Below are 72089 nucleotides of genomic sequence, written 5' to 3' on the forward strand. Positions count from 1 at the left end.
AGAACATGCCCACGTTTGTTTGAGAGAAAGGGTCCAGCAGTTGCAGCGGCTGCAAGTTCAGCACGACTCACATATTAGCTTGTCTTTAATTAACGATATGGGTCTGGAGCTGTCACACTGACACATCAAATAACCAAAGATGGCGAGCTAAATACAGAAACAAAGAAAACCAAGGATGCCAGACTGTTTTTAATCTTTCCCTTCATCTCTTTTACTCATGGAAAAATCAATTTTCCATGACTGAAAAACTATAAAACCTCTATTATTAAACAGAGACATACTTATATAACATATAATAGGTAAGCAGAGACACGTATTCTCAAGCGTGGCTCTGAAACAGATTACAGAATATACACAAATAACTTCTGTGTTGTGCATCTTTTCAAATAGCTTTGAAAAATGTTTGAGAACCGATGCATCTAAATATGTTTTCCATCCTCCTTTCCTTCGTCTTATCGTCGTCCTCTCCCTGAGTGTCTGAGCATAATTGAACTCAGGCTTGCAGAAGGTTATTTCCTCCACCCACGCTGAACCAAATGCAACACTTTTTTTCTCCTCCTTCTTACTCAAACCCCGTTTTGTAAGAATGGAAGGCAGGTTGCAAATGTATCACTTAGCGTGTCAACCACTACATACAGATTACACATTCTTCAGACTCTCTGATTGGCAAGCAGCACAATATCAGTAATTAGCGGTGGGGTGGTTGAAATAGAGGGATTTCAACAAACAGAGGAAGGCTTCAAGGCAGCTATCCGTCTTGACTAAAGAGAACCAGCTACAGATTTTTCAGTCACATGTAATTTTTTTTTTTTTGTCTTATCCTCATGTCATAATTATAGTGCTAGTGTCAAAAAATATTTCTGCTTTTATTTTAACATTCTATTATGTTTAAATTTACTATCTTCTTGGCAGCTTAAGATTTGATGGTTATGAAAATAATGGGGACAGAGGATAGTTATTAAGTTTAGTTCTTTATATGTGCTCTGTGTGAGAATTTGCTGATCATTAACATATCGTTTTCACACTGAAAAAGAAATAAATCAAGCTCACAGACTGTCTACAAAAGATGGCTGTAGCGCCTGTGACAACACCCACTGTTTTTTAGACTCAACATACCATTTCTGCCTTTGTCATTTTGCTTTTTGACCTCTCCATATTTTGACATAGGCTGGAGCGCTATGTTATAATCTACCAATAGTAAGCTTGGTTAGCAAGTTGCATTCATAAATGAACAGAATGCTGTATTGCTGTAAATATATATATATTAGCATGGGTGTCTATGGGGACTGGGTCACTTATGGAGCTAACCTTTAGTGGCTACTACAATAAAACAGGTTTTTGCCACTTTTGACTGCTTGATAAAGATAGTTCTTCTTACACCAATAGACTGCAGATACCAGTGGGTGAAGTGAGCTTCCTCTGTAAGGTGTCTGAGCTAATCTTTAGGAAAATTCATGGTAGCATTGTTATGTCCGTTTCTGAGATTGCAGCCTTTGCAGATTTGCATGCAAAAACCAAAACATCAAAACACAGTGTACCATAGCTTTGCTTGGAATTCACTGGGGCTTCCAAACAACTTTGAGGTGGTTTTCCACAGACAAGGAGGTCTGCTGCCCCCACAACCCAGACAAGCAGTGGATGTGGAGCATCAGAAAACTCTGTTTTCCACATAAATCATGCACATTCATCCTAGTTTGATTGCATAATTCTACCCTGGATCTCCACACTCCTTAATCCCCTTAACTTTCAGTGGGCCTGTGGTTTGAAACTCGCAGGCTTAATCCCTTCAGTCCAGGAGAGTTGTATCCACTGAGGCAAAGTGAACAAACATTTAGACCACAGATGAAATGTGGCATTCATTTTCCCTGGAGATTTATAACCTTTAAGCCCCACTAGAGAAGGCAATGTTGGCACAAACAAGCAGATTTCAACCATAAGTTTATTCAACAACCCTCAAAGGCTAAAGCATTTTGCTTTGTTGTAGTACCAACCTTCATTTTTCTTTTTATTTCCTTTTCTTTCGTATTTCTCCTTGTCATGTGCCCACTCTCATAGTCTTCCTGTTACACCCTGAAAGTTTGGTAGGATCTCACTGTTGCAAAGTTTCCACAGCCATTTGTTTTATGGACTGACACAGACACACTCCCACAGAGTTTTATTAGGGACTCAGCAGACTATCTCCATTACAGACATTTATCTGACTGACAGTAATGCACCAATAAAAAAAAGGACAGGAAGAGGGCACAGACCAGCAGATGACCACTACACACACTCCAACACACACTACACACATTTTTCTCTCAGACAAATGTAATCAGTGTATAACGTTTTCTGTGTTCCAGGAAATATTCAGTGATGAAGTGTTGCAATAAACAGTTTTGCTAGTGATTTCATATATTTCCCAGAATGCTTCTGTCATGCCACAGTAGGGTTGTGTACCTTGAGTTAAGGCAACAGCCTCCCCTTCAGAACAACAGTTTGCAATAGCAGCTGCTGTGTCAAACTTGGCGTAGTTACAAAACAACAAACAAGGAAGAAATAGAAAACAATCTGATAGCTGATGAGTGAGACTCTAATAAGCTCTTGGAAAAAGTGGTCTCAGTAGAGTCACTTTCGCTGTGTATTTATTAAGTTTAACTGACAGTGAGTTTGCAGTTACTGTAGAACTTGTGGATTTGGAACACAGCTCATGTTGCTCTTAATGTGCTAGCATTGTCTAATTAGCCTGAAACACAAATTACATTTGAGGCTGATATAAATGTCATTAGCATATTAAATTTTTAAACTAATGATGGGGCTAGATTAAAAAGAGGAAAAAGCAAATGGATATTACTGGTATGAGGAACATGAATGTCTCTGTCAAGTCTCGATTTCTACTTTATGATAAAAAAAAAAAAACAGGCTCTTGCTGTGTGATTCTCAGCGAATGACACAAGACCTGAAACCTTTATCGTCTCCGAGTCTCAGCAGGATTGTTCAGGCTTGAAGCATATTTCGATGTTGTCTCATTAAGTTTGTCTGTTCTTAGAATATGCTTCAACACACACAGAAACTGACCTTGCACAGGCGATGCAACACAGCTGCTGGTATAAATGCTACTTTGGGGAATAACTTCACATCTTACAACTCTCTGTTCTATCTATCAGGCATGACTGAGAGATAGAACAGATTCCTTTTTCAGGGAGCTTATTGATGGAAAGCTGGTGAACGAGAGGAAAAACAAGCTTGAGCTCTTTTCAAACATATATTTGGGTTTTTAAAGGGACCTAAGTCTAAAGCACGAAATCCAAAATATTTTTATGCAAGAGACAAAAACTGTCACAACATTTTTATCCTGTTGACTGGAATAATAGTAATATAATCCAAAACAAGATGGCGGAATGAAACAATGCACACCATAGATCAGTAAAAAAAAAGAAGAAGAAAAATGGTGAGGTGAGTGTAAAAAGGCAACTTTATTGTTGCATTGACCAGCTGCACATCTTACTGTGTATGACACAATGCTCATTTCATAAATGTTGGTCCCCCTGAGAGTCAAAAAGGAGGCCTACTGAATGACTGTGAAGTCACTAGCCAATAAGTGTGCTTCGTAGTCAGATCAAGTAAATCAATTTCAATCAGCTTTAATTATATAGCATAGAATCACTATAATAGTTGCCTCAATGTGCTTTATATTGTAAGATAGCGAAAATATAATAATACACAGAAACCCCAAACAATCAAATGAATTGTTCTGAGCAAGGACGGCAACAGTGGGAAGGAAAAAACTCTTTTTAACAGGAAGAAACTTGTTCTACCATTGTCTCTAAACCCTTCTGGTACCAACAACTTGCTTATAAAGTGTTCAAAGTCACTGAAATCAGCTTTCTTCTTCTGATGTTCACTTTCAGCTTCACCAAGTCATCGTGTCATGCATGCATTTAGTTGTTGCTATGTGATTGGCTGATCAAATATTTGCAAGTGCAGCTGAACAGACGTTCAACACTGGCCATTAATGATGAAGTGGCCAATAAGTACAGTGGCATGGTAGGTGAACACCCGTGGTCCCTGGCAGTGAAGACCACAACATACAGGTGGTAGCCCCACTCAACCAGACAATGGTTTAGGTGGTCAGTTTCTTCTCCATTAGGCTGTTGTAGAAACAACTGAATCAGTTGTCAGCACTAAGTGGTGAATGAACATAGCCATTTTTTGATAAATGTGCTGACAGCTGCTGCTGCCATTACAGCTTCATCTATCATGGTAGGCTGGTGTGCTCTCGCAGGGTCCATTACTTGCTGTAAGGCACGCACACACACACACACACACACACACACACACATATGGAAGAAATGGGTGAAAGCTTCAGAAATGCTCAACAGTCTGGAGAGGAAAGGACAAGCCGTCTTGTGATTTAATGGCATGAAACACTTTATTCTGAAAGACTGAACAAGAAAGAGTGATACTTTTATGTTGTGTGTGTGTGTTCATGTTCAGCACTCTTTTTCCCTTCTGCAACACCCCCACCCCACCCCCCTTCACTTCAGCAGTTCCTTCCCTCTGCTCACCCAAGAAGCGGAAATCTTGACAACCCAGGCTGCATAGCTAAAACAAACGTCAAACGTCACCAGCCAGCAGTAGCAGTCGGAGCATCACTGCTCTCTGCTCACTCTGTATGCGTGTGTAGGTGTGTGTATAAATGTTTGTATCATACAGTTTGTCTGTCGCTTGTATGCTTTTCCTTTGGTTGATATTTCTCTAACACACTCAAGATGCGACTGTAACGAGCAGAAGAGTGAAACTACACAGACATCTGCTGTCCTCTCACAAATGTGTCGGATTCTTTACAAGCAAATAAAAAATGTTCTCATTTATGAGCCTGATGGTTGTAAAGAGTCTTAGTAATCATTCTCATTTAGCTTCTGAAACTTTCATGAGAGGCTCCAAGATCCACATCACTGTGATATTCTCTCTCTTTCTCTCTCTCTATAAATACATAGATCTCATTAACATTCTTTGAGTGGCATAAAGTCAAATGCCAGCAGTCATGGTCAGACTTATAATAATGAACACAGGCTCTTTGTCAAGTAATTCAACCTTCGCTAATACAAATTAGGTTTATATGCAAATATCTTGAAATACAGATTTAAACTCTGTGTCAAAGATCAGTACTACTGTATTGTAAGAAGTTTGTATAATTAAGTAAATGGTCTGTGATACTATTACTAAGGATGAAATAATGCATGTGAAACTTGTGCAAATTGCCTTCGTTATAGGAATTTTGCTAGGCTGATATTGAAGAATGAGAATGAATGAGAACTGCAGGAAAAAAGACAACTGGGCAACGTTTATCTGCTGAAGATTTGATGTGATTAAAAGCTTAAGAACAACAACTGCCAGTCCTTTGGGTGAGATTGTCCTGCCTTGTGTTGCTCCTCATCCAAAACCATAGATGCAAAAACTCCAGTGTGCAGGTTATCACGTAAGTCACTGTTTTAAATGATTATCCAACAAGGGCCATGGGGAGGTAGATTCTAACCCAGCTGTGGCAGTCAGTCTATCACAGGGCTAACACCCAGAGACAGCCAATCATTCATACTCACATCCACACATATGACCAATTTAGAATTACAAATGACATAAACTAAGAAAACTGGAGCAGCAATCCCCTGCCGGAACAGATGAAAAGGTTCTAGGAAAATGCTGCCGATGAAGGATTTTCTGACAATTAGAATCCATACGATCACAGCACTGTTTGAGTTGGAACCTCTGCACAATCTAGTGCTTAAGGCAACTGTGTGGTGATAGTACAGGTCCCAGATTTGTAGATGAAATGAATGCAACTGCAGGCAGCACAGCTTTTAGAATTAACTTTAACTTTCAATATTATTAATTTTATATTAATAATATAAAACGTGAATGCAAAAAAACCCTTCAATAGTTTCCAACTGTGTCATTCACTGTTAATACTTAAAATGTAAATATACAGTATATTCCTTTATGTAAACCCAAGAGAATCACCACTGTTGTATTAAAAAAGGTCTTAATAGCCAATCACAACAGACAACTTAAACTTAAATAATTAGAAATACACAAATCTACTTACCTTTACTGAACTGAGTGATTATGCTTTATGAATGCTCGCAAAGGCATAGATTAAGACAGAAAAAACCCCAAATTCCAGCACGCTACTGTTTGTCATCGCTCTCTCGGACAGGCATGTGTTGTTTTCTGCTCGTTATTAAGGTTTTTAATATATTTAACCACATGCATCAAACCAAGCAATAGTTCTGGCAGGTCACAAAACAAAACTCATCTCAGATCAAGTTATCTCAGTGCTTCTGCACATCTATTGGCTCATATAAGGCATGTGATCTAATGTACTTAATCCTGCCCACAAGTGCTGTCTTATCTGCATGCCACTTTGCAACCCACCTCCACCCCAGCTCCTTCTTTCATGCTGTATCTGACTTAATCAATGCATGGAAGAATGAGGCCTGAACAAGGCCATGCTGAAAAATACAAATTAATAGAGTTTAGATTGTCCATGCAGAAGTCCAGGGACCCTGAAAGCCTAGAGTTGCAGGTTGCTCTGATGGGATTTATGCTCAGTTTTATCCTAGTGTAAACCAGGCGACTAGAGACAGCTAGAGGCAATCTGTATCATCTATGGAGTGCATTTAGTTGTCGTTTAGAGTTATGTAGGTTTAGCAAACTGACTATCCGTAAACATGAAGCAGTAAGCATAATTTAGACATGGTGACTTTGAAAGTCTTCTTTTGATGTTGGGATTTTCTGTACTGATGCTCTTTAAAAAACAAAAAACAAAAAAACAGCCCTCTGTCATCACGACATGACAACACTCCAGCTGTGAAGACCAAATGTAAAAATGCCAAATGCAAATGACAGACGGCAAGTGTCCTACAACATTATGAAGGACATGGAGTGGAAATAACAGAGAGCGCGGTAATGATGTAAGAGTCTGTAATCTTATCTCCACCAAACACTACAACTCTAGGGTGCTTTTCAGTGTTATTTATTCAGTTGTCATCCATCCTCTTTTTCTTTAAGTATCATCTGTACAGCTAAATATCAGCCCCTGTCCCCTCTTTTTCAGAATTCTTTTTACTGAAAATATTCAAAGATTAAAAAAATCATTCTAAGGATAAAGACACAAGGATAAACATCCTCTATTAGCTTGTGGTTGAAGCTGTTTTTGAAGCCATTTCTTTCTTTTCCTTGAGGCTCTCATGATGTCCTCTACCTGTCATCCAGATATTGTTTCTTAATGAGCTCTGCAGTTCAGTCTGTGGCAGCATTCTCATTAGCTCTTTGACCACGAGCGTCTTTTCAGTGAGTCTTAAATTTCCTCCCGTCCTGACATCTAAGCTCCTGAAAACTTGGTGTCTTTAACTGCCAGTACTCCCGCCTGTTCTGATTTTTGATGTTTTTGGGTGTCATAACCCAGTTAATATCTTTTATGAGTCAACATAATATCTGAGAAATTCCAATCTGGTTTTAGGGCCCCTCAGAGCAGAGAGACTGTTCTCCTCAGAGAGATTGATGACCTTCTTTTTAATGGCTGATGCTGGAGAAAGCGCCGTTTAAATTCTTTTAAATCTCACTACCGCCTTGAATATTGGAGTGAAAATAATTTTATAGCAGCGCTCGAAGGCCCATGTTGAGAGGACTTTATAGGCAGTGCGTCTCTTGGAAAGACACCTTGAAAGTGCAAGACATTGAACTCAAGATTTGTGGCTGCAATTCTACCGTTTTTAACTGGACCTGAACCCAATTTATTTAAATCAGACATTTTAATCAGCTACATGTATGGTCTTCTTCCAAGTCTCAGGTCTTCATTATTGAGGGCTGAGTTTATTACAAAATCAAGAAAGGTTGAAAGTTGCCATGACATCACACACTTTTTGCTTCCTGATTTCTCAACGTTAGCTCGATGACTGTGGCCATCTCCATTCTTTAAAGGCAGAAGTGACGATATTTAGATGAAGGCCCGTGTATTAAGTTAACACGGTGAACCTTGCTTAGCAAGCTGGTTCCATAAACCGTGTTTGTTACTCAGTACTAAGTAATGTACAAATAAAATGCTTTTCAGTTATCAAAAATGATGATGTTTTACTTGTCATTTTATACCACTGAAAAAAAACAACGTGACAATTCTTAAAACTCACACTCTGGTGATCAGTAACGTGTACGTGTTCACTTTATATGGGTAAAATTGGCATATATTCACAAAGGTGCCATGATCATGCAGTTTCCGGTAAGCAAAAATGCACCAAAAAAACCCCTGTACTTTTTTATTTTAAGTAAATATTTTAACATAATTTTGGTACCCTAGATATAGGCAAGGGTTTTGTCAAGATTCAACCAGTTGCGTTCAAGAATTTGTAGCAAACATATCAGTATAATACACATATCATGTTGATGAGGATGTGATTTTTTTGCCTAGTGTCCCAACAGACTGCAGAATTGCCACTGATCAATGTTTTTATGTGTGTGTGTGTGTGTGTGTGTCTTACAATGACAAATGGACCCTCCAAGAGCACACAAGTCTAAAATGATAGATGAAACTTTAATGGAAAAAAAAGATAGAAACACGCTAGTAACAACAACCCCCCTAAATTTAAGCCTGCATAGAGTTGTTTCAAAAGGGTAAATTACCTTGAGACAAAAAAGATTTTTGTGCCAGGCTATAAAAATGATTGATTCTGCTCAATACTCATGCATTTTACCATTAAAGTCAATGGGTATTGATTCACTTAAGTGAACCGCTTGGTTTTTCAGTCTCAGAAGTTGCTTCGTGATGAAGATTCAGTAATTTTGGGTCCTTATTAGGAATTAGAAACAGCAGGAATTTGCCTCCTATATTCCTCTTATATTCTTAGTATTCCAAATAAACTCCCTCACAGCCTCTGTAAAACAGATTTTGCCATTTTAGGTTTTTCAAATGATATCAGATTAATTTTACTTTTTCCCAAAGACCTATTTTTTAAAAATATTTTAAAAAACCTGTAAACTCATCAAATGAATTAAAATGAGCTTAGCCTCGCTGAGAACCTGTGGGATGTGCTGGAGAAGGCTTCCAACTCTCCCATAATCAGTACAAGATCTTAAACTCTGAACATAACCTTGTAACTGTTCAAGTTTAACTTGGGACCAGTTTTTGAGGTCCTGACTAATAGGTGGAAAACAACTGATGGTTTTACAGATTTTTTGCCAAAAGAGCAAAATGGGAATAAAAGGTAGCATAGATTGATGTAAATGTGCTGAAAGTTTGTTAAACCACATGTTTTTTTTACGTTTCTAGTATGAGAATGCATACTAAATCTGGGTGGAACACACATGTTGTAGCATCTTTATATTGTGGCTCATAGGTGGCTTCAAATCAGATCAGTCCAGAAATTACAGGCCTACCTAGGACCATAAAAGCTGATCTAAGATCAGGGGAGACCGAGATCCTGTCTGAGTTGATGCGGTCTAATATTTTCCCCTTTAAAAGTCTTTCCCATGGGGTTTATAATGGCCTAATCTGTCCTCACTCTGGCCCTCTTCTCCCTCACTCCCCTTATCTAATAAAATGAAATATGAATACAGGAAGGGGCCAGGTCATATGAATACTGATTCTCCCAATGGCAGGTGAGTGTATGAGCAGAGTCGCACATTTGAATGGAAATGCATGCAAAAAGCCATTTCACACCAAGTGCCATTTCAAGCTGTTGCTAGGAGTAACAAGTGCATCCATATTTCTCCTGGGTAGGTGTGATTATGTAGCATTTGTCATAGGCCCTCTGCCATGAAATGGGGGCAGTGCAAGGAAAAAAAATAGCTCAGATGAACTCTTTATTGAAATGGAAAAGCGTGCTGATAATGGTTTCCAATAGATTTCCCATCACGACTCACTAAAGGCCATGTGGATCTGCTGCCGACTGTCACAGGGGGCCGTGCATCTGCGCCCTCATGCTCCCACCCACTCAGACACTTTATACCTGATCAGAGTGGCCGTTTCTGCAGAGTGAAAACTCTCAGAGTATCCTGACTGAATAAGGAGCTGAGTCCAGAATTTTTTTAGCATTTAAAAGGCTTCATTAAAGCTGCATTAAGCAATACTGGGTCTAAGGTAAAGCCTGCTGGCACAGGTGTGGACTTGAGAAACAAATTTCGTAACATCAGACTTGACTTGATAAAACTGAACATATGGAACTCTGCTCACATGACATTAGATTAAAATCATACCCTTCCTATGTTAAAACTTTAAAAAGTATGTTATAAAAGTGTTCAGTGAATCAGCTGACAGTGGATAAAAGCAGCCGACAGACACGCAGCAGATAATCACATTGTATGCAGGCAAGGAGAATTCTGTTTCACGGCACGAGCAACTAGCTGACTGCTAATGCTCGATATCTGTGACAGAAGCCTGAACAAGAAGCCAGAAACACCTTTTAACTCAAAGCTCTTCTGTCTTTTTGCTTGTCCTCAACACAACATGCGCAAACAAAAGAAAATCTTTAAACCTCTGCCTCAGAGGCTCAAAGAAGCTGCTTAAAATACATAGCTGTAGCCTACCAATGAAAACAGAGGGGCGACATCTGGCCGACAGTCTTTAAACCTACTCATAAAACCTAAAGATAACACCGAATGTCTTGATGTGGGAGGCAGAGGTATGAAAAAAGGCTCAGTAGCTCTCTAAAATGTAACTGCTGTCATCGGCAAAATGTCAAAATTTATAAACGATATTAACAAAGAAAACAATCCCCAGATCTTCACCACATGGTTGAAAAATCTGTCACTGCTGTAACGCTCAGGTATTTTACTTTAGAACAAGACACAACCAAAACTTCAAACCAGTGAGATGAGATGAGGAGCTGCAGTCGGATACAGGGCGCAGAAAAAAAGCAATCTGGTTTCAACATGGCTGCTGATTACAACCACTCAAGACGAGGCTGACGAGGAGGGCTTTTCAGAAGTGTGTCAGGAGCTGACCTCTGCTCAGTGTCGCATGAAATAGTGTTAAAATAGTGGATGATTTTTTTTTCTTCTTCAAGGAAGCCGCATGAAACTGCACAGAGCAGGTGAGGACTGCAGGAAGTCAAACACAAAAACAGCAGAGAAAAACTGGCCAAATTTCAAAATAAAAGACTGTGCGGCAAATATGATGCTTCTGAAATAAACTTAGCGTGTTTGCACAGAACAAAACTGAGTTCAAGATGCAATGTTAAGGGCACGCACCAACTATATTCCCAGGGTATGCTCATGACAAAATGAGACACACATTAGCAAACACTTGTCACACCTACTATGGGCAGGTAAAGAAGAGCTGAAAATAGGTTCATTTAAATTCAGAATTTTTCAAAATTTCATATCATATTGATATTTTTCCCAACAAAGTGGGTTTCTAGCTAAATTTAGTTCCCTGCATCCTGTCAGTCCACCGGTTGGCATACTTCACCGTACTATTGAGCTTGAAAAAGTTCCTTTGCTGACTAAGACATGCATACTGGTTGGCTTTTTCAGACTCGTGTTCATCCCATTCTCTTCATTCACCATCAAATACTTCCCCCAAAGCCACAGGCAACACACTGATACACATGAGGTGTCCTCTGGCATCGGTGCAGTGATGCACAAGATTATAATGAGGCGGATCTCCCAAAATCATCACATATGGATAATTGCATCCTCTTAACACACAGGACCCCTGAGCATCACAATTCAATGGACTTGGTGAGAGTTATTTTTACCTTGCACATTCTTTCTCTACGCCTACCCTCTAGTATTTTTTGGTACTTCAACCTAACAACGTAATTTTTGGTACACAAACCAAACTAGCAAGTGAAAGCAAAAATAAAAAGTGAGCATAAACAAAACTAATGAGAAAGTAAAAACATACTAAAAAATGTCCCCAATGGTACACAAGCCAGAATCCTTGTGAGTTACTCCATCACCACCCCTAGAACCCCTAAATGTGGAGTTTTTCACTTTAAAACAGAACAGATATCCCTCAGCAGCCAGTATTGCTGCGGCTGGTGCATCTAAGCACCAGTGCCAAAGGACATCTTGCGCACATCTCTGCAATGCCAGCTACATCGGACAGAACAGCCCTGCCAAGTCAGATAAATATGATTTAGAGATACTAAAACTATACTAAAATGTTATAACTTACAGTTAGAATGCAAACATAAACTCAGGTTTCAATCTATGCGATTGCAGTTACTCAAGTATAACAAGAACACCAGTGTAGTTCCTGCTACTGAGGATGGAAAAAGAAAAAAAATGCTGTAGTCACTATCTAACCATAACCAATATAAAATATAGCTGCACAAGCATTAAGAAAACAGCCTGTCTTACACACCAAGTGAGATGTGTTTTTCAAATATTGCTGTGTTTTTGTTGAGCAGGTAAAATAATTTCGCCTTCCCCGAAGACCAAGGGCTCTGAGCGGTTTTTCAACACTCAATCAACAACTCAGGAAGAAGTGTCTTGATCTTTTAGTGAAGAAAGTTCTCTCTTTCTCAAAGCTTTGAGTCAGTATCCCTCCGGTCGTCTGTGTAGCCCCGGGTGATGGTAGGAGGATGGGGCTTGAAAAGCATCAAACGGCAACCCTGTGGAATTAATCAATGCAAGAGAGCAAGAGAGAGGCCGTGTCGGGGAAAAGAAGAAAGGGAGGGACAGAGAGATCAGAAGAAGTGAAGAGTGTCAGAGAACAGATAAGAGGGAAAGAAGAACTGAGTGTCTGCGTTGTGTATATATGTTTTAAGACTGTGCAGATATTGTCCAGTCACCCCTGATGCAGATTTTTTTAGTTTAATTTTATTTTATAACTTGAGCGTTTACACTGTGAAATTAGGCAATATCAGCTTGCTGTCTGTGGACAGTGCTGAGCCCGTTGGAAGCTTTAATTTACGCAACAGGAACATTTAGCATTTCTCACTGAATTGCTTCATATCATATTTAGGCAGTGGATCAATCCCTGACTCCTCTAGGCCGTGTGCCCAAGTGTCCTCGGGCAACATACTGAACCCTGTATTTCTCGCAGTGTATCTGCTGGAATGTTTGAACGTTGTTATTGTGTGTGGAAGTGCTAAGGCCAAGACAAAAGTGCTGTGTGTGATTGGTTTAATAAGATTTGCGGTAGAAGCACTTTGAGTGATCAAATGAGATGAAAGCAGCTATACAGTGCTGAGAGAAAATATTTGCCCCTTTCTGATTTTTAAATTTTTTTTGCATATTTGTCACACTTATTTGTTTCAGATCATCAAATAATTGTAAATTTATCTCCATTATTTTAAACAAAGATAACCTGAGTAAATCAAAAATGTGTTATTAGATGTAGATATTAGTTATTAGATATAGGGGTTATATCTAATAACTGGTTGTGCCACCCTTTCAGATAACTGTGAGAATTTTGGTCTGCTCTCTTTTTTTTCTTTTTTTGCAGAATTGTTTTAATTTAGCCACATAAGGTCATGGTTAAGCGTCTTAACTGGATTTAGGTCCAGACTTTGACCACGTCACTCTGAAACTATCACACTACCACGACCATGTCTGACTGTTGGTATGAGTTTCTTTTTATGAAATGCTGTTCGCTTTATGCCACTTATAATCAGAGCTTCCGATCCCTTCTCAACAGTTTGACCTTGGTCCCAGCAGTCCACAGAATATTTTCCCAAAAGTCTTCGAGATGTGTTTTGGAAAATGTGTTATGAGCACATTCACAATCATAAACACTGACCTTAAATGAGGCTTTACATTCTTTAGATGTTGTTCCGGGTTCTTTTGTCACCTCCTCAATGAGCTGCTGTTGTGCTCTTGGAGTAATTTTGGTAGGCAGGCCTCTCCTGTGAAGGTTCACCACTGTTCCAAGTTTTCTCTATGTGTGGATAATGGCTCTCACTGTGGTTTGCTGGAGTCCCAAACCCTTAAATATGGCCTTTCCAGGATGATAGATGTCAATGACTGTGTTTCTCAGATGTTTCTTTTGGATTGTTTGATGGTGTGATGCTGTTTTGAGACCTTTCAGCCTAATTCACCTTGTCAGACGGGTTCTTTTTAAGTCATCTTAAATCACATCCAACTAGTTACAAGTCCCATTAAAATGTGTAATTACACACGGAAAAGGAAAAATCTGATGGAGAATAGGAAGTAATAGAGAGTTAAGTAGAGTATAATTATGATTTTACTTTTGATTCCATGTGAGGCTGATGGTTTAAATAGCTTTTCCTCATGACAAGTTGTTTTATTCAAGTGTGGGAAATTTTCTCTGTTTAAGGACCATGGCCTTTGTTTCTACCTCAGCTCACTTACTTTGCAGTTGTGCAGCTTTTTCCCCTCCTTGATAGCAAAGGAACCTCCTGATGTCAGATTATACTTGGCTCATTAACCACCAGGGAGAAAAGAAACATCTGGCGTGACTTGAAAAGAGTGGATACAACAGTGTAAAATTTCTCAGGATTTTCACAGGATTTTTTGACACAGTCACAGGAAGTGCTATATTCCTTTGTACGTGGTCTTTTAAAGCGACTGAACAGAGTTAAACTACAAGTACATGAGACAAAAACTTTTGTGGGTCTTTAATGAACAGTGAAGGGGATTCATGTACGACCATATTGCAAAAGAAGCCATAATTATTCAAAGCATTGCTGTTGTGTTTACTGTGCTGCAACAGCTTGAACTGTAAGTATTCTCCCCATTGTATTGTGAAGTCAACAAACAAATCCAAATATTTAAATTAAAGATCTGATAGCAGCTTTCTACTGTCATTTTTTATACCTTTTGTGTTTCACAATTGTTTTATCTTTGCATTAAAGTATTTATTTACTGCAGCACTTTGTGAGTCTGCAGACAAGTTTTTATGAGAACACTGCATCAGGACTAATGTATAAAAATTTATTTCTCCAATATTTGCTAAGATAAAAACCTCCTGGTCTGCTACAGACATTGGTGATGTCAGTTTAGGTGATTCCTCTGAATTTGTTTACTGATTTGTGCAAGAAAAAAGAAGATAAACATCAGTAACATTTTTTATTTTCATTAATAACAAAAATTAATGAATTATTTGGTGTCCCAGACAGTACAAAACTGAAGAAATGCTGATTTATCATATGAATCACAATTAAGCGGCGATTGTGGCTCAAGAGTTGGCAGTTCGTCTTGTAATCGGAAGGTTGCCGGTTCGAGCCCCGGCTCGGACAGTCTCGGTCGTTGTGTCCTTGGGTAAGACACGTCACCCGTTGCCTACTGGTGGTGGTCAGAGGGCCCGGTGGCGCCAGTGTCCAGCCTCGCCTCCGTCAGTGCGCCCCAGGGCAGCTGTGGCTACAATGTAGCTTGCCATCACCAGTGTGTGAATGTATGGGTGGATGACTGAACGTGTGAAGCTCTTTGGGGCCCTTAGGGACTAAGTAAAGCGCTATACAAATACAGGCCATTTACCATTTATTACTGATCCATCATTGATTTTTAAATGACACTAAATGGACTGTTGGACTGTTGAATGGACGTATGTTCATTAGAGAGTGTTACATTATCAGATAGCGAGATCATTTTGTTCAACCAACAGTGTAAAATTCAAATTTCTCCCCTTGTTATAGCACCATAGAGTTCCCTGTGTTGCACATCTCAGTGGTGTCATTATTTTTCCCGCTGATTGCTGGTTCAGATGCAAAAGGTCCACAACAATGTTCCAACAAAGCAAGGGTGTGTCCAGATTGGTGCCGTGGGTATATACATAGATGTCCTTGATGATTCTTATTTGGAGGTGGAGAGAACAAATGTGTACTTGAAAGTTGAGGAGGAGCTAGAAGAGCAAGGCCAGACTGTGAACAACACACAAGGGGACAGCTTTCGGGGAGCTTTATGGGACACGGAAGCCACAAGAGCTGCTGATTTACACCTTCAGTGCACTTTGGGAAGTGCAGTGCAGACACAAAACGACAGAGACAAACACACAGATGAATGCAGCACATGCAGGGAAAGACATAAAGGGAAAAAACATAAATTTACCGCTTTTAATGCTTGTAGAAGAATGAAGAATTGGCAGCATGTTGAAGAACCTTGGTGAGGACAACAGTTTAGATGCAAACACACACAGTGGCCTGCACACCATCTCAGCCTTCTGGCTCAATATGTACGGCCAACAATTGGTGTCAGCAGTAATAAAAGGCAGAGTCAAAGAAATGATTATCTACCATTGAACTCACAGCAGGAGAGCGGTGCTTGTTTAGATTCTCTCTTTTACCATCCTGTTGGGATAGATCTCCTAAAAGAGAGGGAGTGTGGCTAAAACCATTACTGCCTTCTCTCACTACCAGGGTTTTATTATATGATAGGTCATTTTTTAGCATTGCAAAGCCTTTTCTTATTTCCACTGGTACTATACTGCCTGTGGCTTGTTCATGCCATATACCATCTAGTTATTGGCCCACTGATTAGACACATGAACAAACCTCACACAGACTTACAGGAATAAAAATGGTCAGTTTTCCTGTGATGCGTAGAGAAAAGATAGAATTAAAACTGCGTTGTCTCAAATCAAGAGAATTCACATACTTTTGCACCAAAATAACTCAAAGACTCAACTCAAAGAATTGTAAAAGGCCTTGACTTTTGCAAGTTAAGAAACCAGGCTTCATTTTTATGTTTCTTTTTGCACAAGCTGGGTTCAAGTAAAAAACCTGCTAGTCAAGAATATAAAATGCAGAATGCTTAAATTCTGCATTTAATTTCAATGGTTTATTTTATAGGTCTGTGGTGTTATTTTTCTCGTGTTACCTTTTTTTAATCTTTAGCGTTCATGTTTGCTGTGCTATGATTTCAAATGGGAAATTATATTCAGTGGCATAATGATGACAGTTCTTTGCAGATGTAAAATGTATTTTCATATACCCATTCAGGGCTAACCAACACATGGTCGTATGGTGGTTAGTGCTGTTGCCTCACAGCATGAAGGTCCTGGGATCAAATCCACCAGCTGGCTGGGGTTGTCTGTGTGGAGCTTGTATTTTCTCCCTGTGCCTGTACGGGTTCTCTGCAGGCACTCTGGCTTCCTCCCACATTCATGGATGTTAGGTTAATTGGTGTTTTTAAATTGGCTACAGGTATGAGTGCAGCGTAAACCCATGACAACTGGGATAAGTGCCAGGCACCTTACGATCCCGAACTGGATAAGCAGAAGAAAAAAAACATGGATGATACCCAATTAAAACACATTAATTGATTTGACCATAATGCAAAAAAAAAAAAACCACTCTTCTTTGTAAGGCAGTCACACTGAATGATAAATTTTATTTTCACAGATAAGAAAAATGATAAGTACACTTATCATAAAGCGTGTGAATTACACAAAAAACTATAAAATCAGGAAGGGGGCAAAAATCTTTTCATGGTACTGTAAGCTTTTTAACTTCCCGTTCCTTTGTGAATCTCTCTCTTAATGAAAGTAACCAATATATTGCTTTTATTTCGCACTGTGTTGCAAATAAAGCTTTTGCAGTATACCAAAGAAATGTTTCAGGCCTTTTTGATGAACATGTTTTGGTACCAAAAGTTTTTAAGAGCTTAAAAAAAGAAAAAAAAGTAGAATTGCTCTGTAAAAAAAAAAAAGAAAAGAAAAGAAAAAGGATTATGCCAACTTCATGTGCAGATTAAAATACCCCCACCCCTTCTGCAACTCAGCCCACATCCTTGCTTCATTACAGCTATTATCTGTTATAACAGTTGCTAATGTAGGGAAGGAGCGCACCAAGAAATCCTACTGTGCGTAGAAAATTCTCCTGCGTTTAGTGTTGCACAGTGGAAAAAGCCGTTTGTGGTTTACAGATAACCAAGAACAGAAGAACACACAAAAGTAATAATTACTTTAAGGCACCTAAAAAATGGTTTAAAAACTTTTCTTTCTCAATGTTTCACTGATGTGGGTGCTCTATTAATGTGGACATAAAACATATTGTCAAATTACATTATTCTTTTAAGTCATGCTCAATATTCAGTAGTAAATGCACTGATAAATTTATTAAACTGAGCTGCTTCTATGGTTAAAATAAAAAAATAAAAATGGAACAACATCGTTTTTATGATGAAATATCTTCCCCATATTGTAACAAAAACACTGGAATAACTCATATCTCGATATGTCCATTGGGTCAAAAACTGTGCGTCCCACTTGCTTCAAACTTTGTTTGTGGATGTTTGTGCCCACAGTAAGCCCAGCGCTGAGTCTGAGGTTGTTTGGGTGAAAAATTCTCAGATTTTGGCTAAATATTTTTTTTTGCTACCAGTGTTTCCCTCAAGGTTTGAGGGATGGGCAATACAGCCTGAAAATTATATGACAAAATGTAAAGAAAATTGATTTTTAAAAGTATATTTATGATGTATTTATGATCTAGGGAAAAATTACTGGACATTTTATCAGTAAATGTAGCTTGCACGCAGCAGCACATATTAGTGCAAAGAAGACCAACATTTTCCATCTTTCATTTCCAGTGAGCTACTGTCATGATGACACACTTTTCCCTGGAAATTCAAAGTAAAAATGTAACATATAGTCTTTAACACTTTAGTTAGTAAAATTCACCTCATCTCAATCATTTCTGAATACACTTCACAGATAGTTAGAGCTATAGAGCTGCACAATTTCCAAGATAAACCATCATTCATTGAGCACACATTGCAAACGCGAAGTACCGCTTTTATTTTGAAAATGATAAATACATAAAACAGTGAAAAAGACTGACTGCTGACTTGTTAATCTGTCACTCTGGTCTAAAACTAACCAATTCCCCTGAAGATAATTTGACATGTTTTTTGAGTTAACTTTGAATTATCTTTGTCTTTGATTTTCTGTAATAAATGACATCAATAATTTGTCACCCACACTGCTTGAATGAGTGATTCTTGAGAAAGCTGCAACCCACGGTCTGCTTGTTCTGCACAGCCGTGATTTGAACAGACACAATCGCGCACCTGCATTCAGTGAGTGTATCCTCCTAGCTGACCTCTTTTCAAAACAGTAACTTTCTGATTGCTTACTTACAACACAGTTCTGGATAAATGTAGCCTGGGTCACACTCTCACGAAGTGGCTCTGCACTAGTATCTCAAATCGGATAAAACCCATAACAAGACATCTGGTATGCAAGATCATGTTCCCATTCACACAATGGCATTTATGTCTTTATATAATACACAAAGCAGAAAAAGGGGGTTTTCTTTTTTTTAAACAAAAGATGCCAAATAATAATTAACTTTTAATTAAAAAAAACAATCATCTTACATCGCATATATTCTCAGTAGGTTGTCGGAGTAAAATCCCTGAGTCTAATGTGCTGCTGTGACCTTTTACATTATTTCAAACTGATAGCTCCTGGGATACTTGAGGCAAAATTTTTTCTTTTTTTATTGATGGAACAAAGACGATCATTCCACAGAGAGGAGCTGGATAATTGGTAGAAAATACAGCTTGCTATACGGTATGAGAGCGAATGAGGGGCAAGGGAGCTTGTTGTGTATGCAGGGCCGGTGGTGTCTAATACTGTATATGCTCTCCCCATTTAAATTCAGTGTTTTACATTCTAGTCGGGGAATGAGTCCAACATCACATTAATTACAGAAAACACAGCCATGTACTCTATTTCTTTATATGTGTGTGTGTGTGTGTGTGTGTGTGTGTGTGTGTGTGTGCACTTGTAACTGCATTTAGAGAATTTGACAAAATAATGTGCAACTCTGCAACATCTCTAAGCTAATTAGTGCAGGGATTTCTATTGAAAACGCTGACCGCAGCAGACAAGCACTTGTTTATGAAATCAACTTTTTACGATAAATGCTGAGCAATACTATCTGTGTCCCTGCTCTGCCTGTACAGCTTTGATCCTGATTATATAGTGCACCAGCATGAATGCTCTGCCATGGCTCTCTGATGAAACCCAGCAAGACAAAATCTTGTTCCTTTTTCTCAGTTAGAACAGGGGTCGACCTGGGCTGCAGGCAGTAAGACCTGAATAAATCTGCTGTGCCTGCACAGGCATCATGTAACTCTACCATGCAGACCACTTCTTAGATACTAAAACTAATGTTCCTGCAACTAATGACTCATGATTTTGTTGAATTTTGGTTGAATCATTCAAGCTCCTCTAAGAATTTAACTCATCACTGGCTACTAGCCCATAATGGTGTATTAGAGTGTCTATATTCTATATTTATATGCCTTTTTGTCCCATTATTTTTCACCCCTTAACCTAGTGTATAAAATTAACCTAAGTTATACTATAACGATACTTTGCTGTCACGCTGAAACTTAGTATAGTAAAATCCTTAAAGATTAATATGAAGCACGTTGAGGCCAAGCACCTTAGAAGGAAGAAAACTGTTTTAAGGACCCCATTATTTTCTCTACTCCCATTAAGCTTATGCATGTTATCATTTGTTACCCTTAGATTTCATTTAAACTACAGTAGTTGTATTCTGAAACTGTTACAGACACTGGTGTAATAGTATGTATGATTTAATGGTAAATAAACAGTTTTTATAAGCCTCCAAAAGTTGAATCTGTTCATCTGGACGTAGCGTTTTGTGGGAGAAACGTTTCGTCACTCATCCAAGTGACTTCTTCAGTCTCAGCTGACTGCAGGTTTCCCCAAACCTTATAAACAGTACATTTGCATAATGACTGAAACCAGCCCACTGAAGGAACAATGGGCTGTGAGGTCAGTTCCTTAATCATAATTATGCAAATTCCCATGACCAACTTTTGGAGATTTACTTTCCTGGATGATTGAGAATGCATCAAGCATCAAGACGTTTTTATAAGCCACATTTACACATTGCATCAGGCCAATTTGGGGTCTTGCTCAGGGACACTCCAGTGTGAAGAGCCAAACTATAACATGAGTGCAAGGAGACTTGTTCTGGTCAAGGAGATGAACTTTTTAATAGCTGAGCACTGTTTTATAATTCATAGCAAATAATTCTGGAGACTCCTTAGCAATGGGTCATGGGGTCTCCAGAAACACTCAAAAAGACTAAATAGGGCTAAAGCTGGTGTAGCTCAGCTCAGAACAGAGACATTTAAACATGTTGCTGGGATTTTATTTGTAATCTTGCCTGAAAACATATATACCAACACATCCATCCTCACAAAGAAAATGACACCAGGTTGTTCCTTCTGGAAAATTATTGTAACCTGTTTTCATAGTTTGTAATTACATAAGCATTAGAGGTATTATAAGACAGTCATTTAATTAAACATCTCACAAAAATATATATTTTTGTATTTTGCACTTCTAAAGCACTTTACAAAGCAAAGTTGCAAGTGTTTATGTCTAATGTTAACATCTAATCGAAATGCATTACAGGAGCAATGTGATATAGTTACCCACACATATATGTTAACACAACATGACTATTGATATTTATCGTAGCTATTCCTTTATGCTCTAGAAATGCTTTTTTAATCACTTCTACTATTCGTACTGTTAAGGACCCAAATAAATGACTTTTACTCAAACTCATCAACAACCAAACCCATTTTAAAACATGCACCATACTTCTAAACTCTTAAAACCATGACCGAGCAGAGATGCATGACAGAGCAAAAATCTGGCCTTTAACATGTCATTTTCCTGTTACAAAGTCTGTGTGATGTCACGTTGTGCCAGGGTGTGAATAGCACAAAACCTTCACTGTTAGCAAGTGTGCATCAAATCTGTTGCTTCCTGCACACTCTGTGCAGATAGCTCCCTCACCTAGATCTCACGGCCTCAAGCCAGAAGTGTGAATCTGTCTGAGGTGTCTGAACTATCAACTCCTGCATGCAAAATGCAATGTCATGCAAAATAAGTCACTTAAATAATAATAATTATAATAATAATGCACTATGTTACTCATTTTCTCCCCCTAGGAAGTAGACTGTGACAGTACTCATACCATTACTTTTGTGTTAAACATTTAGAAAAGGCCTGATGTGAATGGTTACATAATTGACATTGCAATTAACAACATAAACCACAGGCTATATGCCGACTCACTGACACAAATACTAATATGCATTCATTTTTATTTATTATCTATTTTTTTCATATCTTTTTCATATCTCCTTGGAGATATGATTTGGAGTCATTTGTTGACTCTTCTTTGACAGATAATATGAAATGACTTCAAGTCCTGTTTCTCACGGTTTGCTATGGTGGTTTGTATAAATGAGCGTAGCAGCCCAGAGAGTGAGTCTGGGAAGGTAAGCTGACTCTGAACCACTAAAACGGCATGGCATTTATACCATACCGCAGAGAGAGCTAACCGCAGGTGCCAGCTGCCTGAGGTCACTTCCTGTTATAAGGGAGTTTTTCCTTTCCACTGTTGCCAAAAGTACTTGCGGATAAGGGATCATCTGATTGTTAAGGCTTTCTCTGTTTTCTCTGTATTATTGTAGTGTCTTCTTACAATATAAAGTGCCTAGATGAAGCTGTTGTTGTGATTTGGCACTATATAAATGAAAGTGAATTGAAATTTATACTGGTTCGAAAGCGGATGGCAGAGGACAACAATCAGTGAAGATTGTATGATTTACATGTGGGTGTCAAACTGAGACAAAAGGTTACAGCATCAAGGGTCTGAAAGACAACCGTGGGGTGACAAGATCAAGACTAAGACATAAATAAGTAACCCAGAGATAATAAGCTTCTAAAGGCAAAGCAAAGCAAAAGATTTGGAGAGGTGGGTCTTTCTCAATATTCTTCATCACACCTCCTATGGGTTCTATCAGCAGCACCAGGAAATATGAACACACTACAGAAGAACCATTGAACTCTTGCGTCCTTAAGTGCCTGTCAGTGGCTGGAATGTAAGGCTCATGACTTCTTCAGGATAACAAGCTCTTTGTAATTAAAAAATAAGAATTAAAAGCACAATAAGTAGCTCTAGCTCTAGAAAATAAAGAAGTCACCTCTTACATAGTGTACTTGAAATGATGACTCACAGACTAATAAATGCCCAACAATTTCTCTTGTTTCGCTTTGTTTGTGAGAAAAGTAAAACCTGAGCATGTGTGCCAAGATTTCATTTGAAAGGTTTCTGAAAAAGTGGCTTCCTTACTCGAGCCCACTGAGAATTTCATGTGAGTGAAGTCTATGTATTCAGCAGAGGAATGCATTTTGACTGAAAATGGGAGTGACACCGTGGCATGAGAGTTATTCCACCACATGAATCCCCATGTATTGCTAAATGGATTATCTATGACTACTGCAACATGCACTGTACTACAGCTTCCAGGGATGGAAAATTAAAGTGTGTTTGCGTGTCTGTTCACACGTATCTTTAAATAAAAAGAGTTTTCATGCATTAGGGGCTTAATCTGGAAGTTTAATTCACGGATGTTTCTATAAAAACAAAATGACAAAAGCATAACAGAATGGAAACGAGTTCATCATCCCCTAAGCTCAACCATTCAAACATCTTTCAGATTATGCATACTGGGGCCAAATTTCATATTTAACAAAGGTGGTTAGTAACACAGAATGTGCAGAAAGAGCTGACAAATCTAACTAGAGATGATGAGTCTTTGGGGGCAAGTAAGGTAAAGCCCAACCAGTGTAATGTTTTTTTTTTTTAATTGAACTTAGCTTAAGAGGCCACAGTTTGGCCATAGCCCACTTTCAATGTCAAAATGGGACAAATACAAATACATATACTCGCAGAGGGAATGCCCATTGTAAAGTGGGTTATCTTATAGTTGATAGGTTGTGTTTTGAAGAAACACAGGTATAAATAATCTTAGATTTAATCTGAAGTGGTTCTTAGGGGAAAAAAGACAAATTAATAGCTGTCAAAGAAGGTGCTTTTGCTTTTCTTCCCACGTGTGTTATTCAGCAATAATGAGTCATCTACAGCCCAGTTTTCAAAGAAACTGAAATGCTGTGTAAACATTTTAAAGCTAAAACTTCTTCCTGGATAAGGGATTTCAGTTATTCAGCAGTTCAGGGCCCACATTGATTTATTTTTTCCATTTCAAAATATCTATATTTTCAGTGGGTGACAAGTTTGGACTGCATAGGGGCCAATTTAGTACTCAGATGCTTTTTTATTATGGACACAGACTGTTCTACTGTTGGAATATATGCAAAATGTGAGTTCCAATTATCTTAGTCTGCACATGGTCACGTAGACTGGAAGCACTGTCCTGCTGCATGACCCAACTTTGGAGACGCTTTAGCTGTTGGACATTTCACTCTAGAGTATTTTGGTATACGGACGAGTTAATGGTTGAGTCAAAGTACCCACAGTCCTGTGGCTGGAAAACAAGACAAAATCATCATCCTTCCACCACCATACTGACCAGTTGGTATGTGTTTGTGCTGTTACGCTCACCACACATGGTATTGCGCATTATGGCCACACATTCCCAAAGAACTTTGTTTCAGAAGTCATTCTGCCATTTTTTCCCTCTGGCAACCATTCCAAACAACCTATACCTGTTCAGTCTTTTTTCCAATTGTACTGTCATAAACAGTAATATTTAGCATACTAACTGAGGCCTGTACAGTCTGCAATGGAGCACTTTTATTATTACAATTTTACAATTTCTCTGAGCATCACACGATCTGATTGTGCTGTAACGTTTACTCCAGGGAAGACTGTGGCATTGTGTTAAACACACCTTCAGACCAGCAGACTGCCAAACCTTCTGCTTTTATAGTGGCTTTTATAGCCATGCATACTTACAGGTAGCATTTATTACTGTAAAGAGGGATTGTTCCTGACACCAAGTTGATGACTTCAAAATACTTACAAAACATAGTCCCCTGTTTTTACAGAAACCTATAGCAACTGAGAGATTGGGACGAGGACAAAACAAATTCTATTGAAATTCATGTCGTGTGTTTGACTTTTAGAAGATTCACTCTGTAGACTTTTGAGTCTCGAGAAAAATTGGCTCCACACTGAAGACCTTATCAGAAAGGACACGGAGACCTACACCTGCCAATCATCATGTCGGGAAAATTTGCTTGTGTGTGGCTCTGTGGTCCTGCTGGCTGATGCATGGAGACAAAGCTCTGACAGAAATGCATCTTATCAAGTCATGTTGCTTTAAGTAAATGTACATGGTGATTGTATTGTCTATTTTTTTACTGCTTATGCAAAAAAGGGGAAGAAACAAATTTGGAAAGAAAACAGTGCAGTGTTACAGCAGCATGGTGCTTAGATGATGTCTTTTAATATTAAACTGTTTCAATACAACTGAGTATACAGTTTGTGTTATAAATTATAATAATAATAATTAGAGTGTAACTATGTTACACTCTAATTATTATCACACACAAAATGTGCTCATAATGACATCTGACTAATTATGCTGCCATCCTAATTGGCTTCATATATTTTTTTAAACGTCTCATGCAGCATGTGATAGTTTCATCAAGGTGCTGTTTTTCAATGCATCTGTTTGATCTGTATTTGTAATTAAAATTAAATTATGAAGTAATTTACATAATAATTGCTCATCTCAGGTCCATATCATCAGCCTCTATAAAAGACTCCTCTATATAATGAAATTTCAGTGTCCTCATGCTGAATTAGATATGTTTTAAAATACATTTTCTCGGATTTCTGTAGGTAGTTTTGTTAGGAGAAAAAACAGCTGAAAACAACGGAAGGTAAAGTCTTAAAATGTAAAACTTGGAGTGTAACACAGGTGGTGTGTGTGAATGGCTGCCTTAAAAAAGTGCCTTTCTTGTGTGTAAAAGCCTTTACTCTTTGGTTAGAACAGATTACAGCAGAATATATATCAGGGGCCATTCAGCTGATATGAATATAGGACTCAAAAGCAGACTCAACAGACAGTCACTTCTTTAGCGCAAAACTTTATTGAATGCAGGAATCACTGTAGTCAGGGTGGCTCAGGGAGTGAGAGTCACAGGAGCGCAGTCCACTGCAACAGAAAGAGATGAGTTATATAATAAAAAGATACGAAACCAATGGTGAGTATATTTTTCAGTGATGAGTGAGAAGTGGCTTGCTTACTTAGAGGAAGTGGCGAGTTGAGGTTCCAGAGGGGGGAGCTTTGCCAGGTGAGTGTCAGAGAGCATGACAGAGCAGAAAAAACAAGATGTCTGACTTTTCCTTTCTCTTCCAGGATCAGGAGGGCAGGAGCTGCAGGGCAGGCACGGGAGATATCTGACCTCTTTCTTTGTTTATTTTTACAAGGCCGAGGAAGGATGGGCAGGGGAAACCTGTGAGTGTATTGAAAGGTAAAGAAGACCAGCGTCAGTGAAACCAAGAGAGTGACTGGAGAGTGTGAATGCTGATCCAAGGTGCAGATGACTGGAGACACAAGGTGCACAAGGTTTACATAAGAAGTATCAAATCACGGGAGTACAAGTACGCGGGATGGATGCGAGGAACTGGAACTGGAACTGAAAAATAGAACTTCAGGAGCAGGAGAGGAAAAATACACCAAACTCTGGCACTCAGCCCAGATCGTGACAATGTAAGGCATAAAGTCACATGAACACTTTATTAGGATTCATGGATGTACTGAAGGAGGACATGCAGAGGGTTGGTGTGACAGAGGAGGATGCTGGGAATAGGGTGAGATTGAGACAGATCATTCCCCGTGGCAACTCCTAACAGAAGCAGCAGAAAGAAGAAGAAGAGTTTGAGATGATTCGAGCTTTGTGACATGGTGCGTTATCCTGCCGGAAGCAGTCATCAGAAGATGGGCACAGTGTGCCCATTAAATAGGCATGGTCAGCAACAATATTCAGGTAGGCTGTGGTGTTTAAACAATGTTCATTTGGTATTAAGGAGTCCAAAGTGTGCCAAGAAAATGCCTCCCACACCATTACGTCACTAGCAGCTTGATCTATTGACACAATGCAGGATGGATACATGCTTTCATGTTGTTTATGCCAAATTTTTACCCTACCATCTGAATGTTTCATGAGAAATCAGGACTCATCAGATCACACATTCTTCCAATCTGTCAAATATTGGTAAGCCTCTGTGAATTGTAGCCTGCAGTTTCTTGTTGATAAGTGTGGCACCCACTGTCATCATCTGATACTGTAGACCATCTGCTTCAAGGCTTCATCTGCTGTGCATTCAGAGATGCTCGTCTGCATAGCGGACAGTTATTTGAACTACTGCTGCCTTTCTATCAGCTTGAAGCAGTGTGGCCAGTCTAGTCTCTCCCCTCTAACATCAACAAGGCATTTTCACCCACAGAGTTGCTGCTCACTGGATATTTTCTTTTATTCAGACCATTCTCTGCAAACCTGAGAGATGGTTGTGTTGGAAAATCCCACGAGATCAACAGATTCTGAACAGTCGATCTGGCAAAGTCAACCAATGCCACATTCAGAGTCGCTTAAATCACCTTTCTTCCCCATTCTGATGCCTGGTTTGAACTGCAGCAGGTTGTCTTGACCAGAGATGGGCAGTAAGTTACTGTAATCCAATTACTTTTTTCAAGTAATAGGTAAAGTTAGGGGCAAAGTGAGAGATTACTATTGAAAAAAGTAAATACTGTTACTTTCCCGTAAGCATGCCACACCCGGATCCTCCCACTGACATGACCGCTGCAGCACCGGGCAAACCTCCACCGACCCCACTCCTGCTAAACAGGTGAAAATAGATTTAAGAGCGACAGGACTTATTGCCGCTGAATCTTTGATTTTATTTATTTTCTGCTGTGTTTTACTTGAAAGAGTGAAACACAAAACATTATTTTATTTTACATGATGGATTTTGAGGAAAACAGGTTTAAATGTTAAACAAATTTCTTCAAGTCAAACACAGTGTTGCATATAATTTAATTTTTTGCTTAATGCAATGTAAAGTTAAAAGATTAAAACTAATAAAACAATTTTTAAAATGAGACTTTTGCATTTGATTCAATTTTATTATGCAGAAAAAATAGAATTGGGCTGAAAACAACAGATTTCATCAATACAATGTATAGTAACTCCCTTTTCCCTGTAATTATAAAACCAAGTAGAATAACAATTGATACAGCTACATTGATAGATAATATATTCACAAATAAAATTGACCATGAAATAGTAGGTGGACTTCTTATAACTGATATAAGCGATCATCTTCCTGTTTTTGCAATTTTTCAAAATTATTTTGGGATTAAAACTAAAAAAAAGAATCAAACATTTGATATGATACGACATAGAACAACAAGAGCCATTGCTGCCCTCCAGGTGGACTTAAAGGAACACAACTGGAATGAGGTTTTTGCAAATGAAGATTCAAGTAGTGCATATGATGCATTCCTATCAACTGTAATTTCACTATATGAAAAACATTGTCCTTTAATGAAAATCACTAGAAAGCATCACAGATCAAATAAGCCATGGATCACAAAGGGGATAGAAGATGCATGTAAAATGAAAAATAATCTATATAAGAGATTCATAAAACTGAGGACAAAAGATGCTGAAATAAAGTACAAGTTATATAAAAATAGATTAGTAAATATTATAAGAACAAGTAAGAAAGAATATTACCACAAATTATTGGAGCAAAATAGAAGTAACACACAAGAAACATGGAGGATATTAAATAGCATAATCAAAAAGGGCTCAAAAAATAAGAATTATCCAGACTATTTTAAAAAAGATAAAGATATTGTGCTTGATAAAACTAAAGACATTGTAAATGAATTTAATGATTTCTTTGTAAATGTTGGCTTTAATTTAGCAAAAGAAATTCCAGAGTCAAGAAATAATAATGACCTAAATAAACATATTACTCAGAATGTGTCCTCCATGTTTATTGGTGCTGTAACTCATAGAGAAATAATTAACATTGTGAAGACATTTAAAAATAAAAAGTCCACTGACTGTTTTGGTATTGACATGATGTTAGTTAAAAGTATTATAGAATATATAGTGCAACCTTTCGCATACATTTGTAATCTGTCCTTTCGAACTGGTGTGTTTCCCTCACAAATGAAAATAGCAAAAGTTATTCCAATCCATAAAAACGGAGAGAGATGTCAGTTTACCAATTACAGGCCAATATCACTACTCCCACAGTTCTCAAAAATTTTAGAAAAGTTATTTGTTAATAGACTTGATAAATATATAGAGAAGCATAATCTCCTAAGTGATAACCAATATGGCTTTAGAATGAAAAGGTCCACTTCGATGGCAGTGATGGAACTTGTAGAAGGGATATCTAATGCAATAGATAACAAGGAATATACTGTTGGTGTTTTTATAGACTTACAAAAGGCATTTGATACAATTGACCATTCTATATTAATGAATAAACTAGAGAGATATGGTATAAGAGGGATAGCATATAAGTGGATGAAAAGTTACCTGGATGACAGATATCAATATGTTGAAATCAATAATGTAAAATCTAATCAGTTGAAGGTATCTTGTGGTGTTCCTCAGGGCTCTGTGCTGGGCCCTAAATTATTCATATTATATATAAATGACATATGTAGTGTTTCCAAACTGTTAAAATGTGTATTGTTTGCTGATGATACCACTCTGTATTGCTCAGGTAAAGACCTAGAACAGCTTCTGACTACAGCGGAAAAGGAGTTAAATATATTAAAAAACTGGTTTGATGTAAATAAGTTATCGTTAAATATAAAGAAAACAAAATTGATTATTTTTGGCACTAGACAAATGAAAAATGTATCTAAAATCAGGGTTAATGGAATTGAAATTGAAAGAGTGTATGAAAATAAATTTCTTGGAGTGATAATTGATGATAAGCTGAGCTGGAAGTCTCATATAAATCATGTGACAACAAAAATGTCAAAGACCATTGCTATTCTCTACAAAACAAAGCATGTCCTGAACAAAAAATCATTATACACACTTTATTGTTCTCTGTTGCTTCCATATATGACTTATTGTCTGGAGATATGGGGTAATGCATATAAAACAAATACTCTTCCTATTTTCAAGTTACAAAAAAGAGCTATAAGAATTATAAATCAATCAAACTATATAGAACCAACTAACATTTTGTTTATTAATCTGAATACCCTAAAATTTTATGATTTAGTCGAATATAAAATGGCACAGATAATGTATAAAGCACAAAATAACTTGCTTTGCCGCAGTATTCAGAAGCTGTTTAAAGTCAGAGAGAGTCAATATGACTTAAGGGGAACAGATGTCTTTAAAACAAACAAGATAAGGACAAACATAAAGCAAAGATGTGTTTCTGTTAGAGGAGTTAACCTGTGGAATAGTTATGACAGTGATTTAAAAAGGTGTCGTTCATTTTTCTTGTTTAAAAACATGTTTAAAAATAGAGTATTAGAAAAATATATTAATCAAGAATGAAAAGAGCAAAAATAATAATTCTGAAACTCTTGATTGTTTTGCTGTGGAAATTTTTTTTTTGTTTGTTTGTTTGTTTGTTTTTGCTTTGCTTTGTTTTATTCTTTGCTTCGAGCCCTGTGTACAGGAGCTGCATGCAAAAGATTTTTTGTTAAAAGGGTTGGCATAATAAGCAAATGCTTCAGCCAATACCTTTTGATTAGCCTTGGCTCATGATTTTTTGCTTTTTGGTAATCTTTATTTTGTATTCTGTATGCTAATCAATAAAAATCAATCAATCAAAAAAGGTCTATTACTTTATTACTTATTCAGGTTGTGTATCATGTTTTTAAAAAGTATTTAAGTAATAAAGTAACTAATTACTTTTGAAAATAAGTAATCAGTAAGGTAAAGGGATTACTTTCTTGGAGAAGTAATCAGTAATTAGTAACTAATTACTATTTTCAAGTAACTTGACCAACACTGGTCTTGACCATGTCTTCATCCCTAAATGATTTAAGTTGTAACCAAGTGCTGAATAGATATATGCATTAATAAGCAGTTCAGCAGTCATACCTAATGAAATGACCAATAAACGTATAACAGTATAACTGTGTAGAACAGTGATCTTTTTCTGCACACACAAAAAAAGGCTGATAAGTTTTTACTTTTCAGAGTATCTCATAAGCACCACTCAGGAGCTCCTATTATTTTCCTTTTTTAAAAAAAATACAATCTGGTGGAATTTAGTGAAAGTGTTGAATCTGCTCTGGAAATTGTCCACACAGCAGACACACAGTCAGAGGTAAGGATACTAGATATCAACTGAATCGTAATGGCTGAAAGCTTAAAAAAATTGATCTAAGGACTGAAGTTGAAATCACAGAGAAAAGCAGATGACATGTAAGCACTGAAGTCAACTGAAACATCAAAGATGTAACTGAAGATTTAGAGATAAAAGTAGGTGAAACAAACGCACCTCTGTGATTCAACAGTGGTGCTGACACTTGTGTTCCACAATCAGCTGCTTGTTATATAAACAATGCAGAGAAAGCTTTCTGAAAGGTTTTGTCTGAACAGCATCCACACTTCAGCCGTAAAATTGTATTTGCTATAATGGAGAACAAAGAAAAGGAGTTGAGTATCACACACAGACATGCTAGAACTACCAAATGTTTGAAATACATGATATTATGCACCAATTTGTGGACTGCAGGTTTAACACCTCAAATTTTGTATTTTGACAGTCAAAATTTTTTGTTATTTTTTGAAACCTGTGATTTCTTTTAACGAGATCCAGTTAACGAGGGATGACTCTCACTTGGACTGATAGCTGTACGTAGTCACACCCTAATCCATACTGTATGATGCTTTGTTACTACCATTCTAAACAAAATCTGATTTATTAAATGAACAAATGCTATATAAAATAATACTTGAAATTAGGGACTAAAACCAAAACCCAACTGGGAGAAGATTTACCGAGGTCTCAAAACAAGAAGTGAGAAATGAGAAGTACTTTCATTTTCTCAAAGCCTTCTATACATCTTTTTGCTACAGCTGAGTCACCCCCCCTGCTGGCCCTCAGAAAGAAGTTTCCAGATTGGCTTTACAAATACACCTGGAGCCAATGTTCATCTTTTATCTACAGTTTATGCTTCCAAAAGACGTGACTGTTTACTTACCCCTCCTGCCCAGTGACGCACCTCCACATGTCAGAGGAGGAGGAATAATCTCATTGATCACACTCATGACCCATTCATGTCAGAATCACCATGGCTACCGAGTGGGGACAGAGACAAACAGAAAGAAGTGGGAGCCTTGGGAGAATTGAAGCAGTTCAATTTTCTAATTGAATAGTGATTCAATCCTCAAACTCAGTGAGCTGAAGTGCAAAGCAATTAGCCGATTAATGGTGATTGGCCTGGATGGTGAAGAGATGGGGGAAGGGCTGTTTAGTGTGTGTGCGTGCGCGCGTGTTCTTTTATCCCGGCCACATCAATCACCATCAATCATTTAATTGCTCTCACTGTACAGAGACACATACGCACAGTTTAAGCGCAGAGGGACCCCCGGTGTGACTGTGAAATTCCCTTGGCAGCAAATAATTCAGAGTATAGGCATGAAGTCACAGTGTGAAATCCCAGTAGTGCGTGGTGGATTACTGCTACTCAATTCTCGCTGCCTCTTTGAGAGACAAGCAGAGCCTGTCAGTCAGCCCGCCTCGCTCGGCTCCACGTAATTGTGAAACAGATTCTCTCCTCTGCTGTGACACACGCATAAACCAGGGGCATGTATGCACTACACAAACTACATGTATCAAGGATAAAATATATTAGAGAATTCTGGAGATCAAATCAAAGAGGTGACTCAAGGAGAGCTGAAGATATATTAGCACAACAACCACGTCCCCCAAAAAATAGGAGGTATAGCTGCTGGAAAATAGGAGGAGAGGCTACATATACAACAATACCTTTTCATTTTAAAACTAAAATGATCTCCATCCAGACAAACCTAACATAGGTTGTATTTATAGATACACTGTTTGGTAAACTACATTATGGAGCGTTGAGTTTAAACGTTTTTTTTTTTTGTCAACAGCTTAATTTTTTAGCTATACATAACCACTTGTGGAGGAAAAGGTGGATTGCTAGTGGGAAGTGATTAGCAAGGTATATTCATAAGTGCCTCTGTTGCTCTGAAAATATATGTAATGAAATAAGAGTACAATTTTAAGCACTAAAAAAAAACCCCAAATCTGTCAGTACAGACTGTTGTCCACACAACAAGCTAGTTTCAGAAAATGGCCTGCAACTGGGGGAATGAGACTTGTAATAAGAAAGCATTTTAAGTGTTTAAATAAAGTATAAAATCGCTTCATAAGAACCAATCGCTTTAGCATTTACTGCATTGACTAAATGCCGACAGTTAGTAGCTTCAGCCATCTCTGTCAGCAGTCGCCTATTACTCCATGTGGTCAGTGGCCACGCCCAAAGTGACGCAGCTTCAAGCTTCATGATTTAAACCCCTCATCTCCATCCCCATTGTATTTGTTATAAAGCTTTAGAGTCTACACATGCAAAGAAAATCCTTTATTCGGCTTTTATTTAATTTCTATTATTTATCTATTTTCTGTGAATTTTTAAGTTGATGTCAGATTGCATCGTTTTTGTTTTTTTTTAAATAGCAGTTGTGGTTTAGGAACAATACAAACACATATTCACTTGCAGCACCTTTGTAAATGATTTAACATCTGACAGAAGCTCCACTTGGTTTACAAGAAATCACTGATCAATCACAGTCCACACAGCTTTATTGCCATAGGCGAACTTAGACAAGTTGCAGTCCAGTTGTTCTTGATTGCATCACTACTTGGTTGTTTTTGTGTGTTTTTGGCTGGCTTTATCTGCGCTGCGTCGCACATTGTAAGATATCAGACAGCAAAGTACTCCTGTTTTATCCTCACTTCACTGGCTGCCTGTGCAATTTAGAGTTTATTTTAACATTTTCTTTTATGTGTTTTTAAGTGCTTAAATGGATTTGCCCCACCCTACCTCTCTGCTACAGTTGCAATCCCCTTCCTGGTCTCTTAGATCAGCTAAACAGCTGCTCCTGGATGTTTCGCGGACAGAGCACAGGCTCAGAGGGTACAGGCCTTTAACCGTAGAAAAAAATCCATTCTTAAGACCCATCTCTTCTGCTTGGCGTTCCACCCAAATGTGTTTATTTGTGACTGTTTTACTCATGTTTAATTCCACCTTGTATTGTATTGATGCTTTAATGTTGTGTTGTAAATTTAATTACATTTTTAGATGGATTTTTATTTATATTTTTATTAAAAATGTATTCTAACATATTTTTATTGCTATGTTTAACACTTTGTCAGTGGCTTATAAATAAAGGTGTCTTGGCTTGGCTTAACATGGAGTTCTGTGAGTTGGGGTTTATATGAGGTAATGCAGTTTTTGGCATGTTTGCACACTGGCTTATTATTTCTGGCTCAAGAGGTTGCTGCTGGTTTAGGAATAGAAAAAAAAACAACCTCCAATGAAAAAACAAAATCCATGTCGCACGTGTCCTTGTTTCTAAAGGTCTCCTACGCACATCAATCAATTCTGCAAGAGTTTTCATCATTTGCACCTCAGAAAACCTTTTCTGCTTTCAGTTACCTAAAACTGACCTGGTATTTAAACATATAAAATTTCACTATAGATAATAAGTTAATGCACCTGTCAGTACAGATGTTTGCAAGCTTAAACACTGAACGGATGAATGGCCGAATCCTCAAACTCCAGCTTGGATATTATAATGAAATCTCCTGGGCAGAATCCCTGCAGTATGTTCTTGTTCTTTCTGCAATTTACTCAAGTGTGATTTGGGTAAACGCCATTTGGCTTCTGGAAAAAGTGTCAAACCACTCTAAATACAAGTGTAAGGAGCAACAGAAGCAAAGAAAACAACAAAAACAAGTTAATAAAAAAGATGGTCCTTGCCTGTCTCAAATGATACACTAGCTAAATACACTCCATCAATTATAAATGTATGAGCGTGAAGCATAGCCACACAATGACATCAAACAGGGAAATGCTCAAATGGGGGCCACGAGCAGCAGGCAGTCATTTCTCACTCATCGTCATGATACTTAATTTTTTTGGCTTGGGGCCACTATAGGACTCAAAGACCGACTTTCATTTGGGTGGAAACTCTGTGACCACTTGGGGAAAATGAGAGAACTAAGAGAAGAGAGTCAGAGGCAACGAGAGCAGGGGAGAGAAAGGCTCACTGAAAAGGACAGGGTCAGGAAAACTGAAAGCCAAAATTCAACAGCAGTAGAAAATTGATGTATGTGCAATGAAAATGAAGAGAATGAGAAAAAAAAACGTGGAAAGAAGCAGAAACGGCTTTAATATTTCCATCCACGTATTAGCTAGTTGTCCTCATTTATTTAGGTCAGGCTCCTTAATGATTGTGTGAAAGTGCTTTACTCAAATCCCATGTTTCTCCGGCTGCAAAATGAGCTGGAAAAGAGTTTTGCACGCATGTAATTATATGAGCACTAAGGCGTCTTGATCCTTGAGTTATCTGAGTAGCTGCAATTGTGTGCATGCACTTGTCTATAAATCAATGTGAATTAAGGCTGGACTGATACATTGAGATGTGAGAGTCTGGATGTGGGTTTCTCTTAAAGGGAAATGTAGAGTTGTGCAACTTACATCTTATTTTTTTTTGTTTTCATTACATTTTTTATTGGTACTGTGTTGACTGCCTGCCTGCTATACCCCTGATTAATAGAAGCTGTTGATTCCAGGATAACAATACAATAACTCATTTATCTGTGACAGGTGAACACACCTATCATGCGTGAGATTCCACATATATATGTCTGTAGCACAATAATTTTCTTTTGCGGTAAAATCGGTAAAAGGTTCTCTCTGCTCATCTATCTAATAGCTGTTGTTGCATTACTTCCTAAGCAAGAGACACATTATTTGCCAAGAGTATTATTACAGTGGACTGTGAGATTACAAAATAATGTTTTCTCCTGTATGGCAGCCAGAAGCCACAATCAAGGATTAAGGTAATTTTTGCGACTCTGTCCTGCTCTTTATTGAATTTAGGAAACTGAATACTTCACTGAGCCCAGGAAGCGATACTCAACATTATGTATTTGCCAGTAACAGATCAGTGAAGCAGCTGTGTGGCTTGTCCAAGAAGGATTTTTTAAGTGGATATCGAAAAACATTTGTTGAAATTCACATCATAAAACGCACTAAATTCAGACAAGACTGAGATGATCATATTTGGGCCCGAGAAACCTCAGAAACATGGCACCTAACCAGACACTTGCTCTAGATGGCATTACCTGGCCTCGAGCAGCACTGTGAGGAATACTGCAGTCATTTTTGACCAGGATACGCTTTCAGCCATCTGTGTAATACCTCTAAAATTAGAAATGTCCAGACTCTGAGTAATTCTGAAAAGCTAGTTTACACATTTCTTACTTCTAAGCTATTATAAAGACCTCACAGTATCACATTATCTTAACAGAGCACTTTGCTTATTGTGGTACTTGAAACTTACCAAAGTAGAATGGGAGGCAGAGCCTTCAGCTTTCAGGCAACTCTTTTGTGGAACCATTTCCCAGTTTGGTTTCAGGAGGCACACAACCTACTTAGTTTTACGACTGGACTTAAGATTAGGTGACTGCTTTTGTAAATACGTCAGTGAAGATGTTTGAGCGCTTGTTGGCAGAGCTGGAACCACATCTAAGGAGGTAGAGACATAATTTCAGAGAGCCAACTGACCCGGAGCAGCAAGTAACTATATAATTGTATAATTTTATATTCTGGATCGATGCACATTTTGAGCTACAAGTGCACTTGTTGCCACATGCACTGATCTAAATGAGCAGATCTGTTTATTTACATGTGAAAAATCTAAAAAATCAAGTAACAGTAAAGGACGCAGGATGTAATTGTGAATGGCTGCATTAAAGAAAGGTCTTTAGCCTCAATCCTTTAGCAGCATACAGGAAATTATACATAGCACACAGGATTCTAGGAGACCTTAAATGCAAGACACAAGAAACATTTGTCTAATGAACAAACTCAAAAGGATTTTAGGTAATGAATGATTTTCTCAAAAGCTGGATGTCACACACTGGTAAGAAGGTTTTCACATAGGAAGTGAAATCTTCTATAATTTTATTTAAAGTAAAATTCTGATCATAGGTAAGTAACTTGTAATCTGAACAGGTACATTTTCTGGAACTTTCTCAAGGCTGAAAGCTCACGAGAGCAATTTTTTACTTTGCTCTCTGTCCTCATTACTCTACACAAGGTCAGCTCTGGGCCTCCAAGTCTGCAAAAACAGGTATGTTTTCCTGCTCCCCATGGAAAACATACCTGCTTTGGCAGATACACAAGTTAGTATTCCAGCAGGCACCACAAACAGGACTCACTTTGAGGAGGAAGTATGAGCATGAGTACAAGATTATAAGACAAGTAAGCAAATCGTAAATCATAAATCTGACCTGTAAACAGCCCAAGCAACATTCCCACATGGAGCACATTAATAACCTGGCAATGGGCAGTGATGAGAGCTGGGAAACAGGAGTGCCTGCTTGGCTCTTTCCTGGACCGCACCCACTAATAGAAGAAAATGCTTAGTTTCACTGATGGTCCAGGTCCACATGCAGGGGAGACAAAGATACAGTCACATAGATATTAATGTAAAGTCAAAACTTGATGGATTGTCGGAGCATTACGGCTACCGTAGTCAGGAGCCTCGCAGAGTAATATGTACTCTGCTTCAACGTAATATTACCGTACTGAGTGTGTATAAGGACCATAACTGGCACCTGTAAAAGACATGGTGACAAATCGGATGTAAAACTCAAGGCTGTCAGTCACGCAGAACTTGGGAACAGAGCAGCTGCAAAATCTATCTTTGTTATTATGCTCAGCGTCTTTTAGTTTACATTTTGACTGCACAGTTGTGAGCTTTTTCTTATGCACAAAAACAACATTTTTTTAATTTAATGTCTGGATCATTATTTTAATAAATGCTGATACTTTATTTCTGAGTAATTTTTTCATGTCCATCTACGCTGTATCTTAATAAAAGTGGAAAAAGAGGACACAGCTTTGACTAAGAACTCTCTTTTTGTTCTTACTTTATGGCTTAAAAAAAAAATATCGAGATATATATCGTAGATCACCATCCAGCTAAAGAATGTCGAGATATGAATATTGGGCCATATCGCCCAGCCCTATTACAAAGTAAAGGAAAAGTGTAAGAAACACATACAGCTGGGAGAGCGCAATGCCCAACCCAAGCCACTGTGGGTGTGCCTAAATACACGAAATAATGAGCTTGCTTTAAGATGCGTTTTGAATTTCAGCAATAGGTACAGCACTACATTACAACAATAGACAGGAGAAGTGGTGTGTTCACATACTGATACAAAGGAGGAGTCCAAAAATATGTATATAGCATTGAAATGTCAGCCTTCAGAAACCACTGGCAGGCTGACCCTAATGTGAAAGCAGCAAATGTTTATAGTCCGTCCTTCACTGTTAAGCATGCAGCGCTGGGATAAACAGACATGCTTTAGTGGGTGTTTGCTGCCAACCTTGGGGTTATTTATGAGCTTGCTACATACAGCCTTTGCTTCTCAGCCAAACACCCTGACTGGTTTATGCTTTGTTGCTTCTAGCTCAACAGTCACTGTAAACAGCAGACTCAGCACTGAATATCTTGTTCACATTTTGTGGAAGGGAAGAGGATTTGGAGGGAAGTGGGGGAGTATGAGGGCAGGAGGGGAGTGCTGGTAAAGGAGGATGGGAATAAATACAAATTATTGCAAATTATTTGCAATAATTATTACATTTGCTCTTTCTTTAATGGTCAGATTGCATGTGTCTGACAACTCCCTAAATATAATTTAAAATATTGTTTTGATTAGTAAAACTAAACTGTCCAGTCAAAGACTCACTGAAAATAATCCTGATCACATTTTTTCTCCTTCTACAGATAGTCAATTATTAAGTTCACTGCAAAGCTTTTGAAACAACCTGGACTGCTGATTGTAGCTTTGATTTGTACCTTTTCTTGTCCTTGGTGCACCTTCAGTGCACAAGACAAATTTCCATGCAGGCACAATAAAATTTATCTTAATCTCAAACTGCACTGACCTGAGTTTGTGTATAGTGTCTCCTCCATCAGGGTGAGTGAATGAGGTGTTATCATAGTGTGCTCACACACTGCAAGAACAAATTGCTCTGGAGAAGTGCAGGTATACAGATAGCACTGAAATATGTGACAGATATGGTTGATAAATCATGAAGCTATCTCGGGTTTCTGTATCCATGCACTTAAGAGAAAGCATCAGTGGCTGCTGTAGCTTTATGGTGGGCTTTCAGGTGACACAAAAACATGCTTGGATATCAGTGATGTTACATACATCCACTTTCTAGCATTATATATAGCACAACAGAGTAAGAGGTCTGCACTGGTAGGTGCAAATAACACTTAAAAATGAAATACCACCTTTCTTCCATAAAGCTGGAACATGTGACCTGAAGATAAAAACACCTCTTGCAGGTGAAAGATAACCACTATAATCTTCTCATCACTAAGCCTGTAGAAAGAGTTGTTCTGGTCCTGTATAGCTTGTAACACAAGCATAGGTAGTTGGTTAAGATCACTGACACTATGTGCTATTGCTTTATGCTCCTAGAAAGGCTCCAATACCAATGAATGTAAAAAAAAAAAAAGAACAACTCAATATTCTTTAATATATGAATCTACATTGATAACTTATTTACATTTACATTTGCAAGATTTTTAGAAAACTTCTGACTGAAATGTAAACTCGTGTGAGATTTTTAGTTGATAAACCTTTGGTATCAATTTCAAAATCCTATGTTGGCACATTCACAGGTTACCGCATTCACAAACCCGCCCGCCCAACGGGGTGAAGACGATACCCCATCAGCCTTTTACAGCTGAGGGGTAAAGCGTATTTATTCCTTTTACAGCCCAACACTGTTTGTAGCTTTACTGGTTAATGACACACAAATTCAATAAAGTGACCTTTCCAAAGTGGACTTTGGAATCACTATGCAAATCCCTAAGTATTTCCATACAAAGTGAAGTTAAACTACTACTTCACTGCATCACAACTGTGGGTATTATCAAGCTGATAAATCTCCAGTTGGTCTGCCTAATAGAACCGAGAGTGGGTGGTAAACAGCAAAACTTTAGCAGCTGAATTAGCAAGCGCCACAAGCTCTGCTTTCTACTAAAGGGAACTGACTGTTGTAGAAAATTGCAGGGTGCTCTGAACTGCCATTTCCATTGATTTGGCTTTGTGTTACCCATTTCTCTTTTCTCTTCAGAGACTTCAAGACCTGGTGCCAAAACTTGATTTAATGACAAGTGAGGCTATCCAGGAACACTCCAAACTTTTCTATTGTATTTTAAACCCAAGATTTCTAAGATTTTCGACATCTGGCATTAATATGTCAGATGTAGTGACACTTAGCACTATTTGATTAGTCTTCTTATATGAAACCAAGATCAGAATCACAACACAAATGTACACGTCTCATATCATGGTTCATCCTCCCATGATGTGATCCAACCTCACCAGATACCATGCCACTATTATTGATCTCTCACTGCATTAATTACTGAGGTGGATTAGTTATTGAACTCTCACTGGTTTAGTAATACAGAATATTGTATAGTGTATGAGCAATATTTTGGGTGCCCATGACAGAGAAATGAAGAGATTGGTTCATGGCTGTAGCTAGTTTCACGATAACTACAGGTAGAGTCACGTGAAAAAGAAAGTATACCCTTACTGCTTCCATAGGAATTAAGAAGTTAAGAAATGTGAGAAACTCTATAAAGGCAGAAGACTTTGCAGTTTGCAGGTCTGAAGGATTCAGGTGTGCGTTGATACAACGCCACATTCTTCCTTGGAGCGAATGTCCCAGCAAATTCATCCAAAGATCAGACCATGCAATGCTCAGAGAAATTGTAAAATGTTTATTGTAAAACAGCTCCATCTCAGACTCTGAAGGCCTCAGTTGGTATGTTAAAAATTAAAGTTTATGACAGTACAATTAGAAAAAGACTGAACAAGTTTGGCTTGTTTGGAAGGAGGCCTCTTTTCCCTAAAAGGAACATGGCAACCCGGCTTAGGTTTGCAAAGTTGTATTTGAACGGAATACAAGACTTTGAGAACAATGTCCTTTGGACAGATACGTTAGAGGTGCAGAAGTTTGGCCATAATTTGTCAGAAACCAAACACAGCATGTCTGCACAAACATCAGGTGACGACCTAGGCATCTTGAGTCAACCTTAAACTCATTTGTATAGCAATGTATTCCCACTAAAGGTGGTAACACAAGCACAAACACGAGTCATTTAGTTTTTAAGATGACTGCACAAAGTCCCGTGAAAACTCTCCTTTTCACATGACTGTATATCAGCCGAGCTTTGCATGAAACATGTAATTTAGATGAGAATCAGTCCAACCATTTTTATTAAAAGTACATTTTATGTTAGTGTATAGAATTTATATAGTGACCACACAAAGAGCTTTTGACTATATGCCCCATTTAACCATGCAGTCATATAGTACTGTATATCCTATACTGTTTAAGCACTTTTTTGGCCTCTGGTTCACAGCCAATTTTAGAATCACCATTTAAGTAATGATGTACTGAGAAATACCTTTGGTAATATAGATAATGTAATATTGTCATGTGCACATTAACTTAACTTGCTGCCTAAAATTGGTCTTAAATTTGATTCCAATGGGCCAGCTACGGTCCACTTCAGGAACCAGCTGATGTGGTTGTTTTGGTTTTTTGGACATCCTTTTGGGAATTAACCTGTAGAGGCGTAGCAGACAGGCTTGAAGTAGAACCTGAAGCAGACCCAGTATAAGTTCGTGGTGTAAATCCTCATACTTGGCCTAAGCTCCTTAGGGGAGCTGTCAGGAAAAAAATAACTTTTTGTATGCTCTGCTCACCCTGAGACTGACTGGAAAGCAGACAGAAGAAAATATTTTGAATTTCCCTCCTTGAAGCATGAAAATCTGTAACAACAGTGACCTCGAAAGTCACCTCTCCCCAGGATTTTCTTTTCTCCATTACACCGCTTCCTTCTCATTTCCCTGATAGTGCTGCTCACTGAATCCAACTCCTCACTGACACATCTGTGTCACTTTCATCAGTACAGCAAAGTTGTTTGTTTGCGGCAGATGGCCTGAATGTTTCCAGCTCCCTGTGAAGTTAGAAATGAATTTGCCTTGTTTTCCTTTTTGGTTATTTTTTCCCTCCTCACTCCTCGTTCTGTCACAACTTATCTTCTTCAGGTTGCTGATGAGCTTAAGCAGCTGTGCTCAGAGCAATGAGATAATTGTCACTGTTTGTGTGTGTGTGCGTTTTTTCATGTACTAGGAATCTGTAGGCCTTGTGGCAATCTTCTTTTCATTGTTTTAGTCTGCCATAATTAGCAGACTTCTCTGAAAAATGGTCCAACATACACCCTGACACGCAGAAGCACAAAAGAGTCCCCCAGCACTTGATACCTTGTAAACAGTGATTTTTCAGGTTGGAAATAGTGGTTCAAACCTAAAATTCACTTAATGTTTTTTCCCCACATCCTTTCCTTGTGCAAATCATTAGTAGGAGCACAGCTCTGCAGATGGGAGAACATAAAATGACCTCATGTTGCTGATGTAGTTTTCTGAGATCTCGAAGCAACACACCAGTCAATAAGGAGGTATCACTTAGAATGAGAAAGCATGGAGAGGATGCTTGCAGTTGGCATTTGTAAGTCAGCAAAACATTCATCTTCTAGCACAGTACTATTTATTTCTGTCCCTGTAGTTGCTCATCATTCAATATCTATAAATTTTTATTTTTTATTTTTTGCTGAGGGGACACCTCACAGCTGCACCTCTCTGTGTGAAGTTTAAAGCATTGTGATAGGTTTGGTAACAACCATAGCAGTGTTTACACTCAAGGTTATGACAAACAATATTTTGACTCAGATTTTATCGTGAACAAAGACATTTATTTTCACTGGGGGGAAAGATAACAAAAATAGATATAGGCACTGTGATTTTCAATAAGAAATACAATAAAACTCACATTACTGTGGCTAAAATGCAGAAAACCAGCAGGTTAAAAGAAAATAATAAAAGAGAAAAGAAATGTAGACACTGCAATGTAGAAGATGCCTTCATAGAAATGACTCATTTGTCTCTTAAATAACAACTTTGTAATTTATGTTTATTTTAAGCATAAATTAAAAGGTTCAGTTTTAAGGACTGATTAATCTGGCCATTACATACCTGGGTGGTGCCACTGAACTATTGGTGATTGAGTGGGTCCATTACTAGTTGGTTAAATTGGGTAATATTTTTTGTTTGATTTTGCTAATTTACAGTATAAACATATCGCTCAACTGCAGGTGTCACAATATACCTGTAACAGCCATAACTGTGGCAATGACAAAAGAAAAATGATATCAGTTTCTTACACGAGTGTAGCCACAGTTAGAGACTCACTTTTCACTTTATCTGAGCTCTCTTCCCTCTCAGTAACTACTCTAGTGGAGTCTCAGCTTATCTACAGCAGGTGGGGTAAATACAACTAATGGTATACACTTTTCTGTGGCTGCTATGGCTCCTGTCACACACTAGACTGAGTCACTAATATAGATGCTGTTAGACTCTTGCTACATTGTGTGAGGAGCCGTAAATACAGGTGAAATGTTGAGAACTCAGTTCTAAATTCTAAATTTGGTATAGCTTCTCCTTTTATGCGACTCCTAGCTGCTCCATTAAAATGCACGGCTGTGCTTTGCACCCGGACTTACAGCTGTGGCTGAAGGTTGGGGTTGGCCTGATTGAGTAACTACTTTTTTTTTTTTTTAAAGATATTTTGGACCAGATTTACAAAGTGCAGCAAATTAGCATGAGGCCACAATTACAAAACGTGTCGAAGGAATACTGTTAGAATTTATTTTAAAAATATTCAGCAAGTTCATTTTAATAATGCCAAATGACTTAAAGGCATCAAAAATTAGCCGGTCAAATACAATGAGGGAGCAAGTGATATACTAGCCAAACTACGTGTATGACAGCTTGTCTCTGGATAAAATGCACAATTCAGAAAAGAGCTACTCGGCACTTTCTCAAGTTCTCAAATATAGTAGAAAAGTGCTACATAAGTCGAGTCCATTTATTGTGTATAAATCCTCAATCCGTCGCAGCTGACCTGCATAATGTTAACAACAACAAACACTTTACTGTTAGATCCTAACCCATCCAATGAAGCTAATGAATTGAGCTAATGCTAATGAAGCTACTGCTACTCTGCCACATGCATAAATTCATACTATGCTTTTGTCTGCATGACATGTGAAACATCACAATTACAATAAGATTCAGAAATTAATCTGAACCTTTTACAAGGTATTTTTAAACACTTCAATATGTTATGCAAGAGATATGAGCTTAGAAAAGTTAAAAATAAAGTTTATTTGTGATGTAGCAGAGCTCTGTGTGCACATTGCTGAGAAACGGCATGCAGAAGCCTTTGTTTGATGTGTAGTTTTCACCCATTTCTGTGTGTTTCTGTGTAAGTAACTTGACTCCCTATAATGTCAACCAGTCCCTTACTATAGTTATTGTAGTTTTTTAACACATAAGACAAAGAAAAGCAACAAAACCTCATAACTAATGGTGGTTTCACAGCTATAGTTTATTCACTCATTTCCAGATGAACATGTTTATTAACTTTCCTGTGGTTTGGTTTATGTTCACATACATAAATCTCCATGTGAATGGAGAACCATGGGAACCAAAATGCACTAGAAACAACAGCAGAAGGTTCAGACTTCGTACAAAACGTAAATATACGAAGAAAGCTGTCTGGACAAGTGGATAACATGGATAATTCACTTGATTTTACAGCTAGTTACTAGACTTAGTAGACTCAGGCACATCAGTGATAATGGGAAGGCTGAAGGTGCTAAGCTAAAACTTCCAGAGGACATCTGCTAGTTGGTCTGGATTAAGATTGGATCCGGTTCTCGCAATAAACTGTTTTGAAGCTGATTTGGAACAAGAGCACCTCCACCAAAGGGTCCGTTATGTTCTGCACTTGAGTGTGATTACCGTGCCGACATGTGCAAAATGAACTACAAAGCCAAGCAACAAAGGGGAAAACAAAACAGGGTTCAATTTGAATGAATGAATGCTGGTATGAAAACAGCCCAAGAAGCCAGAAAACCTAAAATATGTTTTGTTTTTTTTTGTTAACAAAAATGAATAAATGCTGTGGCTTTTGTGTGTGTGTGTGTGTGAATTAACTTATCAGTTCAGCTCAAGCAGGAACCAAGGCTGAAGAGTGAGTATAATGATAAAGTGCATTGTGTTGGAAAAGCACAATCTAATTACAACAAATCAAATTATCTCATGTTGTTATGACTGCAAACTCAACAAACACCAGTGGCTAGCAAGTATCGGGAACAAGCTAATTACTGCCTTACACTTTTGTTGTTGTTTGTTCTTGTTTAATGGGAAAGAACTATGTTGTTTGTTAAGGGTTTGTGGGATGAAAGTGTAGAAAAGTAGTGCTGTACATCAGGTTACTGGAAAACAAATGCATTAATACATGCCATTAAACGTAATGTAATACTCTTAATTGCACACTGCCTGTTGAGAAGTACTGTATATTGAGATGATTAATATAGAACCAGTTATCAAGCATTGCTGCAGATTAATTGATGGTTACTGGAAATCACGTGAGTGGAAATGGAAAAAAAACAAATGTCCTTTGTTCAGTACAAGAGTCCCCTTTAGGAGTGTAGTGTGATATATGTATAATTAGGTCTCATTCTCCACTGAGAAATATATGAATTAAAAGACCAGAATTTACATCTATAAAGGTGTTTCACATTTTCCATCCACGCTGCTCTTTGTAATTAAATTTTTCATAGTTGAGAAATAGTGGAAGCACATTGACCCTGTGGTGCCATACATTGGATTTATGCTGTATCGGCCCTGAAAGGAAATTTCATAAAGAAATATGTTCTATACACATGGATCCACACACTAAATAAACTTTATTTCCCTTGATAATTTTTTCTTTATCTGGATTTTTTTTTTATCTGATCTCCCCTCCCTGCCTGCTTTTTGTTCCTCTGTCCAATAACTGTGAAAATAATCAAATGGAAGCGAGAAAAGTGTTCACTCTTAGCATACTTATGTCATCTCTGTGTGTTAGAGTTGTCTTGTTTTGTCTACATCTTTGTCTCTGTGTGGCTGGTTATTGAGGTTTCATGTGGAGCTCAGCAGAGTGCATCTGTGTTTGGAGATATTGATTGATCTGACGTTGGGGGCCAGCTGGCGAAGGGAAGTGGTGGCTTGTGACAGAAAAATCTCTGCTGCCTACAAAGGCGAAGAACCAGAGCTGCTCCAAGGCTTAAAGTGACACTAACCAAGATTTTATGTACAAATAAAAATGTATTACCAGCTTAAATCACAAAGTGGGGCCCACAGTGCTCAGTGTGGCATTTATCTGGCACAAGAATGCTGAACTCATCCTCAAAATAAAGTTTTGTTTATGTGTTCGGGTTGCTCTCTGCCTATACAGAAAGAAATTAATCATTAAATAAGACCGAATCCCCAACTTTCCCTTTTCATCTCTCAAGCAATCTTTATTTAGAAATTGCTTGCAAGATGAACAACAGACATTACCATGTACATTTGAGAGAGTGTCACATGCTGTCGTTTTCAACCTACCAGCACATGCATACTCCAGGTTCATCTTTCTTTAATGCTCAACTTGCTTAGGTTTACACAGAATGTCTTAGAACTGCCCTTGCTAAAACTTTCTTTTGTTTCAGCATCCAAGAATTTAATTTTCATTCTTTGTTCTTTTCCTATGTCTTCCCCTCCACTACAGCGGCGACATACAGTAGACGAGGCAGCATTCAGTAATTAGAAAGAGATAAGATGCAGGCCTACTTAGCTTGGAACGAGAAGCAGAGACAAAAGCTTCTGCAGCGGTCAGCAAAAAAGAAAGAAAATATAGTAGATGGTTCTTTGGATCAAAGAAAGGTTGGAGGAAAGGAAATGAGAATAGAGACAGAAGGAAGAGGAGAAAGACACATCCAGATAAATGATTTCGGGTTTCAAAGAACGGATGATGGCAGACAGGAAGGAACCATGCGAGTTAAAATCAAACAATTAGTAGAGCCTGGAGAAGATGAAGGGCAAAAGATCAGAAGTTGAAAAGTGCAAGGACATGAGATTTTTCATTGTGTTTTACTCTTTTTTTTAAAAGAAGACATGAAGATCGGTTTATTCTGTGGATCAGTCATGGATGTGTATCACTGAGTCCTCCATTTACCATTTAGATCTATTGGTTTTTACCAGAATCATCTGCAAGCCCAGCACGCAAATGCACTCTCCGTAAGGTCTGGTGCTCTCTCTGACATTATCCATTAGTTCCAATAGATCGTTTAAAAGGCTCCAACCCTCCCTTCCTGCCTGCCTGAGTCATTCCTTTCTCATCCTCTCTCTCTTTTCTTATACTCTGCTCCTGTCATTACCTCCCTCCCCTCTTTTTTCCCCCTCTCCAATTCACTCTCATCAGCTCAAGTGACAAAAAAGTAACACTTGGTGTCTAATATTTCATAGAGCTGCAATCGGAGTCATCTCAAAGGACCTGACTGTGGCTAATGATTCTCAGAAATACAGCTCAGACCCCCAGGCCAACTCATACATGAAAGGAAACTTGGAGAGAGGAAAGGTAAGGAACTAACTTGCTTCACAGGGCCTGCTGTGCTAATTATTCACAGTACACTTAATTATTTGGCACACCGATCCATGGTCTGCATAAGACCTGACAGCTGGCCACTGAGAATATGCTTTCAGGCTACGGCTACAACAAGGACATCATGTGTCATCTGAAGACACTAGAACATTGAAATTGTACTACATTTTTTTCATATCACTCTAGTGGTACCAATAAATAATTGCAATGTAGTGTTGATTTTTTGAAGAGCAGAAAAAAGCTCCCAGAGCTGGCTTACATCATAAATTGAATTTACCAAGTTTATTTGGAGTGGATACAAAAAGTGACAAAGCATTATTCTTACTGGGTTATAAATAAGTTGCTACAGAAACATTGCCTGCAGTAGGCTACACTGTGATTACTTGCTCATCCTGTTGTTCTTTTGTTTTTTCTGTTACTGTCTCTCACACACAGACACAGACACACACACACACACACACACAGAGCTGATGTGGTAGGGTCTCTTATGTTCTGGCTGTCAATCATCTGGATCACCAAACTACAAAGTAACCTACATCCATCCCTCATCTCTCTGCTATTAGTGAAAGATACAATCAGCTATTGCAATCACCGCCCAGCCTACATTGCACTGGTGCTGTCCGTGGTGCTGAAGTAGCAGGCTTAAGACCATTTAGTGGCTTTTAGTACAGATGTTTGATGGAACTTGTGGTGAAATAGATAATGTGACTATAACCATCACTGACCATGCAATAATCAGCTGCCACAGTTACATATAATTCACATCATGCAGACTATTGCACTCACTATATTGCATTATTTGAAACAAAAATCCCAGCCTGGGTAACTTCAGTCTGCGACATAAAAAATCAAACTTATTATTTTAACAAATAAATGCACATTAATATAAAAATCATAAATCCCTAAGTCAACAATATACATTTAAGCTGTGTAATATTCTGGATATTTATGAATGAGCTGTTTGTATATATTAGAGTTATTTCGTATAGTTTGTATCTTTGTAATATATTGTATCATTTATTGTTGTTCAGTCTGTTGCTGTTCTGATTATCTTGGCTGTAACAACATAATTTCCTTACGGATTAATAAAGTATTCTGATTCTAAAAAAGACAGTTGCTGTAGAGAAAGAAAGAGGATAAAGTGAAATTGAAAAATGTGAAATTTGCTTATGAAGGAAGTCTCATTTAGGGTCACGTTCAGGCAGCAGACAGGAGATATGCATACCTTTGCAGCTTGACTCTCATGTGGAGGTTGGTGTGTACTTGTATTAATTTGTTATGTCCTAATTAACCATGTTGCACAATGCCTGGCATGCATACTTTTGCAGCTTGACCCTCATATCGATTTGGATGGGTGCTTTTCTTGAAAAACATCTGACCTTTGTTTCACTACATCATTTTGTGTAGATGGTTGTGAGACAAGTATGAATGTGTCACGGTAGGGTTATGTTTGGGGTTCCTTCTCTGACAGGTGGTTATGGGTGGTTCTTGTCTTTCTGAGCACCTGTTCATCACCTGGTAACCAACTTTTTCTTGACCTTCACAAACCAGAACGCTCTCCCAGGTTGTCTTCAGTCAGTTTGGCCATCAGGTTAAAGTCTATTCTTAGGTGATGTCACCAAAAACACTTCAAATATTAATTGTTTCTTGTATTAATAGTTTCATGTCAAGGTTCCATCTTCTTGTATATCCTGAACTGAACTTGTAAGCTGCCTCCATGAGGCAACAAAACAAATTCTGGTGAGAGGGGAGTGGGGGAGAACAAATTTGTTTATTGATATATCCTCAGAGATCCCCAAGCTCTCCAAAAAATAGGGTGGAAATTTAGTTTCTCCAAAAAATAACATTCTTGCTGTGGAAGGTTATATTATAAACATTATATCCCTGTAAGTCCCAGACAGTGAGTTACAAAGCTTTGCTAACATAAAAACCAAAGGGGATACATCTTCCTCTGAGAAAGACAAGTCAATATTTTAAACATTCCTTCTCTCCACCATGCATGGGAGTACCGCCATCATGCACTGAAACATTCATGTTTTCATGATCCAACGCCATCTGGTTAGACGGTGATGTTGGGAGTTTGCACAGTGTTTGATTTCAGAAGTCTCCTGTGGCAGCAGGAGGAAATTACCTTCCAATTAGATCTAATAGATAAAATTAGAGTCCAAAGCATAAAGTAAAGCAACAGTTATATCCTCAGGCATGGATTGCCCTGGGTTTACAAAATTAATTAGAGACTGCAGAGAGTATGTTGATAACAAACAAAATGGCTTTATTATTTGCAACAGATTTCCTCTGGTTTTTACCCCTCACAACTAATAAAAACTATAATGAAATAAAGCGAGGGAGAAATCTCTTGTTACAAAAGGGAACAAAATGACAAAACAAAAGAATGTTTCTGAAGTTTGGATAACCTGAATTTTATTTGTGCTTCAGCACGGCACAAATACAAGAAGGTTTTTAAACACGAGTAATAATGCAACAATGACAACAGAATAAGAATAATGTAATTAATGTAAGTTGTCTTTTACAGCCTCTAACTATTCAGGTAGTTCTGTTGAACTACCTGAATAGTTACTTTCATGTTACGTTCATTTTTTATGTGATATCCAAGTTTATAGCACAATTAACTTTTTTTTATTTGACTCTGGTCTTGAGAGAGGCTGATTTCCCTTCAGAATGAACCAAGAAAGTGGCTTTCTCCATGCTGTATGATTTTGAACTGTTTGTTAAATCCATAAGCCACTGAAATGTGGCAAACACTGAAAATAGACCTCAGAGGATCTTTAAAAAAAAAAAGGCCTTTTCTCAATGCCGCTTTTTTTTTTGCTACAGACTCCAAACTTCTCTCCTAATTGCAATTGATTCTCCAGACTGATAAATCAAACAAAGGGTTGAGTCTCTAGCTCCTGAAACTGGGAATTATATAATAATCTCATGTTGCATATAAGCAAGAAAACCTTTATTACACTAAAACAAAAGATTAAAGGAGTAGACCGGAGCAGAAAGGGCAATCACTTTACTTGAATGGCTGATAGGATTTATTGGGAAAGTCTAACAGGTAGTAATCCACAGTGTACACCGCCACCTGAATCAAAGGAGAAAACCGACACGTGCATTTTACTTCGTTTGAAGAGAAAGACAGATTTTTTTAAACCCCAACATGCCCATCCACTCTCGAATTCTTGTTTTTATTCTGTAGCATTGCGTATCATTATTAGCATTATAAGGTGTCTTTACATTCATATATTGATGTCATTTAGATGCTAGCAAGTGCTGATAAAGTCTTTCCTTTAAGCAAAACGTCCCGAAAGGTTGATTCTGTTCAGCAGAAATGTTTCGTCACTCATCCAAGTGACTTAATGAGCATGCATCAGGACATTTTAAGCAAAACGGTTTATTCACAAAAGGCTTAAAATCTTACAGTAGGGATGTAACAGACACTTTGGATATTTATTTGTCAGACAACTCTTTAGTTTGTTGAGTTTTTATTGACTGGGTTTTGGGTCTAACTTTGGATCTCCAGGCAGAACTGGCCTGGGAACGCCTGGGCATCCCGCAGGGAAGTGTTGCTGGGAAGCAGGATGCCTAGAATACATGGATGTCTGCTTAGCCTGCTGTTACTGCAACTTCTCTGTATTTTTATTATTATGTAGAAAACACTAAAATATCAACTATGCTGTCTATTGTTTTGTTCTTTTTTCATTTTTCTTTTTCTTAAACCAGTCATGAGATTTAATTGAGAAATCAACAACACTGAACAATCAAGGTAAGCCCATCTTCAATCCTCTGTCTTTTACTCTTTACTCTTAATGATTTAGGAAATGAACATGAAACCATCAATTGAGGCTACAAACTCATTAGGAAGATGGTAACTGAAGTCATAAATTCAGTGAGGCAGTTCGAGGTCATTTCTCTTAGACCAGAATAAATAAATCTGGACTTCTATTACAAGGAAACTCTTGATCTGATGTTTCATCCATCCTGAGTCACTGACATGACACTGAGACAAGATTAAAACATTTTAAATTAAAAAACAAACTATGTTGGACTACATGTAATAATTAGAGAGAGTTAAAAAAGTTACAATGTTTGGCTTCAGTTGGGTGTTTACACAGCTCTAGATTTGTGCCCCAACCTGAACAGGGGAGCTGTATTAGCACACGACCACCATCAAAAACAGCCGAGAGACCTTGAGGAGGAAACCTTTTTATTAGGCTAGTCAATGGGCAATTAATTTCTGTATGGCACAGAGGAAGTCAGCCAAATGACCTTGATGATGGAGAAACACAGACTACGACAACTACTACAAAAAATGTATTTATAAGAATAATAAAGGAGGAGAATAATGTGTGTTAAAATATACATAAATTTCTATTTATAATACATAACATATAAATTATATATATGATTGTAAATAATAGTGTAATGATAATAGCATTAACTATAATATCATAAATAAAGACAATTATATTATTACATGTTTTGATTATATAATGACTATTAAAAGTACTAAAACAACACTTTTTATGGGGAGTATAAGCCCATGTATTCATATGGTGAGCAATATTACTGTGACAGTATTCATTATAGATCCCAATGTGGAAGTATTATATTAATGTAAATGTAATAATATATCATATCTGATATATGTGGGCATGACGTTTGTACATTGCAAATCAGGCATGTCCATGGGTTAATGGTATGCTAGTACTATAATGAACAGGTTCGAAATACACCTGCTCCGGCTTCACTTGTCAGATCTGGAAACTACATCCATATTTTATGTGCCATCTATGGTTTTCACCCACTGACACATTTATATGTCATTTTGATGTCAACCATTCATGCAGAATAATCTACAGTAACTACCCCTATCCTCCAGCTGCACACCCACTTATAGCCCTCTCTGTTTGAGAGATAACAGAACATAATTCAAAGGCACAAGCCTAAAAATTGCACTTGACATCAAGGCAACACCTCTCCCATTAGACTATGACTTTAAAAAAAAAAGTGGCTAGTGAGTGGTTAGGGGCAGCAAAGAACACCTCAGATCTTAACATTATAGTAATGGACTTCCTGACATAGGCACTACACCAATGAGCCTTGAATTATGTATTATTTGGAGCCATCTGCACAGCTTCCAGCTTTGATGCATGGCGAGACGATTCGTATTATGCTGCAATGGAGGGGTACCTGCCGGACACTTAACAATTCTGTGAGTGTTGCTGAGGACTGCTGGTTGGTGAGAGGAATGATCTAGCGTTTGGGAATGACTTCATTTCTAACCCTTTAGAAAATTTGTCCACACGCTAAACACGGCGTCACCGTGGATCATGGTTGCTAGGACAACTGCAGAGTGGAAAGTGGATGTTAACAAGAAATGGTGATGTGGAACAAAAAGCCTTTAGTCTAGAGAGGAAGGAAGTGATTACCACATAATGTTTAAGAAAAAGAAATTAATGGCTGGAGTGAGCAAGACTAAGAATATTACCTTTATAACTCTTTCTATAAATTACAGGGAGTGCAGAATTATTAGGTAAATGAGTATTTTGTCCACATCATCCTCTTCATGCATGTTGTCTTACTCCAAGCTGTATAGGCTCGAAAGCCTACTACCAATTAAGCATATTAGGTGATGTGCATCTCTGTAATGAGAAGGGGTGTGGTCTAATGACATCAACACCCTATATCAGGTGTGCATAATTATTAGGCAACTTCCTTTCCTTTGGCAAAATGGGTCAAAAGAAGGACTTGACAGGCCCAGAAAAGTCAAAAATAGTGAGATATCTTGCAGAAGGATGCAGCAGTCTTAAAATTGCAAAGCTTCTGAAGCGTGATCATCGAACAATCAAGCGTTTCATTCAAAATAGTCAACAGGGTCGCAAGAAGCGTGTGGAAAAACCAAGGCGCAAACTAACTGCCCATGAACTGAGAAAAGTCAAGCGTGCAGCTGCCAAGATGCCACTTGCCACCAGTTTGGCCATATTTCAGAGCTGCAACATCACTGGAGTGCCCAAAAGCACAAGGTGTGCAATACTCAGAGACATGGCCAAGGTAAGAAAGGCTGAAAGACGACCACCACTGAACAAGACACACAAGCTGAAACGTCAAGACTGGGCCAAGAAATATCTCAAGACTGATTTTTCTAAGGTTTTGTGGACTGATGAAATGAGAGTGAGTCTTGATGGGCCAGATGGATGGGCCCGTGGCTGGATTGGTAAAGGGCAGAGAGCTCCAGTCCGACTCAGATGCCAGCAAGGTGGAGGTGGAGTACTGGTTTGGGCTGGTATCATCAAAGATGAGCTTGTGGGGCCTTTTCGGGTTGAGGATGGAGTCAAGCTCAACTCCCAGTCCTACTGCCAGTTTCTGGAAGACACCTTCTTCAAGCAGTGGTACAGGAAGAAGTCTGCATCCTTCAAGAAAAACATGATTTTCATGCAGGACAATGCTCCATCACACGCGTCCAAGTACTCCACAGCGTGGCTGGCAAGAAAGGGTATAAAAGAAGAAAAACTAATGACATGGCCTCCTTGTTCACCTGATCTGAACCCCATTGAGAACCTGTGGTCCATCATCAAATGTGAGATTTGTTTTTGTTTTGTTTTTGAATGTCAGAAATGTATATTTGTGAATGTGGAGATGTTATATTGGTTTCACTGGTAAAAATAAATAATTGAAATGGGTATATATTTGTTTTTTGTTAAGTTGCCTAATAATTATGCACAGTAATAGTCACCTGCACACACAGATATCCCCCTAAAATAGCTAAAACTAAAAACAAACTGAAAACTACTTCCAAAAACATTCAGCTTTGATATTAATGAGTTTTTTGGGTTCATTGAGAACATGGTTGTTGTTCAATAATAAAATTATTCCTCAAAAATACAACTTGCCTAATAATTCTGCACTCCTTGTATGCACATTTACACTGTAAATAGTCTTAATGTATTCTTAATGTTGTGCGTACACATACTGAAAAATAAATCCATTCTCATTACTCAGGTGCCAAATATTACCTTTTTATTAAAGAGACACACAAAGTTTTCTTTGGTTTCATCAGTGCCTTTGACCCACCAAGCAGCAGGAATATGTGAGTGAAATATTCAGGTATAAAGAGCATCTCAGTTCTAAAAATGTTTCTTTCTTGGGGCGATCGTGGCTCAAGAGTTGGGAGGTCGCCGGTTCGAGCCCCGGCTTGGACAGTCTCGGTCGTTGTGTCCTTGGGCAAGACACTTCACCCGTTGCCTACTGGTGGTGGTCAGAGGGCCCGGTGGCGCCCGTGTCCGGCAGCCTCGCCTCTGTCAGTGCGCCCCAGGGTGGCTGTGGCTACAATGTAGCTTGCCATCACCAGTGTGTGAATGTGTGGATGACTGGATGTGTAAAGTGCTTTGGGGTCCTTAGGGACTAGTAAAGCGCTATATAAATACAGGCCATTTACCAATTTATTCTTAATTTTTTTTGTTTTGTTTTGTTTTTATAATTAATTAGTTCACATTTTAGGCACAGTTTTGGTCAACAAATATTCCATCTCACACCAAGGATTAGTTAACTGACACAGGCCTAGACAACTATCTGAATGGTAGTAGTGATTGTTACTAAAATTAGAAAAAGCACAACACAAAACCGATACAGAGTACGTTCACCTTCAAAAGTCACTGCTGCCACCATATTTCCAAAAAGGTGCAACTTTTATTTTGAAGGCAATGCTTCTCAGCTTCGTGTTCTGTCACACTTTTCACAGTTTCAACATCACTCTGAGAGATGCTAGCAAGTGATTGCAGATGAGTGGATGTCTTCCATACAAACTACAGGCCAGCCAAGGAGGTTTTAGTTGCAGTACCTTCTTTGTGACCAATTTCACCTTGTGAATGCCAACAAACATTTGTCAATCACTCAGGGAGTACACATTTTTCCCACAAACCTGAGGTTGCCAGTGGGTGACTGACTGATCTCTAGTCCTGAGCAACTAAGCAATCGATTTCACAGAGACTGCCAGAAGTCTCTGGCAACCAACCAGATGAGGAATACAAATTTTCTCTTCCTGACTGGTGGTTGTGAAGGAAAGATTGTTGCCAACAGGTCTGTAGGCCTGTGTGACTGGGGTCTAAAATGGCAGGATGTTCATGGTACAGAACACACTTAATCAGAGGTACAGACGTAGTATGTGTCCAGTTAATCCCTTTATTTTATTTTTTGCATTTATCTTTATTTTTGTTTAGACAAAATAATGCTTACATATTTACTTGTGCCCAGTGACTCAGTAATGTTAATATTTATAACACTGAACATGTTTGCTGTCATATAAAATAGTATTTTTGTCATGTTATCCTTTGCTTAAATCTTTGTTTAAGGTTTTGTGTGATACTGTACATAGTTAAGTATTTCCTTATAGATTTCATCAGCCACAAATGATAGCTAATCCATATAGAGCTACTACTTACCTTGGAAGAATATACCAATTAAAATAAATTGGCCCAGAACTCTCTCTATTAAAAAGCAATAAAGAAAACATGAGTGATTTAAAAACTCATCTCTAACAAGAGAATTCATTTCGATCTTTTTGACCTCAAAATTTTAATAGGTGGAAAGTGAAAACACAGCATACATTACATGGAAGCAAAAAGAACACTGCAACTGTTGCAGAAGAGGCTTAATTAGTTGCTACAAGGCGGCATAATTCATCAACAGAACTCATTTTCACTTTTTTATTTTAATCTTGCTGTATTTACTGTGAAAAGAAAAGTTCCAGCAAGAGCACACTGATTTATCATTATCAATAGGGAAGTCTGCCGTTACTCCTGCACTCTAATACCAAGGAGAAATAAAGCTGCAGGAAATACTCGAGTCTAAATGGGAAGTCCAGTCTTATTCAGTTAAAGCAATAAAAACAGGAGAAATGGAGCCAGACTGTCTCTGCACAAATTACCAGGGATGGAGAGCATGGGGAAATATACTCAGGCATATATACTCAGGCATATACACCTGTGTGTCTGTGCACATGTGTCTACTATACGTACAGAGTGTACAGGCAGTCTAGTTTCAGAGCTTAGTAGATTAATTTTTATTACTTATTGTTTTTATTACAATGTATTTCATCACTCTCTTAGCTTAGTCAGAAATATCAGATTTAAAGGGTTTGTCCTTGTTTTCTGCTGTTAGAGTGCTTGGATACCCATATTAAAGATGGGAATAGTTTTAAATAAATCTCACAGTTACTTCTTTGTCAGGTAAAATATTAGAAAATAGAGAAAAATGTGTTTAATTTATTTGTTTTACCAGACCAGAGTCAGGGTGAATATTTCAGATTCCAAAGCCTTAAAGTATTCAGTTTCTAGTTATTAATACCAAAAACATTTATGATCCTCAAACCACCAGATATCATTTTCTTACTGCTTTAACATTTTTAATCATCTGTTTTACAAGTTTTGGTGTTCTGACCTAATGTCTTCAATCCCAAACACCACATGTTCAACAGCAAGCTCCCCTTCCAGGTCTAGCTCCAGGCGGGGGACCCAGTCTCCTTCTTCTTGGAAAGTTATTAGAAGTGCATATCTAATTTATTAGTTTTGGGTTTGTTTGTTTTTGTTTGCATACTATGTGAGTGTGTGTATGCATGTATTTTTACATTTACCATATGCATGTACAGAATAAATTAGTGTCAATATTTTAAAAAGAACTGATTTTTACATATCTGCTCGCACCAACCAAAGGCTGACTGCTGGTCAGGCCCGAGAGGTGATTAACTGTGCATCATCAGGTTGCCCAGCCTCCAGGGACACAAATGAAGAAACTAATGAATTCCATTAGGATTTAGCAAATGGCCTCTGTCAAGGAACGGCGACCAGGGAAGCTGTGTGAGAGCAACGCTGTATGTAAGAGTGCATGTGTGCAGGCATTTAATCACTTGGCAACTTTTAATTAAAGGCTGTGAGCTTACTTCAAGCAAACAGAGTAAAAATCTGAAAAACTTGGACCTTATTTGGTATCACAGTATGGTTTAATGGGTACGGGGGTACTGTAGCTGAGGAATACAATGAATTAACCCACCGCTTTCTAGCTCTGCTTTAAATCCAGTCACACTCTGCTGACAGTAGAACAACATCCCTCAATGGACGGGGTCATGCATTTCAATTCGAAGCACTTTGGCTTGCTCAAATTGGCAAATGGCTATTCTTATTCTCACCAGTCTAACTTCTTTTAAGAAGCTGTAGTACTGCTCAGCAGCCAACTATGGGCTACTCAGAAAAATAATATCCTGAACCTGCTTTTCACAAGCTCTGTTTTCTTATTTTTATGGTCAAAACTTTATCTTCTTTGAAACAAAAGTACATTTAAACATCCCGGATTCTCCATTCTTCTCAAGCAAACATTAAACCATGGCCCTTTCACACAGTCTGCATTTGACCCCTTCATATTAATCAGTTTCCGCTAACTGTTTATTCCCAGTAATGACAATAATTTTAATATATCATATCATTTTCTCTCCATTTTCCAAGTCTCTTCACAAAATATGGCACTATCTGACATGTGTCTAACCCAGGTCAGACACATTGCTGATGTGCGTTTTAAATTATTTGCTCTAAATGTGCAAGTCTGAATTGTGTTAGCTTTACTTAGCAAGTTACAGTAATAGAAAATCCTTTGAGATAAAACGCAAAAGACCGAAGGTTATTCAAGCAGGCAGAAGGTGGAAGAGTAGACATGAAATTATCAGCAAGAAGGAGCAAAAACTAACAAAACTTACAGTATAAATGCTTCCTGTGAATGGACAGGCTTCAGAAATGGTTCATAATGTGATCAGAAAACATGAGTGACTGATCTCTGTAACAATACACACAGTAAATATTTCTAAAGTAGACCAGGACCTGGACTATAAAGCAAGTTCAACATATTGGGATCAACTTATAATCTCCATTATGAGGCTTCACTTAAACCAACATCAGCAATCAGTCTAAGAAGGTGAAGGTGGTTATAAACCTGGTCAGCAAAACTAAAAAAAATGCTTATATGTTAATAAAGTTTGCCCTTTTGAAACTGGGAAGGAAGGCCGACACAAATGCTGCGTGTGCAACTTAACAGCTGTGTCATTAAGACATGAGAGATGCTGATTGATTACACTGGTTATACCATTAAGTTAATGTTCAAATGGGCTTAACACAATATTAGTTTCTATTCTTTCAGCTGCAGCCCCGTGGTGTGCAACAGTGTGAGAGTAAAGATTAAATATGAAGACAGAAATGTAGGCATCAATGTCTACATGCAAACTTGATATATACAGCTCAAAAAAATGAAAAGAACATTTTGAAAACACATCTGATCTCAATAGGAAAAAGGAGTCCTGCAGGAACTCCTCTGAGATCAGACCGAGCCATCACTGAGTAACCTGGCAGCATCAGCTGGACCAAAGAGGTCCCAGAGGTGTTCTATTGGATTTGGTCAGTGGACCATAAGGGCCAGTCAGTGGTATCAATTCCTCTATCCTCTCGGAACTGCCTGCATACTCTTATTAAAAAGGGGCTGGGCATTGTCGTGTACCAAGAGGAACCCAGGACCCACTGCACCAATATCGAGTCTGACAATGGTTTTAGGGGCGATCATGGCTCAAGAGTTGGCAGTTCGTCTTGTAATCGGAAGGTTGCTGGTTCGAGCCCCGGCTCGGACAGTCTCGGTCGTTGTGTCCTGGGGCAAGACACTTCACCTACCGCCTACTGGTGATGGCCAGAGGGGCTGATGGTACGATATGGCAGCCTCGCTTCTGTCAGTCTGCCCCAGGGCAGCTGTGGCTACAACCATAGCTTGCCCCCACCAGTGTGTGAATGTGAGAGTGAATGATTAGTGGAATTGTAAAGCGCTTTGAGGGTCTCAAAAAGTGCTATATAAATGCAATCCATTATTATTATGTATTAAGGGTTTAATCTAAAGACCTAAAGGCAGTGAGGGTGCTGTTTCCTAGCCTGTAAAGGTGTATGCGTCCTCCATGGATATCCCTCCCCAGACCATCATGGAGCCAACACCTGGAGGTCACACTCAATGATGTTACAGGAAGCAAAACGTTCTCAATGGCTTCTCCAGACCCTTCCACATCTGTCATGTGTGTTTGATGTGAACCTGCTTTTATCTATGAAAAGCACAGTGCGCCAGTGGTGGACCATCCAATACTGGCATTCTATGGCAAATCTGTTCACCATGTTGTTCCTCACGGTTGTGTGTCTCTTAGTTTTCACTTTCTCTGCTCCTGACTTGCAAGTGTTGGGCTTTTGTATACTGTCAAGCTACAGCATTAAAGCTGATTTTGTAGTTATTCCTGTTTCCCAAATCCTGCATCTGGATCCACATTCTGCATGCCACATACCCTATAGAAGCGATTCGCTTGCACTGGTTCATACGATGTTAGGTTTCTTCAATTCTGCCTCAATTTTAAATACAAAATGAAGCCATATAAAAAAAACTGATTTCCATCACACCAATTTCTTTAAGGCTTCAATAATTACTAAATTAATAAAGTAGTGATATACTGTATCAGACATTGACCTCTGACTTGTTTTGAGATGATTTATTTCATGTGAAAATATGCAGTCAAAGTCCTGTTTTTTGTTTGTGTACGTCGGCTTTCATGCATCATTAAAGCTGGGATTTCCTCTATAACACAGCGTGTTCCAAATTGTTTGGCAGGAACTTCAAGGAAAACTGAATTTTCTTTCCAGCCAGTAAACTTCTTTCTTCTTTCTTCTACAACAGACAGGCATTACTCTCCATCTGGTGTGGGAGCAGCTCATTAATTAATGACTACAAACTGGATCATGATTTGCAAGTGTTTATTTCTTTACTTTAATACTGAGACCATGTTTTATAACTCATACTGTACATTTTGTGTTTGTTGTAACCCTGAGGGACACTGTAATGGACTGCATTCATTTGTTTGCTCCTGTTCAAATACTTCGCTCTGTTTTTTTTATTTTAGTTTTAATCAAGGTTCCAACTGTTGCTCTATATTCAACTGATCTGCACACTGAGGCTGAAAAATTAAAGGCCTGACTGGTGATAATGCAGATAATTGGATTTAACTCAGCACTGGTGGGGCAACAATCTGGAAACATCGTTGTGACATAAACAACATGTTTACAAGGCTTCGGGATGAAATGCTGATTATTGTGCATAATCTGGATATTTTAAGAGATTACACTGGAAAATAGGAAGTATTTATCACTGCCGATAACACTCAGTGTCATCCAGGGTTGTTTTTTGTGGTTCATTACAACTTTCTGGGATCATGTTGTATTTACACCGTTATTCATTTAATTGTATTTTAAACATCCCAAGGCTTCTTTAAAAAAAAAAACTTTAGTGCTTTAAAATATCAGATTCCAGCATGAACTGATTTTAGTGTTCAGATGACTTGCATGACCAAAACAATAATAACAAAAGATGAAATACCCCAAATACTTTTACAACAGTAACCGAAGTCACCAGAGTCATTGTTTACAGCTTTATTTTCAAGCTATGCAGTAAAAGCTGACAAATTCATAAGCAGATCAAAACAAACGTTTAAATAGACTTCTGAAGAGAGATTTGTGTGGATTACCACATGCAGCCAGGTCTGGTAGTATAACCAAATTTCCGACACTGGGTCATATATTGGTGCATTCCCACTTCCTGGTACTACAGGTTATAAAAATGTAGCATAAGTCATCCCTAAGTTTGACTTATGCTAGTGGGAGAATTTTTGTTATATTGGTATGTAATTCCAGAATGGCATAATGTTCCCTTATGTAAGGCAAAGTGGGCCTAAGAATGAAATAGAAACGAAAGATTATGTCATATGATCAAGTGAGGGGTAACATTACTGAGTATGACGACCATGACGGCTCATATTCTTTGTATAAAATCAATAAATGAAACAGACTTAAATTCTACCTGAAAAGGAAGTAACAGGGAAACGTCTCTGGAGAGTGTCAGGATAAAGAGATAGCCGCCGTGTCTGTCAATCTGACATCTTCATACATAAATGGTTTTGCATCAATGTGGTTTGTCTCTTGTGATTTTTGTTCAGAGCCTCACATGAATTCACTAAAAGTATTTCTTAAATAATCTGTTGACTTTAAAGCAAAAAAAACAAAACTATACAATTCTTTCTCATGTCTCTAGGGACTGTTGAAGAAAATTTTTCATGCAATTTTTATGAAACATGTAAATGAAGATAAGAGGAAAAGAGTAGTTTGTTTTTTTTTATTTATATGCACATTTCAATTACACCTGCTGCCTGTCTTGCCTGTTTTTTTCTTTTTGTTGTCTGTCTTATTCCTCGCTGAGATTTAGTGGGTTTTTTTTAGACAATCCTATGACAGCAACAATTCAACCTCTTACAGGGGTGGCAGATACAAAACACTTTGAAGTTCCTCTAGTCTGACCTGCCGAGAGGAGTGAGAGCACAAACCAAAACACATTTTGAGAGAAACAGAATCACATGAATTAAGGTGAGATGTACATTGCTTAGTTTTTGTTTTTTCCCAAGGTTTCATTCAAAAACAAGAAATTCCTTTGAGTCCAAAGAAGAAATCATATTTATCACATTTCATACACATTCTTCCTCTTGAGTTTTCAGTAAAATGCAGCAGTTAGGATTCATGTATGCAGATTGGGGTTTGACTCTATTGCAGGTACTTTGACACAAAATCAGTCAGCGCTATCCTTCAAAGCAATGTATTCATCAAAACAAAACAAAACACAAAACTATATAGAAAATCTCACACACAGGCGCTTCAAAAACATTTCCCACTTGTCCTTTGTTGCATGCAGGCCACACAAAGACCGGACGCACACACTTGCACATACACAAAGACACATGCAGTCACACCAATACTGCTTTCTTTCATTATTTCTGTTCGAAACTCAATAAATAACCACCACGCCACTACCAGGACTCTGCAATTTACGCACAAAGAGTATCCAGAGAGAAGGAGGGCATCTATTTTCCCTGATACACACAAGCATTCACACACTCTCAGAGCTACAGCGCCAAAGCTACAGCACCTAGCTGTTGGGGAAACCATCACAAGTTGAATTACAATATGGTGATTGAAATAGCTCACAGAAATTGCATTTTAAATGGAAGGAGAAGCCACACATATCTGCCCTCCGTTGGTCATGCTGCATGTCACCACTGCTTTCCCTGGTGTGACTGCAGAATAAGTCATCCCTGTGTTTGACTGATACTACTGGGAGGCTTTTTCATTAAATTAGTGAACAATGATTTTTCTAAATTAGTTTTTTTTTAAATTGATGGTTTTGTATTTCAAAAGATTTATTGTCCTATGATGAAAATGTAAAATGCTTTAATGGCACAGCAACAGTTAAACTATTGAGCTAAATTCTGAACTTTTTTCATAAGGTCTTCTCGCATTAAGTAAGCATGACTCATAATAACACATAATTACACACAAAAATGAATTACGATTAATGAATTTCAAGTCAAGATGCCACCATTGACGTATAATTTTCCACACGACATCTTGGTGTGGCACTATAGCATACTACCTTATCCCCGCTGAGGCAACAGAAGCTGAAGAGAAGGCTTTTTCACAGATACTGATCCTAATAGACTGTTATTGAATTTAAGTGGGCCCTGGTGTGTGGAGTAGGTTGGAGGGTTGATAGGTTTTACAACAACAGTAATTAAAGTTATTTGACAGCCCGAAATGGGCAGAGGACACACCAAATCAGGCTGTTGGTACAATTACTGAATTCAGCTGAAAGCTCAGTGCTGTCTGTCAGGGTGGTTGGTAAGAATTTTGTAGTAGAGGTGACAAGGACTGCTGAACTTCCTCTGGAGCAAAGTATAGTTAACACTGTAAGGGGGCTATTGTGCTTTTCCTTATCTTTGTAATTCTGTTACAATCGTGGATTGATATTAAACATGTTCAGATAATAAGGTCTGTGTATGTAAAAGTGGAGGCCTCACCCGTCTTCTATTCAAACCTGAGGGGCAGCCAATTAGGAGAAAGCTGGCTGAAAGTGACCGTGGTCTTAAAGGCAGTCGAGCTCAGACTGAGGATGAATCGTGCGGCTGCACCAAATTCCAGTATATGATATTTATTTATTTATGTAAATGATGCTACTCTACAAAAGTACAGGATTGACATCAGAGGCCAAGCACATGCTAAAATGTAAATGGCCATCATAGTGGAATTGACATATTTTGATCTTTGTGTTCAATGCACAATGATTTTCATGTTTCTTCCATTTTTGGCATTAATAGTCAATTATTTTCATGATGTAACAGAGCCCACTGAGTTTCCCCCTTTCCGTTCTTAAAAGCTCAGCTTTATTCATTGTCATGTCTCAGTTCTTCACAGACATGAATCTTTCACATCTCTCAATATAATCTTTTGGTCACTAAAGCTGAAACTCACAGAAGCTACTTGTTTGTGACAAATGATGTGTTAAGGCCCTACTCACTGCCATAGTGAGTAGGGCCTTAACAGAGCCTATATAACATTTGGTGCACAGTAGCTACCGTGGCTAAGAGAGGGAGTCGTGGGAGAAAGACTTTTAAAAAGAAATGTAGTAGAGACAAAAATCATTTTAAAATCAGCAAACTCAGTTTGAGCTTGGACTTCCCTTCAGACTAATTTGACATGCTAGAAGGTTTTTAAACAAAACCACCTGGCCTTGAAACTTGTTGGGCTGGCATTTACTTGGGAGGTGTTTGAATAAACCATCTTCTAACTTAGACCACAGGTTGTAGAGAGCCCTGAAAAAAAAGCTGTAGTCTGAGGAGATTTGTAGGTAGGCTAGCAAACAGTTAGCATAGCTAGTCAGTCTGTCTCTGTCTCTGAAATTTGTGCATAAAAGTAACATAAGCATAATCACTTGGCAAAAAATCCTTGTTAGAGGTTTAAATTATGACCTGGTTTCTAAAATTTCTAAAAAGTAAAAGTTGGGCCATGTAAGCCACAAATCATTCATATTTAATTATTACACAGCTAAAGGCCCTTACAGTATTCTCAGGTATGGAAAACAATACAGAATTTTGAATCTTAAGACGAGGGTCAAATTTGACTGTCGGCTGAGTCTGAAATCCCACCAACTCTCAGGTTTTGAGGAATAATAAATATTATCTCACTGCAAAACCAAGTTATTCTTTTGCACTAGATGCTGAACTTCCACTGTAAACTAACTCAGGCATGACTATCTTTTAACAGTTAATCAAGTTCATGGAGGGTGATCAATGGCACTTTCATCACTGTAACGTAATGCCTCAGTGATTCCCATTATGCGTACCTCTGCACCTGATTCTATAGGTTTTGACTCACAGGTAAATGAATGAGGACCAGTAAGTACAAGCAGCATCTCCACTGAGGATTCATCCTCTCATCTTTAACGAATTACCATTTTTTTTAACCATAATTAAAGCTGCTTTGCTTGAAATCTAATCCAAAATCCCCCGAGAACACGCTGTAGAAGCATGCCTCACGTGCACACTCATATAAAGGTAGCACAACTGCATTAAAAAGTCCCGGTGACCCTGAGAGATGCACAAGCTTCCCTACAGGAACACCGCTCGTGAACTGCCATCATAAAATCTAAAAACACATTATCAACTGTACTCACACAACAACATGTCTTTGTTCCATCAGATTCATGTCAGCAGCAGTTTTCTCAGTCGGTCCTAACAACTGTACTGAGATGGTGAATTCAGCCTCATAAATTGTTATGTGTAAATTACCCCCGGGCGGTAATATTGACTTGTTAAAATGAGCTAGGTTCGCCATGTTTGCAATAAAACAGACATTTTTTTCCCGTTCACAAATTCACAAACACATACATGCATCATGCACACACACCAAGGCCTAGCCAAATGTAATTTACCAGCTGCTTTCTAATGGGGCTTCATCTTTCAATATAAATGTTAATAATCTGTGATTACTCTGTGCTGCTGCAAAGGGAGCTGAGGGTTTCTTTCATGTATTTATGGAAGTTCCTCTCATTCTCTCTGCCTCTGCCTTGCTTTTGGGAAAATGTTTTTGAATACAGACATCAACTGAAAGATTTTCCTCTTTTGTTTTTACCAGCATGGAGGGAGATGCCTGCTGAAGTGCTTCTATGCATCATTAACCTTCATTCTTTCTTTGTTAATTAGAGTTTCTGCATTGTTTTCTTAGTTTGAATTCCATGACTAAACAGAATAAACGCATAAAAAACAGAATAAGTAAGATGATTAAAAGTCAAAAGCTGTCACATATTTGACACAAAAATGTCTTTCTGCGGTTTAGCTGGATTGAGGAGGTGGCTGAAATCAGCTTTGACTTATTAGTGAAAAGGAACTGATTACCTATTATTTACTTTCTTCATATGTAGATGATGGATATACGAAAGAGCCAATAAGCAGCAATGAATCAGCCTATGCATAGAGCATTATCATGCCTCATACTGAAGTTCATTTATTTATTTATATATTTTATTTAATATTTTGAAACACCTGATCGTGTTACGGCATGAAGTGATTTAGTTTTAACGCACTGCTGCAACTCCATCTGCTCTGACTGAACAGCTCTTAACAACCTTAAGGTTTTTAGCAAAGACAGGATCCTTTTTTTTTTTTTTAAATGACCGGTTATTCCATGTCCACACCAAGCAGGAGCCTCCACAGATGAAGGTCAGAATTTGCAGTTCCTCTAACGACCACATGGGGCTAGAGTCAGAAGTGGCTCGATCTCAATAGACGTCTGTGTGAAAAGCCAACTTCACAGGCCTGAAAGTTCACTTTTATTGAGTGAAATGCTTGTATTTTGTTAGTCTGATTCTTAGCACTAATTAGCAGATATATAGAGCTACAATCCAAGAATACTTGGCATCATGACATCAAGCCAATTTTATCGTTTGATGTTAAATAACATCCATCAGGAGTTGATTAGAACTTAAAGGCGGCGAAGAAGAAAAAAGCAGCAAGAGACGAGGCATTCTGAGCCTTCGATGGTAAACACCCGAAGATGAAAAGGCCTGTCCATCCACTCTTCTTACCACCCTGTGCTCATTAAGAAAAAAAATGGGGGCGTTATGGAATTATAAGTTTTTGATTGTTAGGATTTATGGACAGCTGAGTACAATCTATAATATCTGACCCTTCTTTAAAATCCTTGGATTCACCCCTGTGTGGGAAGACTGTTATGGGAGTCTGAGAAAAGTATGGGAGGTAGTATTTACATATATATAAATATTCTGCTGCTTGTGAATCTACTCAAAAAAAGTTCTCAGCAGGATATCAAGGTTATTTTATTTGTTTGTGAGCACAACTGTCATTAAAACTGTAACTGTAGACGCAACAGCAATTTTCCGTGGATACTTCAACCAGTGACAAGTGAAGATTGTGGTACCTGTGTGTTATTTACCAAAGAACAACAGAAAAAAAAAATATGACAGTAATGTCATCTTAAAACTGTTATACCTGCTACCTTAGAATTGCCATCGCTCTCCGGTATGTCAGGAAAACATTTAGTGTACAAATACCAAGAAAGCTGCTGGGCATGATAACTGCAGCGCTTTTCTTTTGAAAAACATAGCAGCTGAACTTGCCCTGGGGTGGAAATCAATTTCAAATTGAAAAGAACATTTGAATTTTACACCGATAGCCCTTATGGAAGTGTTTTTGACGCTTCCATAAGGGAATAATAATAGAAATAATTCTGCCTCCATTATTGTTTCAAAATAAAAGAGATACTTGATTTATTCATAGGTAAGGTACAGAAAGTGCTATTTTCACCACTGGTTATATAACTGCTAAACATTTTGAAAAATCTGACACGAATGCAAGAATTCTCTCTCTATGTTTTTGTTTGCTTTAACAGTACAAGCAAAGATTCTCATATCAAAAGATGATTCAGTCAGTACAGAAACTGTTTGCTTATTTTTTATACATTTTTTTTCCCCACAATCGGAGGCCAGATTATAAAGGTGAACATAATCTTTTGATCTACCATCACACCATGATACCCTTCCACCCCAATGGTGTAAAAACACCAAATCAATAGATCCTGAAGTATTCCCATCACCAGCACTAAAATCTTTGTTAAGTAATTCAGACAGCTTCAGGCTGCACCAGTATACCCATGAACATAGTAGTCTATTGGCGTGGTAATGATGCTCTTTAGGTTAACATAACAAAAGAAAAGGTATTGATATTTTATACTTCTTTGATAGGTACATATTTAGTAGACATTAATTAGTGTTTGCCCACCGATATTAAACTGTCAACTGCTTCAAGCTGATAGGAAGATGAAATTAACTCAAATAATCGGTTGTTACAGCCAAGGTATGCAGAAGAGCATCTCTGAACATATAGAGGGTCGAATCATGAAGCAGTTGGGCTACAGCAGCAGAAGACCACACTGTGTGCTACTCCTGTCAGCTAAGAACAAGAAACTGAGGCTCACCAAATCTTGACAAAAGAAGACTTCAAAAATACCACCTGCTCGGATGAAGCTCAATTTCTGCTGTGATGGTTGGGTCAGAATTCCTTTACGTTGACACACTTTGGGCTCCTTAGTATTCACTGAGCATGATTTAAAGGCCACCGCAAACCCAAGTATTCTTCTGATAGCAGCTATCACAAGATGGTTACACTTCTGATAGCACCATATCACAAGGTTTAGATCATTTCTTGATCATGACAATGATCTCATTGTACCGAAATAGCCTCTGCAGTCACCAGGAGATTCTCTTCATGGATGTGCAGCCGTCATGTGCAGAAGCTGCATGTATTTCCCAGAATAATGTTGACAACATAGTTTTCTGCAAAAAACACATCTCAACATTTTAGGAACATTATCAACATTTTTTTGGAATTGTGTATAATAATTCTGATAGAAAAGTATCCACTTTCAACCTCTTGTCACTCCCAATATTAAATATTAGTCAACTAATAAACCTAAAAAACCTAGAGAACCCTGTTTTTTTTGTTCCTGTAAAACAAGATTAAATAAGTTTATGTTATCAAAAATGTTAATGAGCAAAGTTTTCTTTAAAGTTTCCATCCGTTAGCGATGATCCAATCAATTATCCTTGGACCACAGGAAAGGAGTGTGCTCCATTTCCTCCGACTTTCTGAGATCCATTTTCATCCTAGTATACAGTCAGTCTCTGATTGAATGTCCTACCCTCAGCAACCTTTAAAAAAAATCACATTAGATTTTAGTTTTAATCATCGACTTCATAACAGAATTGAGAGCCATTAAAAATTGCCATTAAACTTGCATTATTTTTAATGCCCAGCAGGGGGACACTTGTCAGGCTGTAAAATTCTAGTAATTCTAGAAGTCTCGAAGTTTCAGGAGGGAAAACATTAAACATGTAAATGCCACAAACTATCATTATTTATTAAATTGTTAATTTCATGAAATATTTGCAAGATATTATAATCACCTTTAATTTTTAAACAGTCTTTATGATGGTATTTAAATATTAATGAAATGGGACTAACAGGTTTAAACAAAACATGGTTATTTTCAGTATTGTTTGGTATGAAATCAGGTATTGTTTAGCTAGTACTACTCCAAACCTTTAACCAATAAGAACACACATACTGTAACTGTCTCTGGCAAACTGTTAATATAGAAGCTATCTCCATCCCATTTATTTTCCATTTGTCAGTGTCTGAGTGAGGCTATAATAGCTCGGTAAAGAGCCACATTAGAAGGATGGGGCGCGACAGAGCTATGGATTAATACTCTCTGATCCCTCGTTGTCAAACCCATTAAAATATATGCAATTCGGTATTATCTCTCGTGCCATGCCTTCCTGTCGACTCCACGTGGAGGCGACTGAGTTTAAAATGAGTCAAAATCAGTGCCTCATTTGCTGTGTTTAATGACTCACCAACTCTTCTGTTTTTTTTTTACCCCCTTCTTCACCCTCCTCTTCCCAGCTACCCAGCATAAAAATAACGATAAGACATGCCTATCATTCCTCCGTGCCTGTCAATCATAATTCACCGCTGAAATAACATTCCCCCAAAACTCCAGCTCCGTGGAGGATAGCGCACGCTACTTTTACCTGTACCTGAAGATATCCAGCTCCTGGCAGCACCATATTTTCTCTCTAAGAGGGAGCAGACGGTCCAACCTCCACCTGGACTTGCTCTGTATAAAAACCCATGTCACTAGATTTCTGCTTGAATGACGTCTTATCAGTCTAGTGTAATATCATTGCCTCTGACACTGTGCTCAAACTTTTGAAGTTCTATATTTTTACCTCGTGCTTTATAAGTTGGTAATTATATGCACTTACCAGCCAGTTTGTTAGGTACAGTTTGACTTTCCTCATCAAACTGAGCATCTTGACCATGTCTGCAAGACTAAATACAATGAGTTTCTGCCATATTTTTGGATGATTAGATATTTATGTTAACGAGCAGTTGAATAGGTGTACCTAACCTGTAAGTGGTAAGTGTATATAAATTAGCCAGAGGAAATGCTTATTTTAATAAATAATGATGAAGATGCAGAAAATTCTAAAACTGACATATGAGACACTTATGTTGGTCATGTTATCTCTATAGTGGCTCCTTAGTGTAATACTTAATTAGCCTGAAATGTAAAAGATATTTAGTTCGAGTCCAAGAGGCTTGTACACAAATCCTTGCAAGGGTTGTGTCAGGAGAGGCATCCGGTGTAACAGTCAGTGATAAATCAAATATGCTGCTGAGGGGACCCTCGTGAAAAAGGGAGCAGCTGAAAGAAGTTTTATGCACATTGTGTTTATAAATCAATGTCAGATATTATTTCATCAGATGCATTTTACTGCTGACATTCATATTTGCACCATCGTCGTTGAGGGATTCTTCACTGTAATTCATTTGTGTTGTCATAAATGAGATTAGTCCAGGCTGTATTAGTGTAATATTGATTTGGGGACTGAGAAGCACGGTGGTTAGCACGCTCGCCTCATAGCAAGTTTATGGGTTCAAATGCAGTCTAGGGTCTTAATGTGAGGAGTGTTCCCCGTGTCTGTTCTCTTCAGGTACCTCCTTCCTCCCTCAGTCCAAATACATGCATGGGGTTAGGTTTACTAGTGATTCTAAATTGCCCATAGGTAGGAATGTAAGTGTGAATAGCTGTTTGTCTCTGTCTGTGTGTTAGCTCTGCAACAGGCTGACCCCCGGCCCATTACGCACCCCACCTGTTTCTCCATGATGTGTAGCTGGGATACACTAGTGGTCTGATGCTAATGCTGTATTTATATAACCCGTGGTTATTTTGTGTGAAGCACACTGAGGTCTTTCGAGTCATTTAAAAATGGTTCCTGGGTGGCGTTAGAGCTTCATAAAAAAACACAAATACATTTCTGACACCTATAACAGCATTCACCCGCTTATCATGTCTTGGCTGCACAGAGGTTTAAACTTATTCTCCTTTTTTCTTAAATAAGGAGTCACACTTTTAACTCCAAATACATGATAGGGATGACCATCAAGATACAAGTCCCATGATATTCATGGTACCACAATACAGCAACTCTATGCTCGTCAATACGATGCAAGACAGGTATCTACAGTACATCATGACAGCAGATATGAAACTGAAAGAGAAAAAAAAAAACCCAATAATTTCCATATTCATCAGATGCATTATTTTTGTTGTTCAAGTAATTTACTAGCTCTACCATTTGTTTACCCCAGCTTTCTGTGCTGTTCACTACTTTCCTCAGTTGAATTCCTTTTTTCTGACTGTGGGTCACTTAGAATAATTTATTTTATATGCAGCAGAAGCACAAGTCATGGAGTAGCAATCTTACCGAGCCATATTGGGACATACTTTGTTTCTGGCATCTATATCTTTTCATAAAATATTGATATTTGAGGCCACATCCATTAGCGATGCGGCCTCACAAAAGGCATGCTACATCAATATTTTGTACCATATTTTGTATGGAGGATTAAGGAGTACAAGTCGTGCATTAGGCACATGGATTGTCCATTGATTCATCACTTCCCATCGCCTAATTAATTCCAAACAAATAAAAAGTGTATTTTAATGGCATACACAACCTATGGTGATGCATTTGCAATGCACATAAAGTGCTGGTGGTAGATCCAGACAAACATCAAGACAAATGAAGCATGATCAGATTCTATGACTTCACTCAGAAACCAGTTCAGTTCAAAAACAGGAGCCTTCAAAAACACACACTTGTCTCCTATCAGTTTGAACTGCAGCCCATGCTGCGCCTGCTTATTATCTCGGGCTCTGACAATTCATATCTCTCTCATCTCGCATTTCTCATGTCACACTGGTGTGGAAGATACAGTACAGAGGGAGAGTGGACCACACAATGATCACAGTGCTGAAAATAATGCTGCTGAAAGAGCACCGGAGCATACGATGGAGATTAACTGATTCAGAACTGATGGTTTTCTCATTGAGGGGACAGATCGTCTCTCCACTTTAATG

General features: G+C 38.2%; 1 long non-coding RNA gene across 1 annotated transcript; it reads right to left on the reverse strand.

Annotated features, from left to right (window-relative positions):
• Positions 1–25820: 25820 nt before the first annotated feature.
• On the reverse strand, positions 25821–34083 carry LOC102077164 (uncharacterized). Its single transcript, XR_267409.3, has 4 exons — positions 31957–34083; positions 31251–31382; positions 25998–26206; positions 25821–25905 (listed from the first exon to the last, which is right to left on the reverse strand). It is a non-coding gene; the product is annotated as an uncharacterized LOC102077164 (long non-coding RNA).
• Between the last annotated feature and the right edge of the window lie 38006 nt (positions 34084–72089).

The sequence above is a fragment of the Oreochromis niloticus genome, linkage group LG15, assembly GCF_001858045.2.
Source record: "Oreochromis niloticus isolate F11D_XX linkage group LG15, O_niloticus_UMD_NMBU, whole genome shotgun sequence".
In the NCBI taxonomy this organism is placed as follows: Eukaryota; Metazoa; Chordata; class Actinopteri; order Cichliformes; family Cichlidae; genus Oreochromis; species Oreochromis niloticus.